Source organism: Chrysochloris asiatica, unplaced genomic scaffold, assembly GCF_000296735.1.
Source record: "Chrysochloris asiatica unplaced genomic scaffold, ChrAsi1.0 scaffold00132, whole genome shotgun sequence".
Taxonomy (NCBI): domain Eukaryota; kingdom Metazoa; phylum Chordata; class Mammalia; order Afrosoricida; family Chrysochloridae; genus Chrysochloris; species Chrysochloris asiatica.
In genome coordinates this window covers 6,900,096-6,969,123 of record NW_006408650.1, presented here as the reverse complement: position 1 = coordinate 6,969,123, position 69,028 = coordinate 6,900,096, and the positions used below count along the sequence as shown (strand labels likewise).

The 69,028-nt window shown below is 50.6% G+C and overlaps 3 protein-coding genes across 5 annotated transcripts; 1 reads left to right on the top strand and 2 right to left on the bottom strand.

Moving 5' to 3' along the window:
• The first annotated feature begins 12,738 nt into the window (after positions 1 to 12,738).
• Positions 12,739 to 43,923, top strand: ITGB4 (integrin, beta 4). Of its 3 annotated transcripts, none has more exons than XM_006869573.1 (39): positions 12,742 to 12,820; positions 14,666 to 14,748; positions 14,934 to 15,035; positions 15,150 to 15,354; positions 16,053 to 16,149; positions 16,340 to 16,511; positions 17,991 to 18,254; positions 19,871 to 19,960; positions 20,264 to 20,386; positions 20,831 to 20,995; positions 21,136 to 21,212; positions 21,888 to 22,090; positions 24,097 to 24,200; positions 24,360 to 24,458; positions 24,622 to 24,751; positions 25,385 to 25,510; positions 25,606 to 25,712; positions 26,454 to 26,487; positions 26,655 to 26,846; positions 27,010 to 27,113; positions 27,432 to 27,490; positions 27,651 to 27,674; positions 28,657 to 28,805; positions 28,886 to 29,065; positions 29,944 to 30,092; positions 34,011 to 34,215; positions 35,733 to 35,896; positions 36,203 to 36,383; positions 36,494 to 36,631; positions 38,857 to 39,039; positions 39,125 to 39,256; positions 41,286 to 41,516; positions 41,622 to 41,771; positions 42,168 to 42,317; positions 42,760 to 42,948; positions 43,076 to 43,231; positions 43,316 to 43,480; positions 43,577 to 43,684; positions 43,784 to 43,923. In XM_006869573.1, the coding sequence occupies exons 1-39, from the start codon at positions 12,742 to 12,744 to the stop codon at positions 43,921 to 43,923; spliced, it is 5,409 nt and encodes a 1,802-aa protein (XP_006869635.1). The 3 variants fall into 3 exon arrangements, with proteins under 3 accessions (XP_006869636.1, XP_006869635.1, XP_006869634.1); XM_006869572.1 differs by lacking the exon at positions 41,622 to 41,771 and adding an exon at positions 40,722 to 40,934; XM_006869574.1 differs by lacking the exon at positions 41,622 to 41,771 and having other exon boundaries at positions 12,739 to 12,820.
• Positions 43,924 to 44,496: 573 nt separating this feature from the next.
• On the bottom strand, positions 44,497 to 50,153 carry GALK1 (galactokinase 1). The gene is made up of 8 exons (XM_006869673.1): positions 49,968 to 50,153; positions 48,435 to 48,624; positions 47,846 to 47,965; positions 47,541 to 47,676; positions 47,233 to 47,414; positions 44,897 to 45,047; positions 44,654 to 44,816; positions 44,497 to 44,568 (listed from the first exon to the last, which is right to left on the bottom strand). Exons 1-8 carry the CDS (start codon positions 50,130 to 50,132, stop codon positions 44,497 to 44,499), a joined length of 1,179 nt encoding a protein of 392 aa, XP_006869735.1. The 5' UTR covers positions 50,133 to 50,153.
• Positions 50,154 to 64,091: 13,938 nt separating this feature from the next.
• On the bottom strand, positions 64,092 to 65,238 carry LOC102835853 (histone H3.3-like). The gene is made up of 3 exons (XM_006869571.1): positions 65,110 to 65,238; positions 64,881 to 65,034; positions 64,092 to 64,791 (listed from the first exon to the last, which is right to left on the bottom strand). The coding sequence occupies exons 1-3, from the start codon at positions 65,235 to 65,237 to the stop codon at positions 64,663 to 64,665; spliced, it is 411 nt and encodes a 136-aa protein (XP_006869633.1). The 5' UTR covers position 65,238; the 3' UTR covers positions 64,092 to 64,662.
• Between the last annotated feature and the right edge of the window lie 3,790 nt (positions 65,239 to 69,028).

Below are 69,028 nucleotides of genomic sequence, written 5' to 3'. Positions count from 1 at the left end.
GAGCCAGGGTGTTTCCATGGGCAGGCTGGGGTGGGGAAAGGTGGGCCTGCAACTATGGCTGAGCAGGCTGTGTGACCTCTGCCCCCAAAGACTTGAAAATATAATCAGATTTGTTCCACACACACACACACCGTGAAAGGGGCTGGGCAAGGGTGCTGCTGCATGGCCTGAGGTATGTGAACTCTGTCCTCAGGAGCTGAAAATAAGACTCTCCCATTGATACCACAGGAGTTCAGTTCTCCGCCTGCTCTGGCCTCCAGTCAGACCTCTTGTTAGCTCAGGAGACCTGTGGAGGATTGTGGGAGGCTGGGATGGGTGAGTAGAGCTCCATTTGGAGGTGGAGCCTCAGAATGGTGGTGGAGGTTGTGTCCTGTTGAGTCAATTCCGACTCTTAGCAACCCTGTGTAGGGTTTCCAAGGAGTGGCTGGTGAGCTTGAGCCACTGACCTTGTGGTTCAAACCGACCCTGCAGTCCAGCACATTAACCCACAGCTCCACACCAGGACTCAGAATGGAGTCCCAGTTTAAAGCAAGGGGTGTGGACTTTGTTTTCACCAAGGATGAGCAACAAACTATAGAGATAATAAAGCTGACCAGGGTCGTGAGGGAGTCCCCACATCCTGGCCTCTTTCTGTGTGGTATTTCCTTAGCTTTGAGCTGCCCAGGTTGGGGCCCTTTCAGGCCTCAGGTGCCTCCATGATGGTAGAGGCCGCACTGGGCGGAGCCAGCAGCAGGAAGTCCAGGAGTTAAGGCAGCTTGTGATTGGACAGACCAAAGCCAGTGTTTGGTCCAAATTTTTGACTCCTCTCAATTTGACTTTTCTTTAGAATGGGATTAAAGGCTTCCTGGTGGTGCAGTGGGTCAAGTGCTGACCTATTAACTCAAAGGTCAGCGGTTCAAATCCACCAGGCGCTGAGAGAAAGATGAGGCTGTCTGCTCGCGTAAAGATTTACAGACTCGGAAACCCTAGGGAGCCGCTCTGCTCTGTCCTGTTCACTGTTGGGGTCAAGATAAATAGGAGTTTTGGTTTTTAAAAATGGGACTGAAAGTCCCTAGGTGGCACAAGTGAAGGAGCTCTGGTAGCGCAGTGGTTACAAATCGGGCTGCGAACCTTAAGGTCAGCGGTTCGAAACTACCAGCTGCTCCGCGGGAGAAAGATGAGGCTTTCTACTCCCGTAAAGATTTACACCCTCGGAAACCCTGTACAGGGTCGCTATGGGTTGGAACCCATTCGACGGCACTTAACAACAACAGGTGGCGCAAGCAGTTTGCGTTTGGCTTCTAAACTAAAGGTTGGGGATTCGAACCTACACAGTGGCTCCACTAAAGAAAAGCTTGCAGTCTGCTTCTGTAAAGTCTATAACCCCAAACCACATGGAGCATGTCTATTCTTATTACACATGCTCAACTCAGGGCAGTGGCTGAGGTTTTCCATGGAATTAACACCTGCCTAAATCTCACTGAGGAATCTGGGCTACCAGCCAAAAGATTGACAGTTTGAATCCACACAGAGACACCTCAGAAGAAAGGCCTGGTGATAAACGTTCTGAAACTCATGATCAGTGAAAACCCTTCAGAGAGAAGTTCCCCTCTCACCAAGAATTGGCGTCAGCACAGTGGGAGTGAGAACAGAGAGCCCTGATGTGGCGCTGTGGGTTAATGCACAGGACCTCCAGGTCAGTGCTTCAAGCTCGCCAGCCGCTCCTTGTAAACCCTATACAAGGTCGCTGTGGGTTGGAACTGATTCGACACCACTTAGCAACAACCCGCCATCCTGATCCTTCCAGATTCCCCAGCAGCACTCCTCGGTACCCTCTGCTCTCTTCCACCTCACATGGGTCACGTTTGCCTCAGGAGTCCCTCCATCTCCATTAGTATTCCTGCCCTAGTTCAACCCTCACACTTAAGGCAATAAATTGTACTGACCTCGGAAATCCTTCTGTACATTATCGTTAATGTGTCAGATCAATGACACAACCAACCTGCAGGTCCCTGATTTGCCCTTGACTACATCTGTGGGCTCTGGTAGCATAGGAGTTACGAATCTGGCTGCTAACCACAGGGTCAGCAGTTCAAAACTACCAGCTGTTCCATGGGAGAAAGATGAGGCTTTATGCGCCTGTAAAGATTTACAGCCTCGGAAACCCTGTGCAGGGTCACTATGAGTCGGAACCAACTACATGGTACTTAACAACAACATCTGTGGGAAGAGACAGTGAAAAAGCTCAGCAGCCGCAGTCAAAACAAAGCCAAAGGCCAACTGTGGAACAAACCATCAATTGCTCGTTTGCAAAGTTCTGACTGAAACCGAAAAAAATTATACAAGTCCAGGAGAGCCAAAATATGACCTTGAATATATCCCACCTGAATTTAGAGATTATTTCAAGAATAGATTTGATCCATTAGACACTAATGACAGAAGAGCTGTGAGATGACACTGGGGACATCATACAGGAAAAAAGCAAAAGGTTATTTTAAAAGACCAATATGGATGTCAGAAGAGACTCTGAAACTTGCTCTCCAGCATAGAGATGCTACAGCAAATGGAAGAAATGAGGAAGTGAAAGAACAGAGCAGAAAACTTCAAAGGGCAGCTTGAGAAAGCAAGGTAAAGTATTATAATGAAATGTAAAGGACCTGGAATTAGAAAACCAAAAAGGAAAAATGCACCAGCATATCAAGCGAGGTCGGCAGTTCAAACTCACCAGCCAGTCCTCAGAAACCCTGTACAGGGTGGCTATGAGTCAGAACCAACTGCACAGCACCTACTGACAACATGGGCAAATTATTGAATAATACCGAGAGCATCAAAAGAAGATAGAAGGAATACAGTCACCGTAACAAAAAGAAGTGGTCGATGTTCAACCATTTCAAGAGGTAACGTGAGGAGGAACCGATGGTACCAAAGGAAGAAGTCCAAGCTGCTCTGAAGACATTAGCAAAAAGCAAGGCTCCAGGAATTGACCGAATGCAAATTGAAGTATTTCAACAAAAAAACGGCACTGGAGGTGCTCACTCGTCTATGCAGAGAGATTTGGAAGACAACTACCTGGCCAGCTGATTGGAAGAGATCCATATTTGTGCCCATTCTAAAGAGAGATGACCTAACAATATGGAAAGCATTGAACCGCATCGCTAGTATCACATGCAAGTAAAATTTTGCTGAAGATAATTTTAAAAAACAGCTGCAACACTATATGACAGAGAACGGCCAGAGGTTCAAGCTGGAGTCAGAGACTATGTGGAACCAGAGATACCATTGCTGATGTCAGATGGATCTGGGCTGAAAGCACAGAATACCTGAAAGATATTTACTTGTACTTTCCTGACTACGCAAAGGCTTTCGGCTGTGGATCATGACACAAATTGTAGGTAATATTGTGAAAACTGGCTATTCCAGAACTCTTAAATTGTGCTCATGAGGAACCTGTAGATGTAGAGGCAGTCGTTCAAATAGAGCAAGTAGATATTAAATGGTTTAAAATAAGGAAAGATGTGTGCCAGCATTGTATTCTCAAATAGTATATTGTATTAGGCAAATCTGTTGCCCAAGACTTCTTTACAATGTTCAGAGCAAAGATAGTAGTTTGAGGACTAAGGTGTGCCTGAGCCAAGCCATGGTATTTTCAGTCACCTCATTTGCATGTGAAAGTTGAACAATAAGGAAGACTGTAGAAGAATTAATGCATTTGAGTTACGGTGTTGGAGAACATTAAAAGTACCATGGACCGCCAGAAGAACAAACAGATCTATACTTGAAAAAAGTACAGCCAGTTTGCTCCTTAGAAGCCAAGATGGCGAGGCTTTGTTACTTATACTTTGGAAATGTTGTCAAGAGGCACACTGGATCATGCTTGATAGAGTAAAGGGTCGACAAAAAAAGAGGGAACCCCCCAAGGAGATGGATCAGCACAGTGACAGCAGGAATGAGCTCAGGCATAACAAAGATTGTGAGGATGGTGAAGAACCAGACAGTGTCTCTGTCGCTACGAGTTGGAACCAATTCAAAGATACGTAACAACAACTAACCTAAAGATTAGCAGTTCAGACCCATCCAATGGTGACACACAAGCCCTGGTGATCTGCATCTGTAGATTACAGCCAAGAAAACTACTCTAACTTGGGGTCACCGTGAGTCACAGTGGACAGCAATGGGTTAGCCAACCTGTCATCTCTGTCTCCCACCCCATCCAGTTCCAATTCTCAGCAGAGCCATCTTTAAGCTCCAACTCTGGCTGTATTACATGGTCTCCCACTGTCTATTGAGGAAATTTACAGAGTCAGTTCAGACCTTCATAATCCCCTCCTCAATCCCTTGGGCAGCAAGTCCTTCCTTTCTCAGGGCCCTACTTCTCTCCTGCCACCAGGCAGGCTGGGCTGGGCCACTGGACTGAAAGCTTCTATCCTACCACATCCCCTGCCCACTGCACCCCACAAGCTTGTATGGTCAGATTCCCAAAAGGCTGTCCTAGACTGGCCACGTGTTGACTCTGTTGAAGTTCTTTTCAGGACTCGGTAATTTTTCTTGTATATGTTTGAAAGTTTTTCTGTAATAAAGAGATTGTTTGTTTTTGTTTTCAGGAAAAGAATGAAGTTCTCCATGAAGGGATTTAGAGTGATCTCCAGAAAAGACTAGCGGAAAGCAACATGGGGCACTGCACGACGCATGCTCATGTTGTATAATACAGGGAGGGAGCTACAAATCTGGGTGAAGGCATGTGCTTCTTTCCAAAGCGCAGCAAAAAGATAATAGAGGAAAGATAGAAGAATTTAAGAAGTTAAGATAAATCCCTAATGCTATATTTTTATTTTGTTTTTAACTTTTTATTCTAAGGAGTGTGTATCTGCCAGGTGTTATCATTCACCTTATATTGTTATAGTTGTTAAGTGCCATCGAGGGGGTTCTGACTCATAGCGACCCTGTAAAGGGTTTTTGAGTAGCAGCTGGTGGGTTTGAACTGCCACTCTTGTGATTCTCAGTCCAGTGCTGATCCTACAGTGCCACACCAGGTGTTTGTTCACCCTATACACCTGTCTATTGTTTGGTTGAAAATTAAAACTTAAGGGTGAGTTCAATTCCAGGCTTGGAAGGTGACTAAGGACCATGTAAAGTGCCATTGAGTGAGTTCTGACTCTTAGCGACCCTGTATAGGGTTTCCAAGGAGCGGCTGGCGCGTTTGAACTGCTGACCTTGCAGTTCAAACCAACCTTGGAGTCCAGTGCTTATCCTACAGTGCCACCCCAAGACACCATAGTCTCCCTGTAAACTAATATTTTGGTTTTTTTTTTTTTTTTAATTCCCACCTCTGTCCATTGAAAGGACTTAGAAATAACAACACCCCAGTAGCAATGAGCACAAGCAGCACCCAGATTCCTAGTACCATTCCCCCCTGAACGGAGCCACGAGAAATGGCTGATCCCAGGTCTGGGGCAAAGGAAGTCTGAAGTCTGTGCAGGATGGAGGCTGTTCTGGAAAGCAGGGAAGATTCACAGAAGTGCTTCAAAAGGGATCCCCCACTGACCAAATTTGATTTAATGTGAACATTAAGAATGCCATTGATCATAAGCTGGTCAATACCTAAAAATCCACTCATCCATAGTAATATTTGAATAAAAAAGAGAGGAAGAAATATATCCACCACTATTGAGTTGAATATTGTGTTAACTCCTTACTCAGAAATTGATACTTAAGGAGTCTTGCATTTTGGGAGGCACTTAGTTCATCCAAATTAGAACACGTTCTATTAAATGTAGAAGGAAAAGAAAGAAGCAAAATTACTTGTCAACCCCAAAAGAATAACTGATTCAGGCAAGGATCAAAAGTAGATGCTGAAATACCCCAGCATGAGGATACTTTCAGAATGACAAAGCATCATCTCTCCCTGAAGATTATCTTCTCAGAAATTATTTTGTTGTTGAGAATATATGCAGCAGAACATACGCTTTCTACATGTACAATTCAGTACATGTAGACTGTTTCTTAATCACAAGAGAAAATGGCATTTTTACAATGGAGAGGTCAGGTGATCACTTTCTTAGGCAGTTAATGGAGTGGAGTGTCACTGACGCACATCGTGGGCCCCGGTATAAACATACAACACCTTCTATGACCTCCCTCACCAAAATGCATAACCTGAATGAGTCAGGCCTTTTTACACCTAACTTCCAGTTTTAAAACAAAAACCAAGCCCATGGCCAAGGAGTCGGTTCTGACTCATAGCGACCCCTTGTGTTACAGAGTAGAAAACCATAGGGTTTCTGGGCTGTCATCTTTAAAGAAGAGTCCTGGTGTGATGAACGTGTGGGTTAATACACTGGACTGTAAGGTCTGTTTGAACTGCAAGGTTGGTGGTTCAAGCTCACCAGCTGCACCTTGGAAACTCTATACAGGGTCGCTAATGGGTTGGAACTGACTCAATGTTACTTAACAATAACAATCTTTTTTTTTTTTCTTAATGTTGTGAATTATGTGATAGTTTACATGGGAGAACATTAGTTTTACATTCATCCTATTGTATTTCATTTCATTGCCATGGTTACAATCCCCTCCATGCATCATCAACAAACCACAGGGTACACCCTGCAAGCCTTCCTTCCACCCCCACCCTGGTTGTCAGCACACAGCCCCTCTCCCTCTCTGGGTCTAAAGTCCCCAGCCGCTCCTCCGTCTCTCCACATCATCATCTCTGCCTCCATCTCTGGCATCACCACTTCTCTGGGTAAGTTCCGCTCTCCGCTCTCCTCCCTTCATGGTCCCAGGGACCTCCGCGCCTAGACTGAAAAGTTAATCACTCCCCTCCTTGCTACAAAACGTCCACCTTTACATTTACAACCCTCACAATCAGTCCTGATAATAATTATTCACTATTGTATCACAAGAGACCTGTCTGCATTTCATTTCATCAGCCCCGCCTAGACAGATTGGATACAACTCAGTGGAGATTCTACCTTCCTCCATGCCCTCTGGATCTAGGTTCCCTCTTGAAAGCTTGTAAGCCAGTCGCTTCTTGCCTTTGAAGCCCCCCCATTTTGGGTAGCCAATGTTCACGTTGTTACCCATCCCTGTCTACTCTGTGTATGGAGGGGGTGGGAAGGATCCTCGCTGTAAAGATTTGTTCCCTCTTTTGAGCTACTGCATCCATAGGTGTAGGTCAAGTTTATCAAATTGTATCAGATTACTCTTTTTTTCCTCTTCTTTCTTCTTCTGGTTGAGCTCTGATCATTCAGTCATTGAAGCCTGGTCAAGTGGGTATTATCTGCAGGTGTGAGTGTTCTTGTGCACATGCCCTCTCTTCTTATCAGCTGGACACTTCACTCTCCACTCTAGTCCTCTGTGACTAACAACAACAGTCTTTAAAGAAGCAGGTCACCTGGTCTTTCTTCCTTGGGGCTGCTAAATGGGCTCAAACCTCCAGCTTTTTAAGGTAGTAGTCGAGCACAAACTGTTTATGCCCCACAAGGAGCCAAATTTACACTTTATGAGGAGTGGAAGAATTAGTCCACTGACAAGAGGATGCAAGCATAGCTCCAGAGAGCAGGCTTGTCCTACGGAACAACTGGCCACTACCTTTCAAATCCAATGTTGGGGGAACGTAGGAGACTACATCAAAGTAAAAAAGGTAAGTCCAATACAAGGAGTAACAGTAATTAGACTCACGTTCAAACAAAAGCCGTTTTAACAGACATTTTGGAGACATGTTTTTTTAACGTAAACTGGACCATATTGTTGACCTCCAGTCCACCCTAACTCATAGCATCCCCATGTGACTGAAGATAACAGACTTTCCTAGACTGACCTTTATGAACAGATGATCAGGGCATTCTTCCATGGAGCCACTGGGTGGGTTCAAACTGCCAACCTTTCTGTTAACAGCCAAGTGCTTAAACATTTGCACCACCAGGACTCCCTTACAGACCACGTGTCATCATCAATTTTTGTAGGTATACTAACGAAATGGATCTGTGACTTAAATTCAAATGAAGAATACATACATACAAAGTACATAAAGGCAAATGTGGCAAAATATTAACTCTTGAGTCCCTCTAGACCAGTGGTGGGGAATGTCTGGCCCGCAGGCCACATGGGGCCAGCGAAATCATTTGGTCTAGCCCTGCCAAGGCAACTGCAGCTCCAGCCAGCTCATTAAGAACTAATTAAATGTTTGACCAAATATAGCAGGCTAATTTTTAAATTGATAATTTTGTATGACCCGCGAATGATGTTATAAATTTCCAAATGGATCTAGGCAGAAAAAAGTTTCCCCATTTCTGTTCTAGACGCTCCTGTTGCTGTAAAGTGCCATCAAGTCAATTCGGACGCTTAGCGACCCTGTATAAGGTTTCAGAGGAGCAGCTGGTGGGTTTGAACCACCGACCTTGAGGCTCAAACTGACCTTGTGGTCCAGTGAGTTATCCTGCAATGGCACACCAAGACTCCTAAAGGCTCCTAGCCTTGCTCGAAACCAGTGTTGCTTCAACTTTTTGGATCACATTTCTTTTGGGGGAGGGGTATTTGAGTATGTACATACACCCAGAAGTCTTCCTATTTGTTTAGCGTATATGTTTCTAAAGCCATGTGCCATTTACCAGTAAGTGGCATACATTGTTAAGTGCCTTTGGGTCCGTTTCTATATAGCAACCCTGCATGAGGTTGCCAAGGAGTGGCTGGGGGTTTAGAGCTACCAATCTTGTCATTGTTTATCCTATAGTGCCTACAGTGCCACACTAGGACCCTGTGGTGTACATCATGAAGCACAAAATAACCGGATGCACCCCCTCCCCTGAGAACACGCAGTCCACTTGGGTACTCAATGGTATAAACTGTTCAGAGCACTTCCAGCCCCAGCTGACTTCACAAGTCACTGGGGGTCAGCAGGACATGGGTCTATTCTATAGATGAGCCTCCCCTGAGGCTCAGGGAGGTTATGTGACAATCCCTTCAACCATTAGGCAGCTGCTACGTGCCAGGTACTGTCCTAGGTACCGGTGAACAAATGGTCTAGAGAGTGTCTTACTAGGGTGTTCACAATCTGATGGGGTGGAAAGACTCTCAACAGATTCTTTCAAACCGATGTGGCAAGTGCCATAGAAAAGTCATACCCTGGGGGCTATGTGGACTCATAATCCACCCTGGAGTGCTGGGAGGGGTCAGGGAAGGCGTTCTTGAGCACAAGACAACGGCACAGCCTTGTGGGTAACAAGGAGGACAAATCAGGATGAGGTGGGGAACAGCACCGCATGGCATGGTCAGAGCAGGAACAGACTGACAATTGATGTTGTCTGGCACTCCTGGCAGGTGGGCTAGAAAAATAAGGTAAGGGACATAGAACCGCTGGTCCAGGTACCAGAGCTGGGCCTGGAATGCCCACAGGGCCAGTACTGAGGGGTCAGATTTCATGAATCAGTTGAGAGAACCACCAAGTGCCAACTCCATGCCAGTCTGTGCTGGCCACTTGTTGTGTATTATTAGCCACATCTTAAGATGGTTTGAGTAACTTGTCCAAACACACACAGAAGACCCGTCTCTTTTCAGCTATCCCTCTAGAGTTCACGTGGAGGTGGGGAGCCGAGAGGCCCCTATATGGCAGAGCTAGGAGCTGATCCGAAGCCTCCCAACCCAGTTTGGGGTAATCTGTGGCCCATCCCTCGTGATGCCCCTTGAGGGACGGGGAGAAGGGGTGCGTGCAGCTCCTGTCCGTCGGGGCGGCCGCAGCACGGCTTGGCAGCTACCCAGAATCGGAGGAGGAGGGCGCCGGTGTCTGCAGCCTAGAGGGATGGGAGGCGCGCCCGGGCGGCACTGGACAGGGAGTGTGCGGGATGGCTCCTCCCCGTGGAAAACAAGCCCTGCCCGCCTGCCGCCGGAGGTCTGGGCGCCAAGTGCCTCAGCCTGTTCCGGGGGGCGGGCCGGCGGTGGCGGCCAGGCTCCTGCCCTGACAGGTGCGCGCTGCGCAGGAATGCAGCCGGCCTGACTCACCAGCGCCTCCTGCCTACCTACCCACCCGCCTCCCTTAAAGCCGCCCGTCGGTCGCCCAGCCGCCTTCCCTCCCTCTCCGGACACTCGGCTCAGCGCTCCCCTGACAGCGGGAACCGCCGCCGGGGGCAGCTCAATCAAGGTAGGTGCATCCTGGTCCTTTGCACACACCTAGGACACCAGGCAGAGGACATTGGGGCGGGCAGGGGCACTCCAGGGCCCAGAAACAGGAAATGCTGGGTGCCCACCCAACACTGAGAGTTGGTGGGCAGTGCCCTTTTGTTTCCTCAGCTCTTCCCTTCCTGAAGGCTGGCAGGCCCTGCTCAGGGTAGGTGCCCAGTGTGCTAGGGTAGGCTGGGGACAACCAGGGACAGAGGGCAAGGAAAGTCAGAAATCCTGAGACTAGGGCAACCAGAGGGGACAGCAGGAAGAGGCTTGGGCATTGGATGAGTTGAGGAAGAAGTGGACAGAGGCTGGGCAGCTGGAAAGCTGGACCCTCTGGGGTTTGCAAAGATGAAGGAACAGCCTCTCAGCGAGGTGAATACCCCATCCCGCTTGGGAGGGACTCCTGAGGGCAGTATCACAGCCCACTTAGGGCGGGAGAGCTCCGGCTTTCCTCTGCAGAGGCTGAGCACACTGGAGTCCTTCCTCCAGGAAGTTCCCCTAACCTCTCCCACCAGACCTCGAGGCTGTACCCCCTCCCCAACTATCAGTCCAGGGTGGACCCTCACTAACCTGAGTGCAGTGCCCAGCGCCCAGCGAAGTGGTCATCACTGTCCCCAAGAGCGGGACATGCCGGCAAAGGATCTGCCCTGCGGCCACAAGGGAAAGCTGGAGGTGGTAGGGCAGTGGGGGAGGGTGTCTGCCTCTAGTTTCCTGTGGCAGCAGCCTGTGGGCCCAGGACCCCCAGCTTCTCATAGCAACTGACCCTGAAGGTGAGGACTTGGGACAGCAGAAGGGGGAGCTGTAACATGGTACTGTGGTGTCCTGAGTGAGGGTCCCGAGGAGTGAAGAAGGAGGGCTGGTATAGAGAAAGCCCAGTCTGTGTAATCCACTCACAGTGTGGCCTGGGTCCATGTGACCTGGGATGCCAGGTGGGGATTCATGTCCTGCAAACTCTGTCCATTCCACCTTGACCACACCTGCCCATAAGCCCACAACCCTTACTTTTATATAAAACCTCATCTTTTCTAACATTGGCAATTACTTTTAAAACACAATGTATGTCCAACAAGACACCCTTGTGCACATGTCTGGCCCCTCCCTGCCATTTTGTAGCATCAGGGAATTAGCTGGAGAGTAAATGGTGTGGCATTTTGGGGTTAAACACTGGGCCTCAAGGTCAATTTGAACTACAAGGTCAGCTGTTCAAACTCACCAGCCGCTCCTTGGAAACCCTACACAGGGTTGCTATTAGTCAGAACCGACTCACTGGGCACTTAACAACAACAAAGGGGGATTTGGGCTGCTGGGGGCCATCTGGGCTCTCCCACAACTGGCTGTGTGATTGGCAAGCCCCTTACTCTCTGGTGCTGCTGCGTCATGTGTGAAAGTGTTTGCACAGGTCCCTGCAGCCATCACATACGTGACATGTGAGGCACACTATCTATCCCTGAGTTGGGGTCCTTGTTTACTGTTGAGCCCGTGAGCCCGTGAGTCCAGCCTCTGGGCATGGGGAGGGCAGACCAGATCTGGGCTCTGCTCCAGAAGTATCTGTATGTGTAATGGTGCCCCAGGGGCCGAGTCTGCATTGTGTAGCATGTGGGTGTGGTGTCCACACCCCAGCCTTCAGAAAAATTATTTCCCCCAAGGAGCTGAGAAGCAGAGGCTCAGGGTACCTCTCCCATTGCCTTTGTTAACTGTGGGTCTGGTGGGACACTGGTTCCCAGCTGTGCTGAAATTGCCAATGACCCCCTCCGGTGACATGCTTTTAGGGGAAAAGGCAATATCCTCCTGGCCTCCAGCTGCAGACAGGTTTCCCCAGCGCTATGGGGCCTCTGCCCCAGGCCGTGGAACTGCTTCTGCCCCACAAACCGGGACTGAAAACAGCTTTAGAAGGGAGGCTAGTAAACCTAGTGAGGTCTTAGGCTACTGGGAGAGAGAGGCAGAGCCTTAACTTTTGCTTTCAGCTCTGAGGCCTCATGAAGCTGGCCAGTCCCTGCTCTCTGACTGCCTTAGGATGCCTGTGGCTGCCGAGAGTCTCACTGAGTTGAGATGGTTTGATAGTGAACCTACAGAGCTTGGGGCTCCTGGGGCCGCTGACTCAGTGAGCATGAGTGTGTGCAGGAAGGGGCTTGTAATCGCTCTGGGCTGCCTTTAGAGAGGAGGGGCCTGCTGGGAGAGTTCAGGGCCCCAGAAACTCCACTCTGGGGAAAGGAGGGAAGGCCGAGGATTCGGGCCCCACACTGGAGGGCTGGACAGAGAATAGCCTCCTCCCACCCCTCTGTTCCTGTCCAGCCTAACCCAGGCCGGTTGGGGTCTGAAAGGCAAAGGAAAATTAAGTCTGGCCTGCTTCAGGAGACCCCAAGGGAGAACTCAGCCTTAGGGCAAGCTCAAAGCCCACAGGCCTGCAGAACATCTTGCCACTCCAGAACGGCAGGTGAGAGGCAATGGGGGAACACAGCCCTATGGCTTTGATGATGTCACTAAAGCACTCATGTCGTCAGTTTCCACAGTTGCCCAGTGGTGTCCATCACCTCCTGCAGAGCTCTGAGGGATGGACCAGGGCCACAGGGCATCATCCATGGACTATTCTGTTACAGGAGGAAGAGGATGGGAGGGCCATGCCCCAGCCCGTGGACCAGGCTACTGCTGGCAGCCCTGCTAAGTGTCAGCTTCTCCGGTCACATGGGTGAGTGAGGCAGGGTGTGGTCTTCTCACGGGGTCTCCCTGCACCCAGATAGTCACTCTGCCATTTGACAAGTGACCACTGTGTTCAGGGACTGGGGAGGAGCTTCAGGCTTTGGACTTGGCAGTCCTGGGTTGTGTGGCCTGAGAGAGGGAGATTCTGTGCAAAGAAGAGATGAGAGTCAGCACTAAGCAATCGCGGAAGTGCTGAGGCCTCAAGAAAATGTTAAAGGGATTTGAAGAGGTGATCCAATGTCTGCTCCCACGTCTCCAGTCAGCTGGTGTGGGACAGCTCCTACCCCTTGAATGTTGCTTACCAACTGAGGTCTTGAGAGCTTTAGCTAGAGCTTGGTAAGAATATTTACAGCAAGAAAATTGGCAAACACCATCAATCAGGATTCTCCACTGAATCCCCACCCAAGTCTTTTTTATTTTGTTTTTTTTTTCCTTTTTCTTTTCCTAGAGAAGGTTGTTCAAGTAACTTTTATCTTGCTGATTGAGTCCTCACTTGTGTTTGTTTCTTTTAATAATTTGTTGTACTTTTTGTTGTTGTTGAGACTATGCACAGCAAAATGTACTAATTCAACAGTTAGTTTGTAGATGTACAATTCAGTGATGTTGATGACATCCTGACTCCGTCTCTGAGTGATTCGTCCTTCCTTCACATACATTCACTACCCCTAGGAGTCCTGAAGTAGTGCTGTAGGATAATGCGCTGGACTGCAAGGTCAGCTTGAACCACAAGGTCGGCAATTCAAACCCACCAGCCGCTCCTTGAAAACCCTATACAGGGTCACTATGGGTTGGAACCAACTCAACAGCACCCAACAACAACGACAAAGGTTCCTATATCATCTTTAGAGTTGTGGTTGTCAATTTGAGTCCATATTGTTGTTGTTAAGTGCCGTGGAGTCGGTTTCAACTCATAGCGACCCGGTACAGGTCAGAGGCTGTAAATCCTTATGGGATCAGAAAGCCTCATCTTTCTCCCGCGTAACTGCTGGTAGTTTCGAACTGCTGACCTTGTGGTTTGCAGCCCGATTCATAACCACTACACTACCAGAGCTCCTTTGAGCCAATGTAGATAGATCTTAAAAGAGCATAATCATTTCTAGTTATTGACTAAGCACATTATTGCCTGGAGCCACTGGGAGCACATAGTAGGTCCAGATTGTATTTTTGACAGAGCAGAACCAACATGAATCCCAATAACCTTTGAGGGCCATGCTGGAGTTTTACCTCATTCATTTACTAAAGACCTACTGGGGGCCAGACTTTGTTCTAGGACTTGGGAACAAGTAACCATTTGCCATCAAATCCATTTCAACTTATGGTAACCCCATGTGTGTCAGAGTATAACTGTGCTCCGTGATATTTTCAATGCTGAGCCTTCAGAAGTTCTCCAGTTCTTCTGAGGCACCTGCTGTACTTTCTATTAGCAGCTTAACAACTTATACCACCAAGAGACAGGCTCAGGGAACACAGCCCCTGATTCTGGAGAGTCACGTGAGCTATGATGGGAAGTGATTGTGAACAGAGGGCAGGGCACAGTGGACACAGCTTGTCCCAGGTCTTGGGAAAGGTGGTGGAAACTTTCAAAGAGCTGAAGAGTTATCACACGAGGGTCAACCAGGGTTCCAGGAGGCAAATGAGCCAGCATATCTGTCCCAGTCCCCCATTTTCCCCTCTAGACTTGAGCAGAAGGTCACGTGTATGAGATCTAGCTCTGCTCTGTGTCTTCCTCTGTAGAATGGGGAGAGAATCCCACCTTTCATGAGCGGGGGGTACATAGGAAGGACATGGCCATTGCTCAGAGCCATCCCAATGTGTGTGCCGTCTCTGCCCCCAGCAAACCGCTGCAAGAAGGCCCAGGTGAAGACCTGTACCGAGTGCATCCGTGTGGACAAGGACTGCGCCTATTGTACTGATGAGGTGAGGGGACCACCTACTCATCCCCAAGTCTGCCCCAGTTTACACTTGCCACACCCTCAGCCCAGGCTTGGCCCAGGTGGGCGTGGGAGAACAGGCAAGAGTCCAAAACATTCCATTGGAAAGAAAACACAGAGGTTAGGACAGCCAGGGGCTGCTTCCTGCTGACCCAGTCTTCTTCCCACCAGATGTTCAAGGAGCGGCGATGCAACACCCAGGCGGAGCTGCTGGCCGCAGGCTGCCCACAAGAGAACATGATGGTCATGCAGAGTAGCTTTGAGATCACAGAGGTGCCCTGCCCGAGCATTGATGGGGGGATGGACTCTCCAAACCCAAGGTTTTGTCCCTTGGCTGGGATGAGAGGCCCCTCATGAGGCCAGCTGCTCCCCCGCCCCTGTTCACAGGAGACCCACATTGACACCACCCTGCGCCGCAGCCAGGTCTCCCCACAAGGGCTGCGGCTGCGGCTGCGGCCAGGCGAGGAGCAGCAATTCCAGTTGGAAGTATTTGAGCCCCTGGAGAGCCCTGTGGACCTTTACATCCTCATGGACTTCTCCAACTCCATGTCTGACGATCTGGCCAATCTCAAGCAGATGGGGCGGAACCTGGGTATGCTGGGCAGGTGTGGAAGACGGGGACCTCACTCAGCAGTCTGCCTGGGAGGCTGCACCCGCACCACCAGGAAAGACAGGAAGACTATTTCTTCAGGGTAGAGTCCTGGCCAGACCTGCCTGCCCTCTGCAGACATCAGGGAAGGCCCAGGGTGGTGGGCTTCAGAGTCCTCAGGACTCAACAAGGAGGGACCACCTTCATGAAATCTCAACTCGACAGACCTGGGCTCAGCTTCCTAGACTCCCAGCATGCTATCTGCATGACTCTGGGTCCCCCAAGTCCCATTTCTCTCACCTGTAAAAAGGGAAAAATGTTCTTGAGAACATGAACTGAGGGCCCGCCTGTAGAATGTTGGCAGTAAACTATTGTTCACTTCTTCCTCTTTCCCAAGCCTGCCCTGGGTCTTTGGTTTTTATTTCAGGGGTGGTGGTGAATATTGGGGCACAGTATTTCTGAGGTGCACAAGCAGTTAATCATTCAATTGCTAAGCACAAGGTTGGTGGTTCAAGTCCACCTAGAAGTAACCCAGAAGAAAGGTCTGGCAATCTGCTTCTCAAAAATCAGTCACTTAAAACTCTACAGGGCACAGCTCTACTCTGAACCACGTGGGGTAGCCATGACTTGGAACAGACTTGGAATGGCTACTGGGGTGGTGCTATTGGGTCAGTTGCCCCCTTTTTCCTGTGAATGTCCAGCCCAGGTCCTGAGTCAGCTCACCAGTGACTACACGATTGGATTTGGCAAGTTTGTGGACAAAGTCAGCGTCCCCCAGACAGACATGAGGCCTGAGAAGTAAGTGACACAGTAGGCCCCAGGTGGGCAGGGGTCCCGACTGTGTGGCTCCCACCTCCTCATTCACCAGCTCCCTGAAATTAGTCAAAGGGGCACTGGCCAGAGAGGGAGAAGGTACGGCAACAGGCACTGGGGTCTTGGAGTCTTTTCCCTACTAATGTGCTCTCGCTCCCTTCCCCCCTCCACCCAGGCTCAAGGAACCCTGGCCCAACAGTGATGCCCCCTTCTCCTTCAAGAACGTCATCAGCCTGACTGAAGATGTGGAGGAGTTTCGGAGTAAACTGCAGGGAGAACGCATCTCGGGCAACCTGGATGCTCCAGAAGGGGGCTTTGATGCCATCCTGCAGACAGCTGTATGCACGGTGAGTGCCCAGCGCCCTGAGCTGCTGCTAGCCTGCCCTGATGCCAGGCTCAGGGCCTCCCAAGGGGGCACCCAGGACAAACTCAGACCCTCTGGGTGGCTCTCAATTCTAATCCTGGTGTAGATGTGCTGGGAGCCAAGGTTTCCAGTCTGAGCAGTAACATTAGCCAGCAAGGCATACAAGGACTTTGAGGTTCCTGTGTCTTCTGTGTCCTGAGGCCAGCTGTCCTGCCATTCCTGTTCCTAATACCAGTCTCCCAAGACCTAGAAGTCACCCAGTCTTCAACTGTGCTGGCCAGCTGAAGAAAGCACTTCTTTTTAAGTGTGCTTTTTTTTTTTCCATTTTGAAACCAGTGCAACCATATTGCAGACAACTTCGAAAACAAAGAACAGAAGTTGCTCATCGTCCCACCACCATTAAACTGTCAATTTTATTTTCTTCTCCTCATGTCAGTATAGTGAGAATCAGTGTACTCTCACTTCTGAAACTTCCTTTTTCCCCACTGAACACCGGCATGAGCATTTGCTCTCGTAATCCATTGTTTCCAAAGGCACCACATACGTTTTCCTAACAAATCGGTCCTCGCTTATCTCATTATACAACATTTTGCATTTACAACAATAGTAGAAGATCTCTTATCCAACTCTCTGGCGTATTGATGATGTATGTCTGGCAGTAACGAGTGCCAAAGCGTGAGGCAAGAGTAAAGCAGGTTATAACAGTGACGTGTCAATGTAGCTGAGCCATAATTCCCAGTGGCTTGGCAGTTACGGAATGGTGTGATTTGGCAATTATGTAATGTTGTAATTTAGCAGTTATGGAATGATGTCATTTGACGGTTGTGGAATGATGTCATTTGACGTTTGTGGAATGATGTCATTTGACGTTTGTGGAATTATATCATTTGACAGATATGGAATGATGTCATTTGACCATTATGAAATGATGTCATTTGACCGTTATGGAATGATATCATTTGACTGTTATGGAATGATGTCATTTGACTCTTAGGGAATGATGTCATTTGACAGTTATAGAATGATGTTGTCACCCTCCACTTTGTGATATGACATCATCATCTCCATTTTTACATAATTTTTGCATCATGACCTGGTCTTTGGAACCTAACCAAGTGCGAAGAGGGTACACACCTCTATACTTAATTTAGCAAGCCTTTTTTCATTTAACATTGTATTGTGTACATTTTCCTATGCAGTGAAAATCTTCCTGCCTACTAGCTCCGAGCTTGAGTGAGAATCGAATGAACCTGGTTCAGATCTTCTGTGGGACCCTCTGTACCCACAGACCCTGCATTCTTTTCTCATCCCCTTCATTGGCTCATTGGCTAGTCTCTGGTTTCCATCATCATCCTTCTGATGTCATCATTTATGTTGGCGGCCTAGTGTTTACCCATTGGCCCGACCAAGCCCCCATAACATTGTGATGAATGTCCTTTGTATTCCTCCTTGCACTCTCCAGAAGGACATTGGCTGGCGCCCAGACAGCACCCATCTGTTGGTGTTCTCCACGGAATCTGCTTTCCACTATGAAGCTGATGGTGCCAACGTGTTGGCGGGCATCATGAGACGCAATGATGAGGAATGCCACTTGGATGCCACGGGCACCTACACCCAGTACAGGACACAGGACTACCCATCGGTGCCCACCCTGGTCCGCCTGCTCGCCAAGCACAACATCATCCCCATCTTTGCTGTCACCAACTACTCTTACAGCTACTATGAGGTAGGGAGGCGGGGCCTAGGGAGCTGCTCAGAAATCCGTCCTGCCCTCCCTCCTCCCTCCCTGCTGTAACAAAGATACAGACATGTACTCATTCACAGTTAGGAGGCTGCAAGTCCAAATTCAGGGTTAGGGCCCTACTGGAAGGCATTCTGTCTCCTAGCATTAGTCCTCAAGAGGTTGGTTTGAAGCGCAAAGTCAGCGGTTCAAACTCACCAGCTGCTCCTCGGAAACCCTATCCAGGGTAACTATGAATCGGGACTGACTTGACAGCATTTAACAACAACAACATAGTAGGAGTTCTGGTAGGATAAGCACTTGACTGCTAACCACAGGTCGGCGAGTCAAGCCCACTGGCTGAACCCTACACAGGGTCGCTATAAGTCAGAATGACTCAAGGGTATTTAAAAATAACCGTTTTTTTCAGCTTCTGTTTCTCTATTCCTTGACCGTTTGCATGTGAAGTGTGTCTTTCTCTATTTGTGCTTCCTTCTCTGTACCTAAGAAGTTCTGGTAGCGCAGTGGTTACGAATTAGACTACTAACTTCAAGGTCAGCAGCTTGAAGGTACCAGCTGTTCTGCGGGAGAATGATGACCCTTTCTGCTTCTGTAAAGATTTCCAGCCTTGGAAACCTTGTATAGGGGTCACTATGAGTCAGAACCGACTCCACAGCACATAACCACCACCACTCTCTGTACTTAAATGGTCCCTTTTTACATCTCAAAAGTGATTGGCTTTAAACACATCCTGCACTGATTTGGCTTTATTAAAGTTGCAAAGAAAACGCATTCCCAGATGGAATTATATCCATTTACATAGAGTGAAACTAGACTGCGAACCACAAGGTCTACAGTTTAATCCCAACAGCTGCTCCTCGGAAACCCTATACAGGGTCACTATGAGTTGAAACCAACTTCCACTGCACTTAACAAATACAGGGTGAAGGCAACAATGTGACAATTAACAATATAACAATATAGGGTAACAGCAACAATGGACTCAAATGTAACAATTGTGAGAGTGGAGCAGGACTGGGCAGGGCTTTATTCTGTTGTGCTACTGTTGCTATAGCAACCCTTGTAGGTTTTTTGAGGAGCAGCTGGTGGATTTGAACCGTCGACCTTTCAGTTCAAACCAACCTTTCAGTCCAGTGCTTATCCTACAGTGCCACATGAGGAGTCCATAACAACAATGTGTTTGTTGGTAAGTGCTGTCAAGTCGCTTCCATAGCGACCCTGAACAGGATTTCCAAGGAGTGGCTAGTGGGTTTGAACCACTGACCTTGTGCTTCAAACTGACCTTTCAGTCCAGTGCTTATTCTACAGCACCACACCAGGATTTGGGATTAGGATTTGCAACACGTATTCTTGGGGGAGACAGTCTACAAAGAAAGCTTTTGTGTTTTCCTGAGAGTGGGCCCTGGTGGGAGGGAGGTCATATGCCTGTCCCGGACGGAGCCTAGCTCCCAAGCCAGTGGGAGCTAGATGAGCAGGACCCAGGCAGGTTCCAGTCCTAAATTTCCCATCTGCAAAATGAGGACAACTCTGGGTCACGTAAGTGACTTCAATGAGGTGATGCCTGTGCACGTCTGAGTCAGGCCTGGCCTTCCTCTCCACAGAAGCTGCATTCATACTTTCCCGTGTCCTCGCTGGGGGTGCTGCAGGAGGACTCATCCAACATCGTGGAACTGCTGGAGGAGGCCTTCAACGTGAGGGCTGAGTCCTTGTGAGGCGGGACTGAGCGGCGGAGTGGCTAAGGGCTGTCTCAGGGGCAGGCCATCCCTGAGAAAGCAGTTCTGTTTTATGCCAGTGATGAAGGGTCTCTGGAGGTTCCTGGGGGTTGAGGAGCCAAGCTGGGCCTGGCCCCAGACTCCCAAAAGCTTCTGCAACCATGACCCCTTTGACATCACCCTAATTCTCTATGCAAGTGGGAATGAGGGGCTGCCAGGCCAGGCCATAGTGGGGAAGCCCAGGCTCCCGCCCAAGACCACTGACCATCTGCCCTCCTTTAGCGCATTCGCTCCAACCTGGACATCCGGGCCCTGGACAGCCCCCGAGGGCTGCGGACAGAGGTTACCTCCAAGATATTCCAAAAAACGAAGACTGGGTCCTTCCACATCCGGCGTGGGGAAGTGGTACGCCTCTGGGGGGAGGGCGGGGCGGGGGACAGTGAGCAGGCAGGACTGGTACTGTGTTCATGAGGGGTGGGGTTTTCCCAAACAGCGTCAAGCATGTGGTCTCTGGAATCAACAGGCCTGAGTTCCAATCCCTCATATGAGCTTGGCATGCATTCCTCACTTTATCCTTAGCCTTGTCAGTACAGTGGGGTTAGAGGAGCCCTGACCTCAGAGGTTACTAAAATGAATAAATGAGACAATGTAACAGAGTTAAAGGAAATGAGGTATAATATAACAATGTAAAATGTCACCTTCTTTGTCACTGCTGTTAGGAGAACTGTGACTGGATAGAACAGGTATTCAGCCCAAAAAAGGATGGGTAGAGAGCCTCGTGTTGAGGTTCCACACAGTCTCAGAACCTGAGGGCCGGACTTGCCTTTCCTGACAATAGTATCTCTACAGGGCACATACAACGTGCAGTTGCGGGCTATTGAGGAGGTGGATGGGACACATGTGTGCCAACTACCGAGAGAGGACCAGGAGGGGAACATCCACCTGAAGCCTTCCTTCTCTGATGGTCTCAAGATAGACGTGGGCGTCATCTGTGACGTGTGCTCCTGCGAGCTGGTACAGTACAGTCCCATTGGAGGGTGGGCGGATGGGCAGGACGAGCTAACACCCTGTGGTCACATGGCCCTTCCATGTTCCCTTTCATGCGTCCCATACCCTCTCCCTCACACGCCCCACCCCCAACTGTCTTGTTCCAGCAAAAAGAGATCCGATCTTCGCTCTGTAACTTCAATGGGGACTTCATGTGCGGGCACTGTGTGTGCAATGAGGGCTGGTGAGTTGGAGGGGTTCCAGCTGATCCAAAAGGGGCTGACGCTGCCAGACTGGTGGGGGGCTCTGGGGAGGGGACACCCAGTGAAATGCACAGATATAGAGAGGATCTCTGCAAAGACTCACAGGGGAGCAAGTGGTAGCCATCAGGGTTGGAGATGGGGCTGGAGGGTAGGGAGACTTACTATTCACTCCATACCTTTAGTACCTTTTATATTCTGAGCCATGAGCCTCTATTACTTCATCAGAAAGAGAGTCAAGTGAATGGAAGAGCTTCTAGGGAACCCTGGTGGTACAACAGCTAAGCATTCAAACCCATGTAGCCACTTTGTGGGCGGAAGAGCTGGCCACCTGTTCCCATAAAGACTATAGTCTAGAAAACTGTATGGGGCGATTCTACCCTGTCGTACAGGGTCCCTAAGAGTCAGAATGGACTCGTTGGTACCCAACGTCAACAAAGGGCTTTGAAAGCTTCCAGGCACTGAACAAGGCTGTATGTATGTAGTACCTCAAGGGAGAGGAGAAGTGAAGAAGGGACACTTGAGGGGCAGACCTAACAGGAGACTGAGATTTGAGGCTCCGTCACTGCTGTCTGCCGCTGTCCTCTCTGAGTCTCAGTTTCCCTGTCTGTGAAATGGGATCATGAAAGCCCAGCCTTTCTTTCTACCCCACCCCCAAGGAGCGGCAAGACCTGCAACTGCTCCACAGGCTCACTGAGTGACACGCAGCCCTGCCTGCGAGAGGGCGAGGACAAACCTTGCTCAGGTCGCGGCGAGTGCCAGTGTGGGCGCTGTGTATGCTACGGGGATGGCCGCTATGTGGGTCGCTTCTGCGAGTATGACAACTTCCAGTGTCCCCGCTCCGCTGGCTTCCTCTGCAATGGTGAGGAAGCCACCCCCACCCTGCTATATCCATCTCCCTTCTGCACCAGGTTGGGCAATCCAAGCCCTGAACCTCACTTTTCTCATCTACAAATTTGATGCCCTAGGTCCCTGCCTGCTTCCCTGGGTCCTCTCTGACAGCTCTTATCCATGCCCGTCCCTTCCCCTCTTTAGGGTCGTCACCACTCAGCTGAACCTCAATGGTTGGTGGGTGAAGTGCATGATGGTCTTTTCTCTGCACTTCTAGCAGCAGGACTGGAGTTATATTTTCTGTGTATCTATCTGCACAGGGCCTGACTCAGTGTTGGGTTTGGGTGGTGGGCACATAGTCCAGCCAGGAGCTACAGAGCTGGGCAGGGGACACAGAATCCGTGTCCATTGTCATATGGATGGATTGGGTGATAGAATGGAGGCATGAGAATCAATTAGTCAAATACTTCAGTGAATCCCGACTCATAAGTATATATTAAGTTGCCACTGTATGCTTCGCACTGGAGGGTTGGGTGTCTATTTTTCTACACTTTCTTCCACTCCTGCTTTTATCTGCCATTTCTTAACTCAGAGAAGTGCTCAGAGAACTGAAAGGAAGAATCCAGCACCTGCCATGCAGAGAAAAGTGGGCAGTTGTTACAGATGGAGGCCAGGCCAGAGTGGGAGTGGCTGGTTCTAGTTCACACTGGCCCAGGTCTAGTCCAGTCCAAACATTTCTCAAGAGGTCAGAAAGTAAAGATCTATAGCTTTGTAAGAATCCTGGTGTGGCACTGTAGGATAAGCACTTGACCTCAAGGTTTGTTTTAACTGCAAGGTCGGTGGTTCAAATTCACCAGTCACTCCTCAGAAACACTACACAGGGTCACTGTGAGTCAGAACCAACTGGACAGCACTTAATAATAATAACAACATAGCTTTGTGAGCCTTAGAGCCTTTCTCACAAGTATTCAATTCTGCATCCATAAGCAATACGTAAGCAATGAGCGTGGCTGTGTTCTAATCAAACGCGATTTACAAAGACAGGTGACTCACTGGATTTGACCCACAGGCCAGAGCGGCTGGTGGTGGTGGTGTTCATATGCTGTGGAGTTGGTTGCGACTCATAGCGAACTTGTATAGATAGGGTTTCCAAGGCTGTAAATCTTTATAGGAACAGAAAGCCTTATCTTTGCCCCATGACAGGCCATAACTAGTTGACCCTTATTCTAGTTCAGGTGTTGTTGTTAAGTGCCGTGGAGTCAGTTCCGACTCATAACAACCCTGTACAGGGTTTCTGAGGTTGTAAATATGGGAGCAGAAAGCCTCATCTGATCTGTCTCCACAGAACAGCTGGTAGTTTCGAACTGCTGACCCTGAGGTTAGCAGCCCAATTTGTAACCACCACGCTACCAGATGCCATCAAATCAATTTTGACTCATAAGGATCCCATGTGATAAAGTAGAACTGCCCCCATAGAGTTTTCTAGACTGTAGTCTTTCCAAGTCTTTCTTCCAAAGAGCCACTGGAAAGGTTAAAGTACCCACCCTTTGGATAGCAGCCAAGCTCTTAACCATTGCAACATTGTTACTCTGTTAGATTGTATGCTTTGGGCAAAAGGGAGTCATTGAAAGTTTCAATTTCATTTTCTAACTATTTGTATGTAACCTTATATCCAGTCACCTTGCTAAACTCACTTATCAAATCTAAAAATTTACCTGTAGATTCTTCTGTAATATTGGGAGGACTTGATACTTGCAAATGACAATTTTATTTCTTCCTTTTATTTCTTTTTCTTACCTTATTGCATTGGTCAAGACCCATTAGAGGTTTTTAAACAGAGCCTCATGATTGGATTTGTTTGGGTGTCTCACAGTGGAGGTAGGAGGTGGGCTGGTGGGGGAGATGGAGAAGGAGATTCCAGGAGAAGGAGGCCAAGTGGCTCTAAGGTCCTGTTCTCACAGCTATTCACTGGTAGGTGGGCAGCCTGGGATTGCAGGTGCAAATGTAGTTCTCCTCTCTCTTCCCTCCACTCTACAGACCGAGGTCACTGCACCATGGGCCAGTGTGTGTGCGAGCCGGGCTGGACAGGCCCAAGCTGTGACTGTCCCCTTAGCAATGCTACCTGCATCGACAGCAATGGGGTATGCCTGGCACTGGGACAAGCAGGATGGGGCAGCTGAGCTGGTGTCCAGTCAGGGCCATCCTCTCCAAAGGATGCCAGCTGGAGAGATGGGAAGGAAGAGGAGAAAGCAGGGTGATGGGGGACACACCTGGCTCACTAGTACCTCTCCTTACCCCAGGGCATCTGTAACGGACGTGGTCACTGTGAGTGTGGACGCTGTCACTGTAACCAGCAGTCTCTCTACACAGACACCACCTGTGAGATCAACTATTCGGCGGTGAGGCTGGGAGTTCATGGGGGTGGGAATGGCAACCTGGGAACGCTGGACACAAGGGGGTGGCGTCTGGTGCTGTAGGAGCCAGTGGGGGGCGGGAGGCTGGTGGGGGCCAGACATGGCATCCCTGGGTCAGTGCTTATCTGCCCCCTCCCCACTCCCGCAGATCCGCCTGGGTCTCTGTGAGGACCTGCGTTCCTGTGTTCAGTGCCAGGCCTGGGGCACGGGGGAGAAAAAGGGGCGCACGTGTGAGCAATGCAGCTTCAAAGTCAAGATGGTGGACGAGCTGAAGAAAGGTGTGGGGCAGGGGTGTCCCTACACAAGGGGCAGGAGGCTCACTGTCGGAATTGAGGTCCCATAGTCTGGCCAGGAAGACGTTCTGGTAGCGTAGTGGTTACAAAATTGGGTTGCGAACTGCAAAGTCAGCAGTTCAAAATTACCAGCTGTTCCGTGGGAGAAAGACGAGGCTTTCTGCTCCCGTAAAGATTTACAGCCTCGGAAACCCTGTACAGGGTTGCTATGAGTTGGAACCAACTCCACGGCACATAACAACAACAACAGCCAGGGGCCATACAAGACAGAGGGGTCTGGGCGGGAGCCACCTGGCTTGAGCAGGGGCACATGGGCCAGGTAGGGCACCATAGTCAGACTGGATCCACAGCTTCCTCTGTTCCAGGTGACAAAAGACTTCCCAGGTGCCCAGTCCTGAGAGAGGCCCAGGGTGGGAAGTAGGAGACAGATTTGCAGGCTTTGATGCACGTGGATTCAAACCTTGAGCCCCAGCCCCAGGGTGGACCCCTTTACACCCCCCTGTGTTGGGGGAGGGAACAGTTTGCCTGGGAGCCTCAGTGTTGGGGACACCTCACCGGGCCCAGGGGTGCTGTACAAGGAGGGTGGGCTGGGTGCCGACTGACCGTCTGTGGGTGCAGCGGAGGAAGTGGTGGAGTACTGCTCCTTCCGGGATGAGGACGATGACTGTAACTACAGCTATGCAGTAGAGGATGACGGCGGTGCGCCCGGGCCCAACAGCACCGTGCTGGTGCACAGGAAGAAGGGTGAGCCAGCAGGCTGCCAGAGCCAGGGGTGGGGGGGGGCACTGTCAGACCTGGGGGGCAGGCACCACCTTCCTTCTCCTGCTTCTTCCTCCCAGACTGCCCTCCTGGCTCCTTCTGGTGGCTCATCCCCCTGCTCATCTTCCTCCTGCTGCTCTTGGCGCTGCTGCTGCTGCTTTGCTGGAAGTACTGTGCCTGCTGCAAGGTGAGACCCCAGTACCACCCCCAGATCACACCCCGAGGTCCCACCCCAGGCCCCACCCACAGGTCCCACCCAAGTATCATCCCCAGGTCACACCCCCAGATCAAACCCCCAGGTCACACCCAGGTCCCACCACCCAGATCCCACCCCCAGGTCATACCCCTAATTCCCACCCCAGGTCCCACCCATAGGTCCCACCCAAGTACCATCCCCAGGTCCCACCCATAGGTCCCACCCAAGTACCATCCCCAGGTCACACCACCCAGATCCCACCCCCCCAGGTCACACCCCTAGGTCCCACCTCAGGTCCCACCCCAAGGTCCCACTCCCAGGTCACACCCCCAGGTCACATCCCAGGGTCCCCACCCCCAGGTCTCATCCCCAACATCCTTCTCCCACCAGGTCTTCACCCCCTAGGGCCCCACCCACAGAATCTCCACCCCATGTCCCACAACCAGCATCCCACCCCTTAGGGTTCCACCCCCAAAGTCCCCATCCCCAGAGTCTCCACCCTGAGGTCCCACCTCCAGGATACCACCCCCAAATCCCCGCCTAGGGTCCCCATCCCCCAGGGTCCCAGTCTTCACCTCCTAGGGTGCCCCCCCAACAGGTCCTCACCTCTCCAGGTGTTTGGGGAAGACACCGTGGTCCCTGTGGGAGGGAGTGGAACAGCAGAGGGGCTTCCCTGGGGTGGGACATCTGGACTTCACAGCCTGTCCCACCCTCACCTCTCTTGTCTCCTAGGCCTGCCTGGCTCTTCTCCCCTGCTGCAAACAAGGTATGAGCCTGGCCCTAGGGGTATGTGTGTGTGTGTGTGTTTCTGACCTCTCAGTGTCCCCCAGCCGGTGTTGAGATGATGTGGGGGCTGAGTCTGGAGTGGCATCCCTCCGGATGGGCTGTGTCAGGTGGGTCTAGGGGCCCAGGGTTGAGCATGCTGTCCCGCAGGCCCCACAGTGGGCTTCAAGGAAGACCACTACATGCTACGGGAGAACTTGATGGCCTCTGACCACCTGGATACCCCCATGCTGCGTAATAACAACCTCAAGGGGCGGGACACCGTCCGCTGGAAGATCACCAACAATGTACAGCGCCCCGGCTTTGCCACCCGCTCGGCCAGCACCAACCCTGCAGAACTGGGTGAGGGCGGGCTGGCCCCGCAGCCCCTGACAGTGGGGGCCCAAGATTGCTCTGTTCGTTTGCTTTGGGTGTTAGGGGCAGGCACGAGATCCCCAGTCCTAGTGTGCTTCCTGAGGGGGTTCAGTGGTGCCCACTGATGATACCCCCTATCGGCTGTCCCCAGTGCCCTATGGGCTGTCCCTGCGTCTTGCCCGCCTTTGTACCGAGAACCTGCTGAAGCCTGACACCCGGGAATGCAGCCAGCTGCGCCAGGAGGTGGAGGAAAATGTAAGCACTTCCCTGGGCCTGGGGGGCGGCAGGCAGGGGGGCAGGAAGCAGTAGGAGAGGTGCCTCAATTTTTCCCATTGGGAAAAAGGGACCTCCTTGACCAGGGGCCCACAATCCATATGGGATCTGTGACTGTGTCCAGTGGGCATGGGGGCGGGATGTCATGACAGGCCCCTGGATATATACCTAGCCCACCCTGAGAGGTTGGGTGGCTCTTGGTAGAGAGCCCCCCCTAGCTCTTGATGGTCCAGGGTGGAGGGATGGCCATGGGGCCGCTTGTCCCTTGCTCCCAGACTCATGGAGCCCCCTAACCTGCAGCTGAATGAAGTGTACAGACAGATCACAGGTGCCCACAAGCTCCAGCAAACGACATTCCGGTGAGTCCAGGGCAGGTGGGGGTGGGGGTACTGCCTATATATACAGCTGTCTTCAGGAGGTTAAGCTCCCAGGCAGACCCTGTGTCCACCCCATGTCCTCCTACCTCTCACCTGTGCTTAGGCTCCTCTGACTCCATGTTCCCTTTCCACCCCCCAACAGGCAACAGCCCAACGCGGGGAAAAAGTGAGTAGAAGACACATGGGAGGCAGGCAGGTCCCAACTCCAGCCACCTGCCCCAGCTGCTCTCTGCCCAGCCCCAGTCACATCTGCTTCCTCTCTCAGCTTCCTCTGTCTCCATCCCAGCCCTCTCTGTCCCATCTCCATCCCATAGGGAGTGGGGACTGAATGTGTCTGTCATGACTTAGAACTTTCTTCATTCACTCCACAAACAGGAGTGTGGAGCCTGTCCTAAGATAGGTCAAACCCCAGGCAACCAGACAGACACCGTCCTTGCCCCCCTACTGACACCAGGCTTAGTCCAATGCCCAACCCCGTCCTTCCTCCAGATCCTGAGAGTCTGGCCCTGAAGACACATCTGGGTACCAGACATGTTACTAAGGAGATGCACCCAGGTCACCGGCTCTTTCCCGGGTCCCTACCTGAGTGCTGTGGTCAATGCAGCGAGGATAGAACAGTGGAATCAGAATACAGCTTATTCTCACTGAGCACGTCACCATCAATAACAATCATTTCGACTAACATTGGGGCCGTGTTCTAAGAGCTTTGTGTGTGTGCTGTCTTACCCAACCCTTTCTCAGCCTTGTGAGGTTACCATTGCTGCCCCCATTTTACAGATGAGGAAACTGAGGCCCAGAAAGGTTGAGTAACTTGCCCATGGTTATCTAGCTATCGGGAAGTAGAACCAGGATTTGAACCCAGGCAGTCTGTCTACAGCATCCATGCCCTGAGCATTTTTGCTACCCTGTCCCACTCTTAGTTCCTCTACTCCTCACATCACTGGTCCCTTAGTGAGTGGGAGGGGCAGCTCATTTCCCAGAAGAGGATGCTGAGCTTCAGGGAGGTGTGTGGCATGTCCAAGGCTGCAGGTAGATGGTGACGAGGCCGTTTAGTCTGACGATCCTGTGCTTTTACTGCCCTGCCTCTGGTCCCCTGATGGCAGGGCGAGGCCAGCCTGACACCTCCCACTCCTGACTCCCTACCCTAGGCAGGACCACACAATCGTGGACACAGTGCTGATGGCCCCCCGCTCAGCCAAGCAGGCTTTACTGAGCCTGACAGAGAAGCAGGTGGAGCAGGGAGCCTTCCATGAGCTCAAGGTGGCTCCGGGCTACTATACCCTTACTGCAGACCAAGGTAGGTGGCACTGCGTCCTTGAACCCCACCCCTTGTGTGAATCCCTGGCCCATGTCTGACTGCCCTGACTCCCTACCCAGATGCCCGGGGCATGGTGGAGTTTCAGGAGGGCGTGGAGCTGGTGGATGTACGCGTGCCCCTCTTCATTCGGCCTGAGGATGAAGACGAGAAGCAGCTGCTGGTGGAGGCCATCGATGTGCCCTCGGGCACTGCCACCCTTGGCCGCCGCTTGGTCCACATCACCATCATCAAGGAGCAAGGTCGGCTCTTAGGGGCACCTCCAACAGTACCAGTGACCATCCACTTGACTTCTATGGGTGACCCCACGTGTGCCAGAGTAGAACTGTGCTCCACAGGGTCTCCAGTGTCTGCTATTTCACAACTAGATGGCCAGGCTTTTCTTTCAAGACACTTCTGGGTGAACTTGAACCTCCAACCTCACAGTTAGCAGCCAGCCATGTTAACTATTTGCATTACCCAGGGTCTCCTGGACCACCTTGCTTCTCTTGATATCTCAGTGGAAGTGGGACCCAGCCATTTAACCTGGGGCAAGTCACTTAACATAAAGTGAGCCTCGGTTTCTCCATCTATGAAGCGGGTATGAGGCTCCTATGTGGAGTCGGTGGCTGTAAGTCTCTTTGAACAGGCAGGAAGTGGGAATGCCTACTATCTCCTCTCGCTCTGTTCCCCTCTCCCTTGTGGCCTTTCTGAATTTAGGGGCTCACACAGGTCCCCTAGGAGGCTAGGATGTTAGAGCAGGAAAGGGGACGGGGGCTCATTTTATCCACACTCCTCGTGGGCAAATGAAGAATTAGAGACTCAGATTGAGGAGGGGGTCAGTCCAGCCCTTGTACTATTGGCTTCAACTTTGTCTTTCCTGTATCAAGGGCCCATGCCATACCTGCCCCCAGAGACCCACACACTTGGTCCTGCTCAGCCTCCTTTCTTTGACTGACCCTTCCAGGGTGTCCTCTGTTGGACCCTGTGTCCTAGCCCCCTTGACTTTTTCTGAACGATTTCTCTACCCTTCCCAGACAGACGTGCTGTTTGGGGAGGGGGACACATAGCCTCCTGGAGGCTGGGCTGGGCTGGGTGAAGGGCTGAGGCCCAGCCAGCCTGACCAGTGAGCTCCTTGCAGCCAGAGCCGTGGTGTCCTTTGAGAAGCCTGAGTACCTCATCAGCCGCAGAGAGCAGGTGGCCCGAATTCCCATTGTCCGGCGTGTCATGGACAGTGGCAAGTCCCAGGTCTCCTACCGCACACAGGACAACACAGCACAAGGCCACCGGGTAAGAGTCCCCATAGGGTTCCTAAGATGGCAGGACATGGTACCTACCAGAGTCCCTGAGCTAGCCTCTCAGACATGCCCACCTGCTTCCATCTCCTTGGGTGAGGCGAGGGCCAGGGCCCCTCCCTGCCAGGACACAGGCTAGAACATTCCTGTGTCCTCTCTCTCAGCCCAGGATCACCAGGGCAGCCAGAACCTTCTGAGGGAAATGAACTCTCCAGTTGGTCCAGGCCCGACACCCCAAGGTCCTTTACTGTCTGCCCAGTGGGCTCTGCCCAGCAGAAACAGCCCTTCAAGGGCAGCGGAGAGAGGTGGGGGGTGTGCCCAGTCCCCTTCCTCACTAGACTCCAGCTCAGGGGATAGCCAACTCCAGCTGGCAGACAGGTTTGGCGTGGTGGTGGTGGTGGTAGTTCATTTTGAATGTATTACTGTTGTTAGCCGCTTCGAGTCGATGTCAATTCCTGATAAACCCCCTCAGTTTTCAGCCGTTTTAAACTGGTTTCTCATTTTTTAAATATTACAAAATAAGACCTCAAATATGTTTTAAGATAAGTTAATTCTGTTTAAAAGACAGTGCCTTTCTTAGTTTAGAGACCTCTGTGCGTCAGAAGCAAACTGTGCTCTGTCTGATTTACAAAGCTGGGACCTCTAGGAAACAGATCACCAGGCCTCGGATGGGTTTGAACCTGCCAACCTTTTGGCTAGTAGTCAAGCACATAACCACTTGTGCCACTCAAGGACCCATTGAATTGATTACCAACATCTAAAAACATTTTAAATTCATGTAAAAAATTATTTCAAATAAGAAACACCAGCTTTGCTGAGCCCACAGGCCTACTTGGTGAACCTCAGCACTGTGGTAGCTGATCCTTCAGGCAACGTGCTCCCCAACATTCCTCATTACTACTCCAGTGTGCCCAATAAAATTCCCAGGATATATTTATATGTTCATAAATGTCATACAGGAGCTCTGGCAGCGTAGTGGTTATGAATCGGGCTGCGAACCGCAAGGTCAGCAGTTGGAAACTACCAGCTGTTCCGCGGGAGAAAGATGAGGCTTTCTGCTGCTGTAAAGATTTACAGCCTTGGAAACCCTGTACAGGGGTCGCTGTGAGTCGGAACCGACTGTATAGCACTTAACAACAACAACAGCTGGCTCTATCCTGCTATTTTATTTTGGAAAAAAAACACACCTTTAAACCTACAGAAAATTTGAAAGACTACTGAAAAAATAAGCACCTATTTTACCCTTAGAGTCCCCGTGTGGCGCTGTAGTATAAGCACTGGACTGCTAGCCACAAGGTTGGTGCTTCATACCCACCAGCTGCTCCTTGGAAATCTTATGCAGGTCGCTATGAGTTGGAACAGACTCTATGGCACTTAGCAACAATGACATTTCTGCCTTACATATTGTTAATGTTTGCCTTATCTAGAGAGAGAGAGATTTGGATATGTTGTTGTTATGTGCCGTGGAGTCGGTTCCAACTCATAGTGAGCCTGAACAGGGTTTCCGAGACTGCAAATCTTTACGGGAGCAGAAAGCCTCATCTTTCTCCCGCAGAACAGCTGGTAGTTTCCAACTGCCAACCTTGAGGTTAGCAGCCTGATTCGTAAGCACTATGCTACCAGAGCTCCTCTGTAGGGTTTTCTAAACTGTGACAGTTACAGGATTGGGTCCCCAGATCTTTCTCCCATGAAGTCTCTGGGAAGGTTCGAACAGCCAGCCTTTCTGTTAGCAGCTGAGTGTTTCACCATCGCACTACCAAGGCTCCTTTTAGATCCAGAGACATAGTTAGAGAGCAATAGAATACCTCCAGATGTAAGTTGTTGTTGTTGTTGTTAAGTGCCTTCAAGTCGGTTCTGACTCATAGCGACCCTGTATAGGTCTTCCAAGGAGAGGCTCGTGAATTTGAACCACCAACCTTGAGGTTCAAACAGACCTTGCAGTCCAGTGTATTATCCCACAACGCCACACCAGATGCATCCATATCCAGATTTATTTATCTATATATACAGAAGTTGGTTGTTTTTTGTTTGCTTGCTGAGGTGTTTCAGAGGAAGTTACAAACATGACACAGAACTCCTCAACACTTCCGCTGTACTCCCTAAGAACAACGGCATCCTTCTGCATGCCTACGACACAGTTTCCCAAGTTAAGAAACTTGATACTGTTGTTGAGTGTTGTCATGTTGTTTCTGATTCATAGAGAAACTGCGCAGGGTTTCCAAGGAGCGCTTGGGGGTTTGAACCACAGACCTTGAGGTTAGCAGTCCAATGTTTATCCTGGACACCCTGATTATACTTTGTTGTTGTTGTTAAGTGCCATTGAGTTAGTTTCAACTCACAGTAACCCTGTATAGGATTTCCAAGAAGCAGCTGGTGAGTTTGAACCGCCTACCTTATGGCTCAAACAGAACTTGTAGTCCAGTGCTTTATCCCACAGTGCCAGTCCATATCCAGATGTTCCAGTAATTAATGCCCTTTATAGCTCCCCCTACTCAGAGACCCTCCCCAGAGTTGTATTTTGTTGCTATGGGTCTTTTGTCTGCTTTAATCTAAAAAAGTTCACAGTTTTGTTTTTCATGACAGGAACATTTTTTGGAAGCATCCAGGCCTGTGGTCTTGTAAAACAATTCTCTGATATTTCCTACATCATCAATTGAACTTTCTTGGGTTCCTAGCTTTTGAGTTTGTCTTCCCTGCCCTGCCCTGGAATTGAAATGTGTTCATGTGAAACGCCACCTAGTGGTCACATATAAGAGTGATTTTTTTTTTTTTTTTTTTTTCATGATTGCTGACCTTTGATTTACATTACACACATATGCACACACTATACTCCCACATTCATCCTCAGAAGCTCAAAGAAGCTCTTCTCTGAAGTATTGGAAAAAGAAAGTTGGAGCCGATGGTAGCAGCCAGCAGACAGGGCCTGGGGCCAGGTGGATCCCAGGGCCTGGAGCCAGGTGGAATCCCAGACTCAGAGTCAGTATGGGGACAGTTTTTCCCTCCTTGGGTTGTTGTTAAGTGCCATTGAGTTGGTTCTGGCTCAGAGACCCTGTATAGGGTTTTCAAGGAGTGGGTGGGCACTGCAAATCCCAGCCCCCAGGGACTCACAAAGGGCTAAGTGCCTGCCTGTGTCCGGAACTCTACCTGCTGGTTCATTTGTGTGTCTCTCTCTCTAACCCTTGGACTCGTGGTGTGGCGCTGTAGGATCAGCACTGGACCGCGAACCACAAGGTCAGCAACCCAAACCCTCCAGATTGCTCCTTGGAAACCCTATACAGAGTCGCTATGAGTCAGAGCTGACTCGATGGCACTAAACAACAATTCTAAGCCTCGGTTCAAATCCTGGCTCCACCAAAACTATATGAATGAACTTGGGAAGCTTCTTATTTTATTTTATTTTTTTAACTTTTTATTGTGACTTGAGTGAAGGTTTACAGAATAGATCATTAGTTGAGGGCAAACTTCTTAACCTTTCCATGCCTCAGTTTCCATACCAGTAAAATGGGGATGTAAAACCCATCAACCCCTCACTGTTGTGAGGATCAAGTGAGCTAATATTTGTAAAGTGCTTGACACACCTGTAACCTGTTGCCACGTGTAACAGAGTAGAACTGAATTCCGGAAGGTTTTTTGCGACTTTACAGAAATAGATAGTTAGGTCTTTCTTCTGTGGTACCACTGGGTGGGTTTGAACCAGCTGCACCAGTCAGAGACCTATGGATGCACAGGAGATGCTATATAATAATACGAGCCATTTCATGATGGTGTGAGTCTGTGTATGCTGGAATCTGAAGTGCCATCTACTTGGGATGGTCTGTATGGTCACGACTTAGCGTGTCCCGCAGAGGACTCTAATTTCTGAGTTCCTGGACACACCAGCCCTGGACTGATGCCAATCCTTTCCCGTTCCCAGGACTATGTCCCCGTGGAGGGCGAGTTATTGTTCCATGATGAGGAAACATGGAAGGAGCTGCAGGTGAAGCTTTTGGAGCTACAGGAGGTGGACTCCCTCCTGTGGGGCCGCCAAAGCCGCCGCTTCCACGTTCACCTCAGCAACCCCAAGTTCGGGGCCCGACTGGGCCAGCCCCAATCCACCACCATCATCATCGGGGATCAAGGTGGGCAGAATCTGGAGCCAGTTGAAGAGGGGAAGGGAGAGCTGGAAGCATCAAGTGGAGCTTCCCGATTTAGTAAATCAAAATACTCATACAGAAAATTTGGTTGGTTAGTTGCTACTGAGTATGTTCCGACTCATAGCGACTCTGTGTAGGGTTTCTGAGGTGTAAATCTTTAAGGGAGCAGAAAGTCTCATCTTCCTCCCATGGAGCAAATGGTAAAATTGAACTACTGACCTTTCAGTTAGCAGTTCAGCTCATAAACCACTACGCTACCAAGGCTCCCTCATGCACTCATCGAAATGTGAATTTCAGATCAATAATGGACGCTCTTCTTTTGTAAGTACATCCGAAGAAGTATTTAGGACAGGCTTACACTAAAAAAGTGTTCATTGTTGGTCTGAAGCTCACATTCCACAAGATGTCCTGTATTTTATCTGGCAGCTAAAGGTTGAGATCCTGCTGTTGTGGCACACATGACCTGCTGCTGGGGGTTTGAATATCACCAGCAGGTCTTATCCCTTTGACTTTAGCCTCCTTGTTAGTTACAACCAAGTCAGTTCCCATTCATGATGAGCCCCTGTGTGCTCCAAAGGGTTTTCAAGGCTATGACTTTCAGAAACAGATCCTCAGGCTTGTGTTCCAAGGCACCACCCACTTTCCAGCTAGTGGTGGTGGTAGTGGTTTGCCACTGAGTCAGTTCCAACTCATAGCGACTCTGTACAAGGTTTCTGATGCAGTAAATTCTTTTTTTTTGTTTTCTTAAACGTTTTATTGTGAATTATGTGATAGTTTACATGGGAGGACATTAATTTTACATTCATTCTATCGTATATCATCTCATTTAATGCAGTAAATTCTTACAGAAGTAGAAAGCTTCCTCTTCCTCCTGCAAAGTGACTGGTAGATTTGAACTAGTGACCTTGAGGTTAGCAGCCCAGCTGTTAATCCACTATGCTACCAGGGCACCTTCCAGCTAGAATCCAGCACTTAACCATTATTCCACCCAAGGAATTCTGACTTCAGTTTCAGTTCCAACTAAAATATGGGGCCTCCCAGTAGAGGTATAACAATTAGTCCGCATCTATTCCAGACTTCCATATAGTGGCGTCCGCGAGCTCCTCTCTGGGAGGAAGCCTTGATGGAAAGCTGGGAGGAGAAGGATGCTGGAAGAGGAAGGATACTGTGAGCAGTTGGGAGCAGGTTTCAATTGTTTCCCTGGTGAAAAAAAAGCCCCCTAGGAGCTCCGGTAGCGTAGTGGTTACGAATCGGGCTACGAATCTTAAGGTCAGCAGTTCGAAACTACCAGCCATTTCGTGGGAGAAAGATGAGGCTTTTTACTCCCATCAAGATTTACAGCCTTGGAAACCCTGTACAGGGTCTCTATGGGTCGGACTCGCTGGCACTTAACAAGAGTTTAAATGAGTCTCTGCCGCCCCCTGGTGGTGGGGACAGGCTCCTGTCTCCACTGTCAAAGGATGTGTGAATTGGCTGGCCAGCCCCAATTTGACCCATTACAGACAAAATGGACCTGGGCATGAACTTGACCGGCCAGACCCTGTCATCAGCCCCACCCCCCCGCGGTGACCCAGCTGCCCCACAGAACCCCAATGCCAAAGCCGCTGGTTCCCGGAAGATCCACTTCAACTGGCTGCCCCCTCCTGGCAAGCCAATGGGGTACAAGGTAAGGTAGGCGTGATGGTGGGTTGAATGGGGGGGTAATCTGGACCGAGGGGGTAGACAGCCTGAGGACCCCCTGGGTGAGGAGAGGGCATAATTGTGTGGACATGGTGAACAGGGAGCCCCATCTGGCTTTTCAGACATTTGCTCCCCTCTCCCATGCCTAAGGAATCTCACTGACCCCACTGGGCCAGAGCCATGTCATGTGAATATGGCAAGTCACCTAACACCCTGTGTTATGGGCAGGACTCCAAGGGCAGGAGGGGTGACTCTGGACCCCAGACCCCACAATCATCCCTTCTGGGAGCAGGTAAAATACTGGATCCAGGGTGATTCTGAGGCCGAAGCCCAGGTGCTGGACAGCAGGGTGCCCTCGGTGGAGCTCACCAACCTGTACCCATACTGCGATTACGAGATGAAGGTGTGTGCCTACGGGCCACAAGGTGACAGCCCCTACAGCTCCGTGGTGACCTGCCGCACACACCAGGAAGGTGAGACTCAGCACATCCAGACCAGCCACCCTGGAGCTAGGACACTTCCCGGTCCCCCGACCTTGGGCCTCACCACCACTGACAGCTCTCTTCCCCCCACTTCCACTCAGTACCCAGTGAGCCAGGGCGCCTGGCCTTCAACGTCGTCTCTTCTACGGTGACCCAACTGAGCTGGGCCGAGCCCGCAGAGACCAACGGCGAGATTACAGCCTATGAAGTCTGCTACGGCCCTGTCAATGAGGACAACCGTAAGGACCGGGCCCCTCTCCTGCCCTTGGGACAACAGACATGGAAAAGGAAGGGATAAGGAGCCAAAGGGAGACCCTGAGTTCAGTCAGGGCCCCCAGGGACCTACTTTGGTAGCCCGAGGCATCAGTGGGTTCAAGTCATATTTGGGCCACGGCCCCCTTGAGGTTGTTGTTGATAAGTACCGTCGAATTGTTCCAACCCATAGTGACCCTGTATAGGGTTTCCGAGGGGCAGCTGGTGAGCTTGAACCGCCAACTTTGCAATTCAAACAGCTTTGCAGTTTGGCGCATTAACCCACAGCGCCACACCAGGACTCTCCCCTTGAGGTACAGACTATATATACCCACCTAGAGTCACACGGTGGAGTCCTGGCATGGCGCTATAGGATAAACACTGAAGTGCAAGGTCAGCAGTTCAAATCCACCAGCTGCTCCTTGGAAACCCTATACAGGGTCATTATGAGTGGGGCCACAGAGCAAGTTGTACCTCCCCATACCGATTAACAGAGGGACTCGTTTCACATGGTTCCTTTAGGGCCAATGTACAGTTGCCAGATTTAGCAAAGAAAAACACGGCTCACCATAAATTTCAGATAAACTGGTTCTCTTGCAACATGAACATCTAGCAGACTGGTTCCTTTTTCCCAGCTCTGGAAGGAAGCCCCGGGGGCCAACTCCTGCTAATTGTCCAGAAAGGAAAATGGTAGAAGGAAGTTGGTCCCACCTCTCACCTGTGACAGGGACTGCCTTTTCCCAGCCTCACCTTTGCTTGGTTAGTCTCAGTGATGGGGAGCTCACCACCCTACAGAACAGTTGTTTTGAGAAGTTGTGGTGGAATCAGACTTTCTAGGACTCTGTGAGGATGAATTTCTTCACTTCCACATAGTCTTGATGGAGCTCTGGTAGCATAGTGGTTATGAATCAGGCTGCGAACCACAAGGTCAGCAGTTTGAAACTACCAGCCGTTCCATGGGAGAAAGATGAGGCTTTCTGCTCCTGTAAAGATTCACAGCCTCAGAAACCCTATACAGGGTTGCTATGAGTTGGAACCAACTCCACGGCACATAACAACAACCGGAGCTGAGAGAATGCCCTCTCCAACCTAAAAGACCTCCATCAACAAAGGCTTTTTTTTTCCCCCATTGGTTTCATTACAAAGACTGTAATCCCCTCCACATACCATCAATTAACAACATTTACCTCTATTCACTTCAACTCTTGCATCCCTCTTCCGCTACCTTCATTTTTCCTCTGCCAACCTCCCTCTTGCCAGCAAGCAACTTTTTGAGCACAGGGCATTCTTGGGATGGACATCAATTCTACCAGTTGCCATATTCCAAAACCTTCCTTCGGACCCTTTTGAAACCCAGGATGTTTTCTGGTCTCTCTTCTCTGTCCCCCAGAAGTATTGCATTCAGCAGCCCAGCTGGATTTTGTTAACTCTGAGCAACCATGGGGGTGGGAGGGTGTCTCCCCATCTGTTTTCTGGCAGCTGTGGACCCACCCTTCCCAGTGTAAGACCCTGGGGAAGCCAGGCTGACATCCCTAGCCTGTCCTCAGCTGATGTGACGACAGCTACTGGTCTTCCTGTCCCACCAAGCAACCCTCCAGCTTCTCCTGAATCCTTAGCCCTCACAAACCTCGGTTCATCTTACATGTCAGCCACCTGAGCCCACTCCAAAGGAACACTGGTGTTGCACTGGTTTAAGCATTGGGCCGCTAACTGCAAGGTTGTGGTTCAAATCCACCAGCCTCTTTTCAAGAAAAAGACGAGACTGTCTGCGCCCATAAGATTTGCAGTTTTGGAAATCCTACAAAACCCCACTCAGATCCTGTAGGGTCGACGTGAGAATCGTCTCAGCGGCAGAGGGTTTTTTTCCCCTCCTTGCTCACGAGGACAAAGTAATCCAAGGGCAGATGTGCGGGTACTCAGAGCCCCTGCCTCTGCTTCCTCCACAGAGTCCACTGGGAATTGGTTGTAGACAGCGGGGCACAGGGCATGAAATATCATCCTCGACTGCCCATGCCTCTTGAGTGAACCTCACTTGGAGTCACTTTGGATGCGTTACCAGTGGGTAGAGGTGAAACGGGGCCGACTGGACTCTAGGCCTGGTTGTCACTCAGATGCTGTGTTCTTACTTAGGAGCCATCCAGGCCTACAGGGTGGTTCTGATAGGTCAGGCGGAAACCTGGGGCACCCCTCTGAAGCTCTCTCTCTGCCCCAGAACCCATCGGGCCCATGAAGAAGGTGCTGGTGGACAGTCCCAAGAGACGGATGCTGCTCATTGAAAACCTTCGGGAGTCCCAACCCTACCGTTATACCGTGAAAGCGCGCAATGGGGCAGGGTGGGGACCCGAGCGGGAGGCCTTCATCAACCTGGCCACCCAGCCCAATAGGCCCATGTCCAGTGAGTGGGGGTGAGGAGGCACAGGGTGGATGGGGAGAGCAGGTGGCTGGAACTGGGCCCAGGTTCATCTCCTCCCACCCCACAGTCCCCATCATCCCTGACATTCCCATCGTGGATGCCCAGAGTGGGGAGGACTACGACAGCTTCCTCATGTACAGTGATGATGTACTGCGCTCCCCGACAGGCAGTCAGAGGCCAAGTGTCTCCGACGACACTGGTAAGTGAGCCTGGGACCCGTGTCATTGGTGTCCTGATAAAGCAAAAGGGGCATGGTGGTCAACACTAGAAGTCACTACCATTGAGTCAGCTACATACAATTCAGAGCGACTTTACAGGACAGAGAGCTGCTCCCTAGGGTTTCCAAGGCTGTAATCTTTACGGTAGCAGACTGCTGCATCTTACTCCCTTGGAGCCACTGGTGGGCTCGAGTTAGTGACCTTCCGGTTAGCAGCCCAACCCATAATCCACTACTCCACTTGGGCTCCAGCAAACATTAGGGGAGTCTACAATTTGGTAAGCACTGTAACTGGCAGTGGGGATACAGGCAGATACAGTCCATGGGCGGGGGTGTGCATGCCCATGTATAAGGGCATACAGATGTGTGCTTGAGGATAGATACATACAGGCTCCCATGTATGTGGCTTCATGCACGTGGCCCAGGTAGCAACAGCTTTGTGGCTCCAGAGCTCATGGGACACGCAGGACAAGGCTACTGTGGGAGGAGGCAGGCATGGCCCAGAAACCCCTCAGCAGCCATGTGGCCAGGTACCAATAGGGCCACCCCTGCACCTCACCGCACCCCCTAACATGCACATTAGCCTTGTGCCTCCTTTTCTTGAGTTCCAGCACGACATAGTAGAAAAAACCCTTGTGAATTCTGTACTAGCTTTGGCCCCAGTGTGGGACATCAATGAACCTCTGAAACTCTCTGTGCCTGTTTCCTGATCTGTAAAATAGGATGCCAGTCACAAGATGCTCTGAGTCAGAATCCTCTGGGGCACCTTTATTTCTCCTGCCTCCAGTTTCTTCAGTGATCACATACTGGTGTTCAGCCTTACAGAGCTGCTTGGGGGGTCTGAATGAACCCTGGTAGTACAGCGGTTAAGCGGGCAGCTGCTAACTGGAAAGTCAGCAGTTTAAAACTCACCTGCTGCTCTGAGGGAGGAAGTTTGCTTCTGTAAAGATTTACAGCTTAGAAACCCTATGGGGCAGTTCTCCACTGTCCTACTGGGTCGCTCTGAGGCAGAATTGACTGGGTGGCAGCGGATTGGGTTTGGTTGACGGTCTGAGGAAAGAACAGTTGGTTTAAATCAGGAGTCCAAGCTTTGCTCCTACTAACTCTATCCTGCACCTGTGGAACCTCTGGCCTTCTGGAACAGCCCTTGGAGGGCAACAGGGAAAGGGCTCCGTTCCTGGAAGTGACTTCAGGGAGACCTCACAGAGCAAGCACCGACTCCCAGGGGTCTGTCCTGGGTGCCACACTGTAGGTCACATGGAGAGGGAAAGAGCTTCAGGCTAGGCCAAGCTGAGGGTCGCACCTGCCTGGGGCTCCCCACACCTGGATCCTAGTGAGCCTGAAGGATGGGCCTCGTTGCAGCGCCACCCACCTCCGTCCGTCCGCCCCGCCTCGCGCAGCCGCCCGCCCGCCGGCGGTGCCAACGCAGCCCTTCGTTGTTCCCAAGGCGGTGGCTGCTGGAAGTTCGAAACCCTGCTGGGTGAGGAGCTGGACCTGCGGCGCGTCACGTGGCGGCTGCCCCCGGAGTTCATCCCGCGCCTGTCGGTTAGCAGCGCGCGCTCCTCCGAGGTGTCCCCCGAGTCCCGGGACGACGACGCTGCCGCCGCGGGTGTGGGGGGCAGTGGCCTGTCCTGCAGTACGACACCTGGGCCCCCCGGAGGTGATGGCCTTTTCCAGGGCCGTGCCCCTACCGCACACACTTAGGCACACTTGGCACCTGCTCCTGGGGTCCTGGGGTGGGCTGCATCAGGAGGATCAGGCAGATCCCCTCATGCAACCTCCCCCAGCTCAAATGCACCTCAGCCTGCCACTATGGTGGGCATCCTAGGAGGCAGGCCCCAAAGCCAGGAACCGCCAGGGCTGTTCCTAGGTGTGGGATTTTGCCACACCGACACTCCTCACAGACACAAAGCCTTTTGTCCCTGGTGAACTGAAGCAGGATGGCTGTATTTGTCAAGGCAATCCTGGGCCAAAGGCCCAGGCCTGCAGCTGACCCTGCTCTCCCCCACAGAGCACCTGGTGAACGGGCGGATGGACTTTGCCTTCCCGGGCAGTGCCAACTCCCTGCACAGATTGACTGCAGCCACCGTCGCGTATGGCACCCACCTGAGTCCACACCTTCCCCACCGAGTGCTGAGCACGTCCTCCACCCTGACCCGGGACTACCACTCGCTGACCCGCACAGAGCACTCAGCCACACTTCCCAGGGACTACTCCACCCTCACCTCTGTCTCGTCCCACGGTGAGCACCCCAGGCCCCACATCCACTCTGCTGACCGCAGCCTACGGTCTCCAGCACACACCACACAGTGTACACCCCCCCTCACTCTGTTTTGTCCTGCCCTAGGCCTCCCTCCCATCTGGGAAGCTGGGAGAAGCAGGCTTCCGTTGTCCTGGACCTTGGGGGTCCGGAATCGGGCTCAAGTGAAGGGGCTGCCTCCCTTTGGGGGTTCAATAATCCTGGCAGGGCAGCCAACAGCACCTTCTAGGGACCCAGGTAGTGCAAGGGTAGCCACCCTCTATCTCCATGGCTGAACTGCTCCATCTGACAACACCCATTCATTGCAGCCACCACCTTCACATCCTCCATCCCATCCACAGGGCCGTCTTCCTGCAGGGGCTAATCACCTGCTCCATCCCATCAGTGCTGATGCCTAACACAGCCTCCGCCCTTTTGGGGGTATCCAGGCCAGGCCAACTGAGGTTGGGGCTCATGAAGCTTATCCTCTCTTGGTACAGGCAGGGCCCGCACCCACTCTGAGGACATTCGGGAGGTACTGGGGGGCCTGGACAGGGTATTGCAGGGTGAGTGAGTGGCCTGGCCGGCAGGTAGTAACTTCCACCCAGAGACTCCTGCTTTCAGTGCTCTGACTTTAGGCCTCTGGTCCCCTAGGATCCCGTGCGGTTGTGGGTGTGCCAGACACCCCCACCCGCCTGGTGTTCTCAGCCCTGGGGCCCACGTCTGTGAAAGTGAGCTGGCAGGAGCCGCAGTGTGAGAGGGCACTTCTGGGCTACAGTGTGGACTACCAGCTGCTTAATGGTGGTAAGTGTGCCTGGTGTGGCTATGGGGGCAGTCCTGCGGGGGCCCCCACACACAAGCACACATCCCTATCCAGCCTTTAAGGGGATCCCTCTCTTCTATCCGTGCTTCAACTACTTCCCTGGGCACCTCTCTCCGGGTCATCTCCTCTGCTAGGTTTTGCCAAACAAGAGCCCATTGACCTCAGACCCAGAGCCCCAGCTGGCCAGACATACCATACCTATGGAAAGTTGGGAATGGTACCTCTGGGCGGACACCTAGGTCCCTAACAGGGCACAGGGTCTGGAGGGGACATGATTGGCTTTCAGGCCTCACTCATCCCTTGTACCGTGGTGAGCCAGACATATCTAACTCTAGGCTGATCACAGCTGGTCCTGCGGTGACCGCCAGTCTTTGTGGCAGCTTGGGTAAGGGGTCCACTGTCCGTTCCACTCTGCCCCCGCAGGCGAGCTGCAACGGCTCAACATCCCCAACCCCAGCCAGACGTCGGTGGTCGTTCAGGATCTCTTACCTAACCACTCTTATGTGTTCCACGTGCGCGCCCAGAGCCAGGAGGGGTGGGGCCCGGAGCGTGAGGGCATCATCACCATTGAATCGCAGGTGCACCCACAGAGTCCACTCTGCCCCCTGCCAGGTGAGCTACCCTCATCCCCTAACATATTGAAACTTCCCCAAGCCCCACCTTCACCATGTGCCCCACCCAGACAGATACCCCCATTCGGGTCCCAACCCCAACATAGACACGCCTCCTCCACCCACAGGCTCCACCTTCACCCTGAGCACCCCCAGCGCACCAGGCCCACTGGTATTCACTGCACTGAGTCCAGACTCACTGCAGCTGAGCTGGGAACGACCGAGGCGGCCCAACGGAGACATCCTCGGCTATCTGGTGACCTGCGAGATGGCCCATGGAGGAGGTGCTGCCCACTCCTGGAGCGTGGGTGGGTAGGGGGGCGCTGGAAATGAGGGCCATAGGGTCTGAACGTGTCTCCCCTGCTCAGGGCCAGCCACCACGTTTGTGGTGGATGGAGACAACCCCGAGAGCCGGCTGACAGTGCCGGGCCTCAGTGAGAACGTGCCCTACAAGTTCAAGGTTCAGGCCAAGACCACACGGGGCTTCGGACCAGAACGGGAGGGCATCATCACCATCGAATCCCAGGATGGAGGTAGGGCAAGGCTTCAGACACACCGCAACCCCGCTCTTCCATGGGCCACGCCTCCTCCTGGCGCCATCCACTGACTGGCCTCTCTGCCCACTCTAGGCCCCTTCCCGCAGCTGGGCAGCCACCAGGGGCTCTTCCAGCACTCACTGCCAGGAGAATACAGCAGCGTCACCACCACCCACACCAGCAGTACCAAGCCCTTAATGGGTGAGTAGCCGGCCGGGGCTCCTGGCTCCCTCAGGGGGACTCACAGAGAGGGAGGGACAGAGACCCAGCCAGGGCCCTTCAATGCCTCCTTTCCTGCAGATGGACTGACCCTGGGGTCCCAGCACCTGGAGGTGGGTGGTTCCCTCACACGGCACGTAACTCAGGAGTTTGTAAGTCGGACGCTGACCACCAGCGGGACCCTCAACACACAGGTGGACAACCAGTTCTACCAGACCTGAGCTCCCTGCCCAAACCCTCCTGCTCTCCAAAGTCTCAGCAACTCTACCCCTAGGACTGTGGGGGTGGGGCCAAGACCCCCCCCCGACAAACACACACACATATACACACACAGGCAGCTTCCTCCCTAGAGTGAGCACCTCAGCTGCAGAGCAGGGGCCAGGTGTCTTCTGGTGACATGAAGGGGGCAGAGGCCCTGGAAGCCCCCTTGGTTGCCCACTGCTCCTTTCCACTGTCATCCCTAAACCTGTTTGTAACCAAAGAGTTGGGACTTGCATGCCAAGGAGCCAGCCTTGGTCCTGCACTTAATTAATAAAAGATTTTGCTACTACTCCTTGGCTCTCTGCCCTATCCAGACTTCCAGGGCTAAAGAGGTACCACCTGAGTAGGGGGTGGTTCTGATACCCACCCTCTATGATACCCAAACGCACACACACCTCGAGAGCAGGCAGGACCACAGTCAGAGGCACACGTTTATTGAGCGCCCAGATGTGGTCAGCATGTGCCAGAGGCCAGAGCTGACCTGCAGCCTAGACAGACCCTGTGCCTGCCGTGCGTCCATCTAGGGCAGCATCTCACAAGGGCAGCACCATGGCTCCGTCAGCCGCCTGGGAGAGGTAGAAGGTGGCAGTCCCGCTGTACTGTTCCTGTAGGAGGGATATGAGGGTCTGAGCTATCCCAGCCCCAGCCACTGATGTGTCCTTTGCCCTCTCAGGCCTGGGCACCACCCACCTGAATGTGCTGCATGGTGCGGGATGCCGATGTGGCCTCTAGCAGCGTCACCGTGCAGCCACCAAAGCCGCCCCCAGTCATACGGCTGCCGTAAACCCCGGGTACACACAGTGCAGCCTCCACCAGTTGGTCCAGCTCAGGGCAGCTTACCTCGTAGTCATCCCTGCAATGAGGACATGGAGTGGCCAGCCTGGGATGTGTGGGTCTAGGACAGCCTAGGCCTGGGAGGGACGGATGCCTTACCTGAGCGAATTGTGACTCTCCACCATGAGTCGGCCAAAGGCACGGTAGTCCCCACGGCTCAGGGCATCCGCAGCCTGGGCAGTGCGCCGGATCTCACCCACAACATGCCGCGCCCGCCGAAAACCCTCCTTGCTCACCAGCTCTTTACCAGCTGGGGAGGAAAGGGAGGTAGACGATCCTTTTCCATTGCCCCTGGTTGATCACTTACCTAGTGAAGGGATGTGGCAGGCCCAGGGCTCAAGACCAACCTCCAAGGCAAGCTCTAAGCTCTGGCTCTAAATATGGGTCTGAGTCACAGGTGGAACCCTAAGCAGGTGACTGGGCTCCTTCAAGGTGAAATGGGAAACCTATCCAGCAGGGTGCCTGGCACAGCACAGGTGCTCAACAGTCATTTAAGGCCCAGGCTCTACAAGTGCTTCTAGGGTAGGTGGGACACTGTCCTGCCTCAGGATAGGACAGAAAAGTTCTGACATTACACTGGAGAATCAGTGGAGCCTTGCAGGACCAGGGATATCTGAGGAGACAGTAACAGCCCAGGCTGACTCCTGAGGTTTCAAACAGAAACAAGGGTGAAAAAGGAACAGAAATGGGAGAGTCAGGGCGTTTAGAGGGTTGTGGGACACCCAGGTGGACAGGCAGGACTACACCCTGGAGAACAGGGGCCAGAGATGCGGGTCTGAGGCTTTAGTGGACCAGTGGGAGCTTTTGCTGTATGCCAAGGAGGCAGTCAGGGGGCATATCAGAGCAAATGGAGAAATAAGCAAGTCAATCTGGTTGCTACAGAAAAGTGGGAGGCAATGGGGCCAAGATCATCAGGGTCTGAGTTTAATTCAGTGAGGTTGGTGTTGGGAAGCCAATGGCCAGCCCAGAGCGTGGTGTCATGGGTGAGAGAATTAGGAAATGGGTAAGATGAGGAAGTGGGGGAAACACGGTGGACTCTCCCAGAAGAAAGTGACAGAAAAAAAAGCAGACTTTTAGGAAAGGAAAAAACAGAATGTGTCTCATGACGAAGGCAGCAGAGAAGGGACAAGCAGAGAACAGGAAGGAAGAAGTGCAAGAGGGGGTGGGACTTCTGAGCAGGACTCTGGAAGTGGGGAGCACGCAGAGGAATGAAAAGCATGGGCTGGGGGTTTAGAGGGGAAGCAGCTTGAAAGAATTCAAGTGTGAAAACCTCGGCCAAGGTCATCTGTACAGAGCAAAGAGCAGGCCTGGGAGAAGGTGATATTCACCAAGGGTAGGACAGATGGGCCCTCAGGCTGACCCAAGCTCTAAGCCGATTCCCTCCAGTCAATTTCCACTCAAAACCACCCTATAGGGCAGAGCGGAACTACACCTTAGGGTTTCCGAGACTGTCAGTCTTTATGGGAACAGACTGCCTCATCTTTCTGGTGGGCTCAAATAGCCAGCCTTGAGGTTAGCATCTCAGCACTTAACCCACTACACCACCAGGATCCCTCTGACTGGCTGGTGTCCCTGAGCGGGGCACATCCACAGTGGCAGGGAGGGCGCAACACCCAGAGTGGGCAGTGCCACATGTTGGTTCCTAGTGTGGGCTCGAGCTGGTTGGCCTGAGCTTAAAGCTCATCTCCGCCACTTCCCATAAATTCCCCAGGGATGGACAAGATGTGTACCTGGTCTAGAGAGCTATATGAGAATGAAATAAATTCGTATCCATCAGGCCTTAGAGAATCTTGTCAAATAACTACAACCTTCGTGACCATGTGTAGCAGGAACCTCAGGAATACTGCTATCTTTTAACAATAAGAATCCTACTCCTAGGGGATGAATTGTAAGAAAAGGATGAATGCAGAAAGGATAAAGCCCATCCAAGGACTGGGTGTGATCGCAGCAGATGGCTTATAGTATGGTACCCCTGTATGCTGAAAGATTATATTCCTTAAAAAAAAAATCATGTCAGTGACAAACCTTTCGTAACATAAAAAAAATAATTGAGAAAATGTAAAGTTTTTAAAAAGCCAGGTGGTGGTGGGGCAGAGAGGGGCAGGTGAGAGTATGCATGTACTCAATATGGAACTTTGAGATGTAAGTGAAAGGAAATCTACAATAAGATTTCCACAGTAGCAACTTCTAGGTGATGGCCCTATAGCATATTGTTTTCTTCTTTGTACTTTTTTGTATCTTTCACAATGGAAACCTAATTCTCTTCTCAGAAAAATACCAACAAGATTTCAAGTAGCTCAGCCCTGCTTAGAGTCCTGGGTTTGCAATGTTTGGGAGTAGAGCACAGCAGGTGGTCCCTGGAGGGTCAAGGGCCACACCAAGGCAGAAGTAAGGTCCCCGCCCACCTCCAGGACAGTCCACCTGGCCAGTCTCACCCTCGAGTTCTTCCAGCTGCACCTCCCGGAGGCTTTTCTTGCCCAGTGCCTCGGCCACCTCCTCACACTGGCGCCGCCGCAGCGGATACTCACTGGAGCCCAGTGAGTGTCGGACATTGGAGTTGGTGATGAGCACAGCCAGCTTGGGGTCCAACAGCGGCACCAAGGTTGTCTCCAGGGACCTGAGGTAGAGACGGAATGCGAAGATGGAAAAAACAAGTGTCTGCTTGCCACACTGGACAGTGAACTCACACTGCCTAGGAGCTCCTGATTATGAGGCAGGAGGGGACAAGGGGGGTGGCCCTGACCTGCAGTCAATGAGCAGCGCGTGACCCTTCTGCCCCATCAGAGCGATGAGCTGGTCCATGATGCCACAGGGCACCCCTGCGAAGCTGTGCTCGGCCCGCTGACACACCTGGGCCCTGGCAGCTACTGCCCCTGAGTCTGCGGTACAGAGCGGGGTGGGGTGGGAAAGCTGGGGCCTGGGAGGGACGGGGTAGGAAGGGGGGATAGCAGTAGCTCCAGGGAGATTCCCACCACTTCCTGAAACAGAAGTAGGGGAAGAATTGCTGACCCCAGACCTCAGAAAGAGGGTTGGGTTGGGGGGATGTACCTGGGCAGAGCTGTTGGAGGAAGGTGTATGTAGCCACTTCCAGGGACGCTGAGCTGGAGAGGCCACCCCCCAGGGGCACTGAACTGACCACCACTGCATTGAAGCCAGGGAGGGGGCCAGCTGCAGGGGAAAAAGTGGGTGATGGTGAAAGGGGCTGCCTAGGATGGGTACCAGAAGGGCATGAGGCCTGTCAGAGGTCAGAAACTGCTAAGCCACGGGGCCAACTGCCTCGATCCATCTCCCACCCTCTGTGGTTCCTCAGACATTGTCTTCCTGCTAGTTTAGGGCTCTAGACACCAACAGGCTAGGGCTGGAATCATATAATGAGAAACCTAGGGCATCAATTTCCTCATCTGTAAAATGGGAGCGTAGTGATTATGAGTTGGGCTGCCAACCTCAAGGTCAACAGTTTGTAACTACCAGCTGGTCTGCGAGAGAAAGATGAGGATTTCTGCTCCCATAAAGATTTATAGCCTCAGAAACACTCTACGAGAGCCGATTCCATGGCACACAACCACCACCACTGCCTCCTATGGACTAGATGAGCTAATGAATCACACTACTGAGAGATGGCACAGCTGGCCCATACCTGGATAGTGCTGAATCACCCCCTTGACATAATTGGCCCAACTGGGTGTCCCAGGCTCTAGTGACCGTTGGGCCGTGGGCAGCGGGAACTGCAGCCTCCTGGGCTCATCAGCATCCTCAGAGGTGGTAAGAAGGGAGACAAGTCCATCTGTCCGCGGGCTGCCCAGCATCACAGTCTTAAGTTCCAGTGCCTAGCAGGAGAGGGATTAGCCAATCCAATACTACCCAGTCCAGCCAAGATTGTGAGGGACAGGCTCCACCTTGCCCTGCACTGAACTCCAGATTCAAGGAGTGGATGGGAGTGGTGGGGAAGAGTAGGATACTGAGCTGGCCTTGGGGCTGGAGCCCCGCCTCCTAGGAATTCAGGGGCAGGCCAACAGTGGACTGAGAGCAGGCCTGGACTCTGGACTCTGAAGTAAGCATAGGCTCCAGTCTGTGGGATGAGGAGGAGAGCACAAAGGGAAAGAGGAGAGGAGAAACCCTGTGCCTTCTCATTTGAGGAGAGCCTTGGATGTACTTGCTTGACCTTCACCCAAAATAAAACCAAACTCACTCCAGCCCCGTTTATTCTGACTCATGGTGACCCTGGGAGTGTGGATTTACGACCTAAACAAAATGGAGTCAGTTTAGTCATTAGGTCTCAAACGAGGACCCTGCAAATGACGTTTATAAGTTGGCTAAAATGACCTAATGGTCCTAGAAGGAGAACCAGACAAGAAGACTAGGATGTGCTTAAACCCATCCAGATAATTATCTCAGGAATTAAGCAGCTGAGACCCTAAAGGTAAAATGTTTGAGGAAGTTTATTGATTTATTGCTTTCCTTTCCCAAAGAATGTTATCTTGATGTTAAGATAGATTAAGCGTACATCCAAATGTAACTTACTCTATATAATGTGTCTGCCCTTCATAATGGACAGGACGATCTTGAGAAATGATTCTCTCCGTCCTCCAGACTGCTGGCTTTCTGTTAATAAAGCTTGGATTGGATCTCTCCCCGTCTCTGTGATTGACCACAGTGACAGGCAGCAAACCCTCGATTCGGTTTGGCAACAACCCAACGCTGGCAGTGGGGTGGAAAGAGTCCCAGGGTGAGAAGAAACTTAACTAAAGTTCCCTAAGTGCCGGCTGTGTGACCTTGAGTAGGTCACTCGCCCTCTCTGGGCCTCAGTTTCCAGCTTCGTAAACTGATCCGACTGAATCAGAAGTCTCAGAGCAGGCCAGAGGTCTGGACGCCCATTTCTGCACGGGGAATCCAGCTCACACTTGGAGGCCAGCGTGCTCCCAAGAGAATGATGAGAACACGTAAGTCACAGGGAAACTACAAGGAGAGAAATCTGCACACCCACTCCCAGGCTCCTTCCTCCTGGGTTTCAAGCTGCCTCTCCCCCAAGTGCTCCTCACGCTAACAGGACGAGAAGTTCGGTGCTGCCCGCCCAGCATTCTACAAGGAGGGAATCCGTCTCCGTGAGCCCTGATCATAGCCACATAGATGGCCAGGACAGCAAGCTCTGGGGTCCCTTGCAGCCCCTCACCATGGGCAACACCAGGCCCTGGTTGTAGTCCGTGTGCTCCCCGATGAGGTTGACGCGGCCCGGCGCCGAGACAGCCAGCTCCGGCTCGGCACCGAACTCCTCCCGGAAAGCCCTCCGGGCCTCGATCAGCAGCTCGGCGACTTCGGGCCGACTCGCAGCAGCCATAACGCTCTATAGCCGCGTGCAGCTCGACTCTGGTGGGCCCTGGATGCTTGGGGCGGGGCCACGGCAGCAGGCGACGCACATTCCTGCACGCGCCACCCTCGCTCCCGAGGACACGCCAGCCCTGCGCGCGCGCTTCGTGCCCGACGGAGCGGAGAAGGGGCGGGCAATCTGAACTCGCCTCCTCTCAGACCCCGCCCCACGATCCCAGGTGGCTCCGCCCCCGAGGACTCCTTCCTGTAGGAACCGTTTGCAGAAGGGACTCAATTGCCAGCAGCCTCTGGGATTAGGGTGGGGGGCATTGTGGAGAGGTGGGTAGATTGGGGTCTGCTCAGGAGTTTGCCCAAAGAGTGGGAAACTACATTCAAAAGACAGCTCTGAAAACCGCATTGATTAAGGGTAGGGTGGTCCAGCCGTTATTGTAATGGCTATCAATAATTTGTACCCCTGTTAAAAGTTGAATTGGTTAAGTGGTAATTGCTGTAAGGTACATAGGGTGGGAATCTACACCCACTCCAACGCGGATGAAAGAAGAATGAGGGCTTGGGCCCAGTGTCTTGCTCTGTCCTGCCACATAATGTCTTCTGGATGCCCGCCAGTGGGTATGGCCTTGAGTAGCACTCGGAAGCTTGAGCTGCCCATCTACCGGTCCTAGTAAGTACTCTTGTATATGCCCGTTCCCCACTCGACACCCCCACCCCCAATGCGCACGCGCATGCAGCCAAACTACTAGGACTAGCGTCTAGCGAACCTGGGCTTCCCAAAAGAGTCTTCTAAGACCTGTGGGTAGTGACTAGGGAGTCACTTTCTCACAGGCTCCTTGTCTGGGGTGGACCCATTGTCACAATTGCTAGTAATAGAATTCTGGGGTGACATGACACTGTAGGATAAACACACTGGACTGTTAACAGTGAAGTTGATGGTTCAAACCCATCAGCCGCTCATTGGAAACCCTACACAGAGTCGCTATGTGTCAGGATCTATTCGAAGGAACTATAGCAACAACAAGACTGGTGATACAATGGTTAAGAACTTGGCCGCTTGCAGAAGGATGAGAGGCTGGAATTCACCAGCAGCTTCGGGGAGAAAAAGCCTAGCAATTTGCTCGTGTAAGGATCACAGCCTAGAAAGCACCAAGGGGTTTGAGATCAGGCCTCTGTGACCCTGGCTCCAGGACTGAGGAAACACCTGCTGGGGCCAAGTGCTCAGCCTCCCTTGGCAGCTGCAGTAGGTCCCTGGAGGAGGGACTGGGCTCACTATTGGCTACTGCCACCCACTTTCAGTCTTCCATTGTTAAAAGCTGTGACATGGGTCCACCCCAACATTAAGGGGCAGTTCTGTCCTATAGGGTCTCTGTGGGTCAGCATCAACTCGACAGCACACAGGAAGTCCTCAGGACCATGCAGCTATGACCAACCACCAAGCTCTGACCATGGGTCTTAAAGAGCATGGCCTGCCACTCGGTATAAGTAGAGACAAGGAAGCCTAAGTGTGGCTGTGACCAGGCTCCCTGTCTGGGCTGGACTCATTATTACAGCTTCTTGCAATGGTAGACTGAGAGTGGTCAGTAATGAGCCCAATCCCTCCACCAGGGACCAAAGGACATTGAACATTTGGCCCCAGCAGGTGTTTCCTCGGCCAGGAGCCTTAGTCTCAGAGGCATGGCCTCATGCCCGGAGTTTGCCATTTGTCACCTCTCTTGCCAATCTGTATCCTGAACCTTCAAGGCTGGCCTTAAGCCCTGTCTGGATATCTGTCCATAGCTGCCCACCCAGTATGAAACTTGGAGCTGATACGGCAGAAGGTACTAAAATGTCAACAGCCTCAGGGATTAGGGTGGAGGGTTTGTGGGGAAATGTGTAGCTTAGGGTCTGCTCAGGAGTTTGCCCAAAGAATGGGGAAATGCATTCAAAAAACAGCTCTGAAAACCACACTGATTTAGGGTAGAGTGGTACATCCAATTATTGTAATTTCTGTCAATACATTGTACACCTGTAAAAAGTTGAATTGGCAAAAGTTGTGTGGTATATATATTTACAACAATGACGAGAAAGAAAGGAGTAACTGTGGAGGCTGCTTATGTACAACTAAAAAGTTTACGGGATTTGGTTCCTTGGTTTAGGGTCATGGTTTCATGGGACATACCAGTTAATTGGCCTAATAATGTGGTTACTGCTTCTATTCTACCTCCTACTTTGTTTTGAAGTGACTGGGGTCTTAAAAGCTTGCAAGTGGTCATCCAAGCCACAATAATTGGTCTCTATTCACCTAGATTAAGGAGCTCTGGTAGCGTAGTGCTTACAAATTGGGCTGCTAGCCTCAAGGTCGGCAGTTCAAAACTACCAGCAGTTCTATGGGAGAAAGATGAGGCGTTCTGCTCCCATAAAGATTTACAGCCTCGGAAACCCTGTGCAGGGTCACTCTGAATCGGAACCGATTCCATGGTGCTTAACAACCATAACATTCAACTGGACTACCACTCATTTGTCAGTCTGTCGTGCCATAGTGGCTTATGGGTTGCCGTGATGCTGAAAGCTATGCCACTGGTGTTTTAAATGTCAGCAGGAACATTCATGGTGGACCAGTTTCAACGGAGCTGCCAGACTATACAGACTAGAAGGAAGGAGAGATGGACCATATCTGAATGGTTGTTGTTAATGTTGTGTGCTGTTGAGTCGGTTCCGATTCATAGTAACCCTTTATGGCTTCAAATTGTATCAGATCACTCTTTTTTTCCCCTCTTCTTTCTTCTCCTGGTTGAGTTCTGATCATCCATTCATCTGGGCCAGGTCACGTGGGTACCATCTGCAAGTGTGGGTGTTCTTGTGTGTATGCCATCTCTTCCTATCAGCTGGTAGCTTCACTCTCCACTCTAGTCCTCTGTGGCCACGCCATTGACTCTGGGCCCAGGAGTCCCCAGGTCTCCCCACACTGCTGGCCAACCAGGTCCCCATCTGGGTCCACAGAAGCCCACCGAACATTGTAGGGCTTAGCTTGCCGCTTCATTGCTGTTTTTACCCCATTTCCCCCTAACGGCGATGCGTGTGGTCACCAATCAGAGCATGTATTTCCGTTGAGTCTTAGTCTTGGAAAGGGGTTTGCATTGAGGGGACCCAACCACTTGCCTTGATGTTTCCTGGGCGAACCTTTGACACTATCGCCTGAGATAATCTTTAAACCTTAAATCAAAAATACACTCTGAAATCTTCTTAAAACCAAATAATAGTTTTAGCTTTTCTAGTGAAAAAGGATCTGTCTTAAGTTGTCTTCTATCTTAACTACTCTCTCTGTATATGGGATCAAATGACAATAGCAACTCAGAAGGTTAGATGGGAACCTTAGGAAGCAGTGAATTTATGTAAATAGGGGAAGTAGTAAGTCCTGGTGTGGCACTGCAGGTTAATGCACTGGACTGCAAGGTTGGTTTGAACTGCAAAGTTAGCGGTTCAAGCTCACCAGCCACCCCTCAGAAACCCTAAACAGACTCTAGCATGAGTCAGAACCAACTCTAGGGCATTTAGCAACAACCAGGGGAAGCAGTGAATGTTGGAAGAACAACAGCCTTAGAAGGCAGGATGATGAGACATCATCTCTCTCATACTTTCTGTGACTAAGGGAGTAACAATTCAGGAACAGGAGGGTGAGAATGATTGGATAGCAATGTAATCAGTGTCTCTGAATTGTAAATGTAGGAAACTGTGGCAATTGGTATACACTTTGCTGTGTATATTTTCAAAAACAACAAAATAAAAAATATTTAAAAGGCAGCTCTGAAAACTCCTAGAAGAAAAGATAAGGTTAACTCTTTGTGACCTTGTCCGTTGGTGGTGTTGTTAAGTGTCATTGAGTCAGTTCTGACCCATAGTGACCCCGTGTAGGGTTTCCAAGGAGCAGCTGGTGAGATTGAACCACTGACCTTGTGGTTCAAACTGACTTTGCATAGGTGGTACTTTTTAAAGACAGTATACCAAAACCACAAGCAACAGAAGAAAAATGGATAAAATTATCTTCATCAAAATGAAATACTTTGTGCATCAAAGAACATCATCAAGAAAATGAAAGGATCCCCAGGAAACATCAAGGCAAGTGGTCGGGTCCCCTCAATGCAAACCCCCTTCCAAGACTAAGACTCAATGGAAATACATGCTCTGATTGGTGACCACATGCATCACCGATAGGGGGAAGTGGGGTAAAAGCAGTAATGAAGCGGCAAGCTAAGCCCTTACAATGTTCGGTGGGCTTCTGTGGACCCAGTTGGGGACCTGGTTGGCAAGCAGTGTAAGGAGACCTGGGGACTCTTGGGCCCAGAGTCAGTGGCGTGTCCACGGAGGACTCGAGTGGAGAGTGGAGCTACCGGCTGACGGGAAGAGAGGGCATGTGCACAGGAACACCCACACTTGCAGATGGTACCCACGTGACCTGGACCAGATGACTGGATAATCAGAGCTCAACCAGGAGAAGAAAGAAGAGGAAAAAAAAAAGAGTGATCTGATACAATCTGATGAACTTGACCTACACCTACAGATGTAGTGACTCAAAAGAAGGAACAAATCCTTACGGCAAGAAACATTCCCACCCCCTCCACACACAGAGTTGACAGAGATGGGCAACTTGGACATTGGACACCCCAGTGGCGGGGGGGCGGGGGGGGGAGAGACTACAAAGGCAAGAAGTGACTGGCTTACAAGTTTCAAGAGGGAACCTAGAGCTAGGGGCATGGAGGAAGGCAGAATCTCCAGTGAGTACTATCCAATCTGTCTAGGCGGAGCTGATGAAATGAAATACAGATGGGTAGCTTGTGATACTGTAGCGAATAATGGTTATCAGGACTGATAATGAGGGTTGGAAATGCAAAGGTAGATATTTTGTAGCAAGGAAAGGAGTGATTAATTCTCCAGTCTAGGAGCGGAGGTCTCTAGGACCATCAACGCAGAAGAGCCGAGAGCAGGACCCTACCCAGAGAAACAGAGATGCCTGAGATAGAGACAGAGACGATGACGTGGCGTGATGAAGGGGCTGAGGACTTTGGCTCCAGAGAGGCAGAGGGACTGTGGGCTGAAAACTGGGGGGGAAGGGGGGAGTATAGGGGGCGGGTTTCTAGGGTATACCCTTTGGTTGGTTGATGATGCATGGAGGGGATTGGAACCATGGCAATTAAATGATATACGATGGAATGAATGTAAAACTAAAGTTCTCTCATGTAAACTATCCTATAATTCACAATAAAACATTAAAAAAAAGAAAGAAAGAAAAAAAAATGAAAGGACCCACAGAATGGTAGAAAATATTTGCAAATCATATACCTGTCAAGGGACTTAGATCCAGAATATGCAAAGAACTCATACAACTCATCAAGAAACAAGACAAATAAACCAATTTTTAAATGGGCAAAACGAATCCAGTACATGTGGAAAAAGGTGGGCAGTTGCACAAGTGGAGGCATTGCAGGGCTGGGGAGGAAGGAAGCGACAAGGTAAGAGTAGAAGTTCACAACTGGTCCAGGTCTAGTCTAATCCAAACATTTCTCAAGGGGTCAGAGAGCCCAACAGTCTTTGTTAGAACTACTCAACTCTGCATCCATAAGCAAATGAACGTGGCTGTGTTCTAATAAAACTTTATTTACAAAAACAGCATGATTTGACCCACAGGCCACACTAGTTTACCCATTTTCTAGTTCAAGTACTGTTGCTGTCAAGTTCCACCAAGTCTCTTTTGGTTTATAATGACCCATGTGACACAGTAGAACTGTTCCTATAAGGATTTATAGTCTTAGAATCCCTAAAGGTCTCTGAGTCGGAACTGAGTAGGTAGGTGGTTGTGGGTGTGTATAATGTAAATGGTTAACGCACTCACCTGCTAATCTAAAGGTTGAAGGTTTGAATCCACCCAGAGGTACCTTGAAGAAAGGCCTGGTGGTGATCGATATCTGAAACTCTACGCATTGCAGACCCTATTGGAGTAGAGCAGACGTTTTCTCTGACATCCATATGGTTGTTGTTAAGTGCCATCCCACTGAGTCGGTTCCAACTCATAAGGAACCTATATAGGGTTTCTGAGGAGCGACTAGTGAGTTTGAACTGCCAACCTTGCAGTTCAAACTGACCTTGCAGTCCAGCGCATTAACCTACAATGCCACACCAGGACTCCTCTGACATAAATGAGGTCACCCTAAGTTTGTGACAAAACGAAACAAGACACTGGAAATAAAATAAAAGCAATTGCTAATTTCCTCTGACGGACCTTCAGTAAACCATTTTTTGGTATGATAAGGAAAAGTCCAAAAGCAAAAGCAAAAACCAAATAACATGGAGTAGCCCTTAGGGATGGTTGAAACAGAACTGACTCAGAGACCATGCTTCCCTCCAAAGCTAGCTGTTAGGACAGCGCTCATCACACGCTGCTATTTTTGTTAGGTGTTGAGTTGATTTCAAATCATAGCGACTCTGTATAAGGTTTCCGAGAAGCAGCTAGTGGGTTTGAACCGCAAACCTTGTGGTTAGCAGTCCAGTGCTTATTGTACAGTGTTACACCAGGGTTGCTGGCAACCTCTTTCTCCAGCAACTCTCCTCTTCTCTTAATCACCTCGACTTGGACTTTCAACAGACCTGAGCCCCAGACTCCATCCTTACTGCTGTGTGATCTCAGGCAAATGACTCAGCCACTCTGAGCCTCAGTTTTCCATCTGTAAACTGACTAGTGGTTCTTCCCAGACAGACTGTTATAAGAGGAAGTGGCTGTGATTAACTTCATAAAGTGCACAGCGTGCACCTGGCACTTAGGAAGCACAGGATAATGTTTGCTGTTGTTACCAATTACCCATTTATTCAGCAGGTATTATTGCGGTTTCCAGCATGCAATTACCCCACAAGAGAAAACCTCAGCCTGCCATGGGCTGGTTGGCAGTTACACATGGCCATAAATCTGCCAAAACTGTTGCCATAGACTTCTCATAGTGATCCTACAGAACAGAGTACAACTGCCTCATAGTGCTTCCACAGCTCTTAGCTTTATGGGAGGAGACTTCCACATTTTCCTCCCAACAAGGGGTTGGTGGGTTCAAACTACCAACCTTTCTGTTAACAGCTGAGTGCTTAACCACGGTGCCACCAGGGTTTCTTTGCTGCAACCCAGAAGTGGAGAAAGAACTGTATCCTGGTTTATTGTTTCAATTATTTGATTTTAATTGAAAGCACGCTCATGCTCATCGGGCACACCTTTATCCTTCGGACTGCTCAGTTTTTCCTGCAGAACCTGGATTTATCAGGGGAAGTGCCCCTGGCTTCTTCAGATGGACTCTGAAACATTGATTTTGAGACACTTGTTTACTCTCCAGTTTTTAATCTTATCTAGTGAGTTACCCACCATTTATTCAAAAGAAAGTCTACCTTGATCCTTAACCTTCCGTCCCATTTCCTGCCCAGATGTCATAGGATTGAGGGGAAGTGGCCCCTTAATGGGGCACCACACCCCAAGATCTGTTCTCGGATCTGCAGGTGAGAAACTCATTTGTATCAGCAGAGTCAGGACTAGTACACATCAAACTGAGAAGGTCCGAGGTTGCAGGAGGGGGTTCCCAATACATCCTGGCCAGTGGTAGGAATTCCGTGTCTGGACAGGATATCCAGGTAGGCTCAGACCTACAGTAAGTGCTGAGGAATATTTATTTGTCCAGGCCACGGTGAGACCTGGCCCACCATTGAGGATTACCCCTCTCTGCCAGGTTCTGAATTCTTCTGCACCAACTTCTTACCCCTAAGGCCCTCCTTTGAGTCCTAGTGTGGCGCTGTGGGCTAGCACACTGGACTGCAAAGTTGGTTTGAACGACAAGGTTGGCGGTTCAAGCTCACCAGCCGCTTCTTCCTTGGAAACCCTATACAGGGTCGCTATGGGTCAGAACTGACTTGATGGCATTTAACAACCTAACAGGCCCTCCTTGGACTCCTGGTGTGGCTCTGTAGGTTCAGCACTCGTCTATGAACTAGAAGGTCAGCAGTTCAAACCCACAAGCTGCTCCTTGGAAACCCTTTATAGGGCAGCTGAGTGGGTTTAAATGGCCAACCTTGTGGTTCACAGTCCAGTGCTGATCCTACAGAGCCACACCAGGAGTCCTGTAACTTCTGTTAACTGTTGTTACAGTCACCTCCAGAACTTGAACAGGAACCCTGGTGGTGCGGAGGTTAAGCAGTCTGCAGCTAATCAAATAAAGGTCGTAGTTTGAACTCACCAGCTACTTCTTGGTTTCCAGAAAGCTGCAGCAGTGTGCAGCCATAAAGATGACATAGAGCCTTTATGGGTAATTCTATTCTGTCCTTTAGGACCGCTGTGAGTCAGAACCAACTCAATGCCTGCAGGTTTGAAATCGTTACCAACCAGGTTTTGCACAGGTGATTTCATGAGGTCCTTACAACCAGCCTATTGAGGAGGTGTTATTATGACCACTTTACAGATGAGGAGGAATTCATCTGAAAAGAACTGGGCCTTAAACTTACGTCTGTCTGACCTGATACCTGTTCTCTCAGCCACTACTCTGCTCCCATGAGCACCCCAGGCCAACTGCAGTTGCTAATCTACCACCTTCTGCCCATTAGTGTCAATATAGGAAGTTCAGCCTCTTCTGAGTGAGGACAGGAGGGGCATTCACTTCGGAGCATCACTGCGGAATCTGGGAGTTTCCAAAGAGGTGGTTGTTAAGTACTGTGGAGTCGGTTCCGACTCATAGTGACCCTGCACAGGGTTTCCCAGACTGTAAATCTTTACAGGAGCAGAACGCCTCATCGTTCTCCCGTGGAACTGCTGACCTTGAGGTTGGCAGCCTGACTCGTAACCACTACGCTACCCGGGCTCCTGTTTTAGGAGGTAGACTGTGGCTTTGCCACCGATGCGTGGTCCAGATCAACCCAGCTGGGCTGTGGTGCCACTGGAGCTGTTTGTTCAGCAAACATGCCTGGAGTCTGCTGTGGGTCAGGCCAAACTGCTTGTCCCTTCCTGGCCCCAGACACAGTTAAGAGGGGCAGCTGCAGGCTTTCTCCTAACTTGGTGCCCCTGCCCTGCTTTGGAAGCCTCTGCCCTCTAGGCCAACGACTCTGCTGTCCGTGCCATGGAGAAAATTCAGATGAAAGAAACTGCTGAGCTGACAGCTCAGGGCATGGCTGCCTCTTCTTACATCTCACAGTGGCTAGGAAACTGCTGGCTGGCACAGGTCTCTAGGCCCCTGGAGGTGGGCAAGAGGGCTGAGAATAGCTGGAGGAAGGGGCCTGTGGCTGCAGCAAGACCCTTGGGCCTGTAATGCCACGGTTTTGGACTTCCTCTCTCATCCCGCCCACTCTGCAGGCTGATCCCCGTGGCTCAGTGAAGAGCTTACAGATAAGGTTCTAAGGTCCAGTACGTCCAATAGTGAGACATAGGAATAGGAGGAGAAGCTAGGGTTCATGGAGCCCATGTCTCAACAAAAAACCATCTGCTCTAAACCTCAGCCCACTGGTCCTTTTTTCCTCAGAGCATTGTCACTGGTATTGGAGAGCCACAGATGTGTGAGGACTGAGGACTGGGGTTGTGAACCACGGTGTGGGGGACAGCTTCTGCAGAGCCTGTGCCTCCTGAGCCCTCCCTGGGCGGTATGGGTGCTGAGGGTGCCCTCTTCCACCCAGACAAATTGATCTTGGGCGTCTACTTCCAAGACCCCCAACCCCCCTTTCTAGATGTTTGGTCTCATTGCCGTGGCCTCCATGAGGCCTTCACTTCGTAGTAGCGGTGGTGGCTGGAGTACATCCCTCCAGGTTTCCTCCTTGGGGAAAGGCAATGGAGTAGTTGTGGGTGGAGGGCAGAGGGTCCTCTGCTCAGGACAGGTAGGCTAAAGTGCCCATTTCCTGGGCGCACCTGATCTGGGAGACTGGCCCCTACCGGGAACTAAGCCTGGTGTTCAGGTGAAGCCAGGATGGACTGGTGTGTGTCAATGGGGAGCTTCAAGACTCTTTACTGGGAGAGGTGATACACAGATGGGAGATGCCAAACTGCCTGGGGCTATTAGGCAGTCAGCAGATCCACAAGAACAGGGGGCCCCCAGGAGAAAGGGTATCAATCGCTGGCCCCTCCCTCAGTGTATAAATTCCACCCCCAGATCTGACGAAGGGGCCAAAGAACAGCCTTGTCTGAGACAGTGCCCTCAGCCTTCTTGAGACTGCTTTTGAGTTGGGTCAGCAGGAATCTGGGCACTGTGGGATAAACACTGGATAAACAGCCAAGTTGGCAGTTCAAACCAACAGCTGCTCTGTGGAAGAGAAGGTTTTCTGCTCCCAAGAGTAAGTCTCTGAAACCCAGTACAACAGGGTTCCTAAGCATCTGAATCCACTGTTTTCGTTTTCTGGTCTTTCCTTTCTTCCAGGCCTATGGTTTCGGAGGGGTACCTGGAAAGCTGGGCATTTGTGCTAATCTGGCAGATCAGAAGCCAGACCCAGATGGCTGGAGTGATCCAGTTTGGTGATGTTATGGGCAAGATCAGGGCATCTCTCAGAGGAATGCCGAGGGGGCAGGCAGAGGCACAGCTGGGGAAGAGTGAATGAATTATTGTGAAGACCCAACAAGGTGCACCACCCCAGTTGAGATCTTGCCTTACTACCTGGCATGGGGCAGCTTCTAACAAAGGCCAAGGGAGTTGACTGGGTTTCAAGGTGGGCACTGGGTACCCAGGTGTGTCACATTACCCGAGATACAAGGTAACTGAGATTGGGAAGACTGAAGGATACACTGAGTCCTGGTGTGGCACTGTTGTATCAGCACTGGACGGGTAGCCACAAGCTTAGTGGTTCAAACCCATCCACTGCTTGTTGTTGTTGTTGTTAAGTGCCGTCGAGTCGGTTCCGACCCATAGCGACCCTGTACAGGGTTTCCGAGGGTGTAAATCTTTACGGGAGTAGAAAGCCTCATCTTTCTCCCGCGGAGCGGCTGGTAGTTTCAAACAGCTGACCTTAAGGTTCGCAGCCCGATTCGTAACCACTACGCTACCAGAGCTGCTTGGAACCCCTGTAATACACGGTCTGAGTCAGAATTGACTGGATGGTACTTTAACAGATTTGCCCTGGGCCAAGAATCCCCCCCCCACCCACCCCCATCCTGGCACACAGGGTCCTGAGGAAAAAAATCAACAAAAAACTGGAGTTCTCCAGGCAGACAGCTGTGGGACTGTGTTCTGTTGCCCTGCCTCCAACTGCTGCAGACCCAGTCCTGCAAACATATAGGGTTATGCCTGCAGTGTCTCAGAAAGGGCCCCAGTGGAGACAGTTGAGAAATGATTTAGTAACGTATGACAAAACACATGTCCTGTCTAGTCTACCAGCTCATGGTCATTCTGTCAGATTGACCACATCCTTGGTTGGGGGTGTTCTTTGCTGTGCTCTCAAGTCTAGTTCCCTGTGCCAGACACAAGACCTGGGGTACTAATGGTGCTCAAGTGAGACCAGGACTCAGAAGTTAAACCAAAATGACCACCCCAAAGCAAAGCAATCCCATCATACTCCTCCATCCCTCCCCCATTAATTACCTTTCCTATAGTTTATGAACAAGCAACCGGGGCCCATGTTTCTAGATAAAAAGTCCTCGCTTCGTACGGACCAAATTTAATACTGTGCTGTGGAGTCAAGTCTGACTCATCCTGATGTGCCCTGGAATCGGTTCCGACTCACAGCAACCCTGTACAAGGGTTTCCAAGGATGTAAATCCTTACGGGAGCAGAAAGCCTCATCTTTCTCTTGCAGAACTGATGATCTTGAGATTATCAGCCTGACCCATAACCACTGTGGTACCAGACAGATCCTTAAATGTAAATACGTTTGTTAAGTGCCATAGAGTTGGTCCCAATCCATAATGAGCCTGTATAGGGTTTCCAAGGAGCAGCTGATGAACTTGAACTACCGGACCTTGCAGTTCAAACCACTTTGCAGTCTTGTACATTAATCCACAGCGCCACCCCAGGACTGTTAATACTTGTCTGCACAAAACAAACAGCAGCCAAGCCCTTCAAAGCTGGCTTGTTTTGTTTTTACACAAGCCTCACTAGGCACTCCATCCCACATCACATCACCAAATTCTCAGGTAGACATGTGAGGCGAGGCACCATAGAATTCATCCCCAATTAAGACTATTATGAACACCCAAGTTTACAGTCAGGGATTCACTTGTTTCATTGAATATAATCCTCCCCCCCCCCCAACTGAATAAGGCAAAACTTTTGTGTATTTCCCCACAGAAAATCGTGCAAGGTAAGTTGTCAAATGAAAACCATTAACAAGATGAGAAAGTCTAACTTCAACAACTTTATTTTTGTCTCATCCATCAAGGGCACAGGGTACCTTCATGGGCTCCAACTTTTTACTGTTTCTCCTTACAGACTGTTCCATCACCTTAGCTAAGCGATGTGTGGGCACTACTTCCAAAAACCAAAAAGCACCTTTGACTGCGGTTAAAATGCAAGCAATTAGTGTGAAAGGGAGTTGCACTTTAGCAGATTTCAGTAGCAGATTTCAGTAAAATCGGGAGAGGCTGCAGACTGGGGAGAAAGCTCAACAGTGCCACCCAGTTGTGTTATTACAGGTTGCATAGTAACACCTCAAACACCGTCTCTAGTATTTGTGTGTCCCCTGTGTATACTTGTACACTACTAGACACTCTGATCCAGCTTCATCCAAATGGTCAGATATGACACTTGTTCATCTCAAGAGCCATTAGGATCTTCTAGTAAAATCACTTTACACTGTAATGAGCCCCACCTGACACCCCATCCAGACCTTCAAGATATGAAAACTGCCAAAGCAGCTCCACTCTGGTGTGCCTTCCTTTTTAATAAAGAAAACCTTCAAATTGTAAACTGTCTCAAAACAGCAACTTATATTTAAGGCAAAGACTCTACAGCTCCAAACTTTGAACATAATAAAGAATGCGTTTTCTGCGTGCTGCTTGTTCCTGTGCCTGGTCTTACTGGAATCAGTGTACTATGTGCTGCAGTGGAGGATGTCACTGCTCTAAAGTGGAGGTTTTGAAATGACTTAGCTGAACAACGAACGTTGTCTATGGATTCACATTCAAAGACCCTGTTGTATACATTTCTATAAACCTGCTAGCAAACCAGGTTCATGGAACAAGATCCTCAAAATAGTCCTAGAACTTTAAACTACTTGTGTCTCAGATGGTACCTTGAATGTGATGAAAATACGCGATTCCTTCACAATATTAGGAGGTGGCTTATGGAATTTTTATGGGATTTAGAAGAGGATTCATTTACATGCTTTCAGTAATGGAAGAAAAATTCCTCAACTATTTAGCAAAATTTACTTCTGAAGTTCTGTATATTCAAACTTCAGATCTAGATGGATAAACAAGTTTATTGGTAAATTTAGTCAACACATAATTGATAATTGACCTAAAAAACCTTCAATAAAAGGATAAATTTTGAAACCCCTTTGAAGGCCACCTCTGATTTTCTCCAGGCCACTAGACTAGATGTGTCACCTATCACAACACCCCCTAGTAATCAGCAGGGGAACAAGAAGCTGGAGTCATGTGCCCCCTTCCCAGACAGCAAGTCCAAAACTGAGGGTTGTTAGAACAAACTCCACAAGGAAAAGAACTTCAGTATTGGTTCCTCTTTGTAGAGGAGAAAAATTCAACCTAGTTACGAGATCAACCACTAAACAACAAAAAGCGGCACACTAACTAGCTCTGAAGATAGTTAACGGATGATGCTGGTGTGAATAACTGGTATTAGATAGTCCAGAGCCCTTATAAAATAAATCCCCTGTTAGTGTCTGCAGTATCAGCTGGAGGGTTAGTTAAACACGTGGTAGAATGAGGACTTATGCAAGGTAGAGCGCGGCAGAGCATTTCACTACAAGAGAACAAGTGCATCTAGTGAGAGGCAAACCCACTGGACTCTAAATTACACACACCTGAATGACAAGACTCCCCACCACATGTAAATGTAAAACATTTAATTTAAAAATGTCGACACTACAATATATAAAATAGCTATTATAAATGCACATAGTGTATTCTATAGCTGCCAGGTTTACTGTTTTTTTAGGAAACGGTAGGTTACACTGTGGTTAAGACCTGGATCCTCCCCCTTGGAAAAGCCCACATTTCTATCACAGTGATGTTTGGTCAGACTTAACAGCCCCAATTGTTAAACACGTGGATCAAGTCATAACCAGTTTTATTGCAAAAGGACCCTGTACACAGTTCTCAATTCTAGTACCTTAATAGCTACCCAACAAGTCAGTAACATACAGAAACATGCATCATGAGAAGCAAGAAGTGATCACCCATCCCTTCTGCGGATCAGCAACTTGTCCCGCCTGAGCCACAGTGCCCACATCACTGACGTCTGTCAACAGTCACTTTTCGCATTCATCCTGAGTGAAAGATGGAATGACTTAAGTACAAATGCAACATATTATAAACAATTTCTTACAAAAAAAGTCACAAATTAAACCGAAGTATTTTACAGAATTTACTACAAAACACCATAAAAACCGCCTGGCGCTTAAGCTCGCTCCCCCCGTATCCGGCGGGCCAGCTGGATGTCTTTGGGCATGATGGTGACTCTCTTGGCGTGGATGGCGCACAGGTTGGTGTCTTCAAACAGGCCCACCAGGTACGCCTCGCTGGCCTCCTGCGGACAAGAGGCGGCCAATTAGGCTCAGCGGGGAAGCGACAACGCAATCCCGCCCCCTGCCCTGCCCCCGGGACCAGCGGCCTCACCTGCAGGGCGCCGATGGCCGCGCTCTGGAACCTCAAGTCTGTCTTGAAATCTTGGGCGATCTCCCGCACCAGCCTCTGGAAGGGCAGCTTCCGGATGAGCAACTCGGTGGACTTCTGGTAGCGGCGGATCTCCCGCAGCGCCACGGTGCCGGGCCTGAGCCAGCAGGGAGGGAGGTCAGCGCGCCTGCCCGCGACCCCTCCGGCCCGGCCGCCCACCCGCCCCGCCTACCTGTAGCGATGAGGCTTCTTCACCCCACCGGTAGAGGGAGCGCTCTTCCGGGCGGCCTTGGTGGCCAGCTGTTTGCGGGGGGCCTTCCCCCCGGTGGATTTCCGGGCAGTCTGCTTGGTTCGGGCCATTTTTCACCTGCGGGCGGCAGCAGCCCAGCGTGAAGCCGCGCCCCCGCCTGCCTGCGCGCCCGCCCGAGTATAGGGGGCGCCGAGCCAGCGCCCGCGGCCCCACCCGCCCTACCGCGCGGCGGCAGATGGCCGAGGCCGCCTCCTCCCCCTCCCCTAATGACTCAGGCGGCGCCGGGCGGCCGCCTCCCCCGGGAGGAGTCACTTCCCTTCGGCGTCGGGCGGAGGCCCCGCGGCCCGGAAGCGGGCGACAGAGCAGGGGCGGAGACGCAGTTCCCGACCCCAGCCCCACGGGAAGCCCCATCGGTCTGAGCCGCCCGCAACGTTCGCCCCTGGGCGACGCAACGGCCGCGACTCGCGGGAGGAAAGGCCACCGGGGCCTCGACTCACGGAGCAAGCCGCTGGCGCTTACCAAACACTTAAGTCTGAGGCCGCTTCCCGGACCACCGCGTCGCTGTCGCTGTCCAAAGGAGACCCGCAGTCGCCTAGCCGAATAGACGATGCTCTCCCGACAATCCACCAAACCGTTCTGCGCTCCCAGCCCCCCCGACGCATCCGTTTTTATATCCACGCTTCACGCTGCGTCCCTGCGTCATAGGGGACTCATTTGCATACACCAACGACTTTTGCTATTGGCGGGCGCATTCGCCGACGCGCTGACATCCCCCGACACAAAGGCCGTGCTTCGGCCCTGTTCCCTGATTGGTAGCTATCTAGATAACTGATTGGCTGTTAAAGTAGACTGCTGATTGGATGTATGCAAACAGAAATGGACGAATCAAAGTTAAGCACTAAGAGGCTTCTCTGATTGGATAAAATGGAACTATGTTTGGATCCTTCCCTTGGTTCCAAAGCTCTACAATAGAAAGTCAATGCAAATGAATTGCGTTGGTCCCAAGAAGGACTTGAAAGTCGTGTAGGTCAGAGTCTGAGCTTATTGGCATCAAGTTAATGCAATGAAGGCGAATAAGAGGACATTTGGGTAATTTTCCCAGTGTAAAATCAAGTGTTCCTTAATTTTTAACTGTAACAACATTTTGATAGTTCAAATCGCAGTGTAAATGAGAATTAGAATTAGCAAATACTGTTATATTACCAAGTATTGTATGTCTCATGCATATGCATTTTAACCATATGACAGCTGTTTTGTTGGTGGGGTGAGAAGGATAAATAATAGATAAAAAGGAAAGAACGTCAATAATTGAGTTGACAAGTACTACTGTTCTGTGTATTTGTAGAGTATGTTGCAAAACACTCCGGGTCTTAGTAACATTGGAGTTCCTCAAGAAGTAACCTGCTAAGCAACATATTTCTCTAATTACTAGGCAGAAAGGAACAATCCTAAGACAACATTTGTATGTACATAAGGAATAACCAAGGAGCCCTGATGGCGTAGAGGATTATGAGCTGGGGTGCTGAACTTTAAGTAAAGTCAGCAGTTGAAATCTACAATGGCTCTGCAGTAGAAAGATGAGGCTTTCTGCTCTCGTAAAGATTTACAGCCTCAGAAACCCTATACAGGGTCGCTGTGAGTCAAAACCGACTTGGTGGCACCCCACCACCAACAAACACCAACAAATAAATGAAACAACTAAATATGTGTCCTTGTGCTTAAGGGGATGTCTTGGCAAATATTACTTCTGAAGAAACGTGACAAATGTATAAAATTCTAATTCCCACTTTTGCCTACATAAATGTCTTGGATGGATTTCAATACTCAGTTCTCCAGATGACTCAAGTATATAAAATACCAAAGCCTACTTAGGATTAGAAGGAGCTCTGGTAGTGTAGTGGTTACGAATCGGGCTATGAACCACAAGGTCAGCAGTTCGAAACTACCAGCTTCTCTGCGGGAGAAAGATTAGGCTTTCTGCTCCCGTAAAGATTTACAGTCTCGGAAACCTGTTCAGGGTCGCTATGGGTCGGAACCGACTCGAAGGCACTTAACAACAACACTTAAGGTTAGGAGTCCTGGTGTGGTGCTGTGGGTTAATGCTCCAGACTGCAAATCTGTTTGAACTGCACGGTCGGTGGTTCAAGCTCACCAGCTGCTCCTTGGAAACCCTAGACAGGGTCATTATAGGTCAAATCAACTCGATGACATTTAACAACAATTTAAGATTAAGAATAGCCAAACAGAGCTCAGACAATTGAAATCGAGCCTTAGACATTCCACTCCTGTTCAGAGTCCACTGATCATGTTATATTATTTAAATAAATATAAATAGCTGCATCAACTCAGGGAATATCTGAACTTAAGTACAAATACTTCAATATTTACTTGCCACATCAAAGGTCCTGTATCAATAGAGGTTTACCTAAGGTGTGGCAGGTATGGCACGTGCCCTGAAAGCCACTTGAAGGAATTCTACTGAGCAATTTCTATGAACCATCGGTTTCCATCACCAGCTGTAAGCGATCATTCAGCAAGTTAAAACCAGTACTTTTGTCTTTGGAAACCGATGGTTCATAGAAATTGCTCAGAATACTGTCCAAGAGTTGTTGGAAGAAAACTTCCCTAACATCGTGAAAGATGAGAAAACAACCATTTGAGAAGCTGAACAAAGTTGAAACAGGCTAGACTCCAAAAGAAAAACTCCAAGACATAATCAAACTTTTCAAAATCAAACACAAGGAAAGAATCCTGAGAGCAGCTTGTGGGAAAAAACAAAAAGTTACATAGAAAGGAGAGCTAATGAGACTAAGCTCTGATTTCACAGCAGAAACTACTCAGGCAAGAAAACAATGGAAAGACATCTATAAAACTGAAAAGAAAAAAAGCCAGCCAAGTATCATTTTTCATCCAGCAAAATTGCCCATCAACTATCATGGCAAAGTTAGGTCATTTTCATATAAACAGAAATCACAAGAACTTGTAAAAGCCAGACCAATCTTACCAAAAAAATATACTAAAGGGAGTTTTTTGGACCGCGAACCAACAGTACACAACAACCTGAGACGAACATACTGACAATATCACCCAGTACTTAACCCAGATACAGAAGTCTCCAAAGTAAAACGTTGTTGTTGTTAAGTGCCTTTGAGTCAGTCAAGTGCCTTGACCCTGAATAGGGTTTCCAAGGAGCAGCTGGTGAGCTTGAACCACTGACCTTGCATTTCAAACAGCTTTGCAGTCTGGTGCGTTAACCCACAGCGCCACACCAGGACTCCCCAGACCTGTAAGACTGAAAATAGAGACGCAGGGATAGCTGTAACAACAAAACACATAAAAGTAAAAAGAGGAAATAATGTAGTTACAGAATTTCCATAGGAGGACGAAATCAAGTCGATTTCAAGAAAATAGACAAATATAAATAAACCTACCTATAACCCTGGAGTCCTGGTGTGGCACTGTGAGCTAATGCGCTGGACTGCAAAGTTGTTTGAACCACAAGGTCGGTGGTTCAAGCTCACCAGCCGCTCTTTGGAAACTCTATACAGGATTGCTATGGGTTGGAATCAACTTGACAGCACTTAACAACAACTATAACCCTAAAAACCAGACCACACCTTACTCCTAGCTGTAGCCCAACCCCTAGTCCTAACCATAACCCTAACACTAAATGAAGTCCTAGGCCACTCCTAGACCCAGGCATAGTCCTAAACCTAATCCTCACTCCTTACTCCTACTCACCCCATTCCACCCAAGAAAATAGAAATTTATACTTGAAAAATCAGAAATGGTTTTCCTTTCTCCTGCGCTACCTACAAGGAGGCAGCCATCTCCACTGGGCTGCCCTCAGACCCCTGGTGAAACCCAAGGTCATCAAAGAGGACCAAGAAATTCTTTCAAC

Excerpts from the sequence above, each read along its gene's own strand:
- ITGB4 (XM_006869572.1), top strand. The coding sequence starts at position 12,742 with ATGGGAGGGCCATGCCCCAGCCCGTGGACCAGGCTACTGCTGGCAGCC. Across the intron at positions 14,749-14,933 it reads GCGCCTATTGTACTGATGAG|ATGTTCAAGGAGCGGCGATG; the intron begins GTGAGGGGACCA and ends TCTTCCCACCAG. Across the intron at positions 25,713-26,453 it reads AGTACTGTGCCTGCTGCAAG|GCCTGCCTGGCTCTTCTCCC; the intron begins GTGAGACCCCAG and ends CTTGTCTCCTAG.
- GALK1 (XM_006869673.1), bottom strand. The coding sequence starts at position 50,132 with ATGGCTGCTGCGAGTCGGCCCGAAGTCGCCGAGCTGCTGATCGAGGCC. Across the intron at positions 47,966-48,434 it reads GGTGATTCAGCACTATCCAG|CTGGCCCCCTCCCTGGCTTC; the intron begins GTATGGGCCAGC and ends TTTCCCCTGCAG. Across the intron at positions 47,677-47,845 it reads CCTCCAACAGCTCTGCCCAG|ACTCAGGGGCAGTAGCTGCC; the intron begins GTACATCCCCCC and ends TCTGTACCGCAG.
- LOC102835853 (XM_006869571.1), bottom strand. The coding sequence starts at position 65,237 with ATGGCCCGAACCAAGCAGACTGCCCGGAAATCCACCGGGGGGAAGGCC. Across the intron at positions 65,035-65,109 it reads AAGAAGCCTCATCGCTACAG|GCCCGGCACCGTGGCGCTGC; the intron begins GTAGGCGGGGCG and ends CTGCTGGCTCAG. Across the intron at positions 64,792-64,880 it reads CGGCCATCGGCGCCCTGCAG|GAGGCCAGCGAGGCGTACCT; the intron begins GTGAGGCCGCTG and ends TCTTGTCCGCAG.